General features: G+C 42.8%; 1 protein-coding gene across 6 annotated transcripts; it reads right to left on the bottom strand.

The window, feature by feature from the left end:
* Positions 1-4,693: 4,693 nt before the first annotated feature.
* Positions 4,694-59,494, bottom strand: LOC134642643 (ephrin type-B receptor 3-like). 6 transcript variants are annotated; one of them, XM_063494521.1, is made up of 16 exons: positions 58,800-59,494; positions 32,053-32,117; positions 26,835-27,507; positions 23,475-23,630; positions 22,274-22,609; positions 19,311-19,435; positions 18,644-18,806; positions 18,183-18,291; positions 16,587-16,639; positions 16,309-16,431; positions 13,667-13,914; positions 12,877-13,092; positions 11,729-11,878; positions 11,230-11,429; positions 8,146-8,301; positions 4,694-5,808 (listed from the first exon to the last, which is right to left on the bottom strand). In XM_063494521.1, exons 1-16 carry the CDS (start codon positions 58,861-58,863, stop codon positions 5,700-5,702), a joined length of 2,946 nt encoding a protein of 981 aa, XP_063350591.1. In that variant the 5' UTR covers positions 58,864-59,494; the 3' UTR covers positions 4,694-5,699. The 6 variants fall into 6 exon arrangements, with proteins under 6 accessions (XP_063350591.1, XP_063350589.1, XP_063350590.1 ...); XM_063494519.1 differs by having other exon boundaries at positions 16,225-16,431; XM_063494520.1 differs by having other exon boundaries at positions 16,309-16,443.
* Positions 59,495-72,089: the final 12,595 nt, after the last annotated feature.

Below are 72,089 nucleotides of genomic sequence, written 5' to 3' on the forward strand. Positions count from 1 at the left end.
AAAACCTGTGTTTACCTTTCAGTGTCTTTCCAGATGTGCGAGCTGCCAGTTCAATAGGCGCTGATGTACTCTCACACCATCAGCCCTCAGTTGAAACGTAGGCTTTGAACTGAGGGCTGATAACAAGCCGGATGGTCTCTCTTCTCTTTAATCTGGTGGAAATGGTGTCCATGTTTTTGAAAAAGAATTTCAAATTTCAACTCTGCTGACCACAGAACAGTTTTCCAATTTGTCTCAGTCCATTTTAAATGAGCTTTGGCCCTGAAAAGACAGCAGCATTTCTGTTTCATGTTCACATATGGCTGCTTTGCATGATAGAGCTTTCAGCAAGCGTTGTGGATAGCACAGTGAACTGTGTTCCCAGACAGTTATTTCTATGGCAGAATCATTTGATTCGCTTTGATGCAGCTGTGTCTGAGGGACTCGAGATTAAGGGCATTCAGTATTGATTTCCTGCACACAGAGGTTTCTCCAGATTCTGTGTATTTTTAGAAAAAATATTATGAACTGTAGATGAGGAGATATTCATTTTATTCATTGGGTAGGTGCAGTTTTTTGCAAGACTGGTGAACCTCTGCCCATCTTTATTTCTGAGAAACTCTGCCTCTCTAAGATGTTCCTTTTTTATACTCAGGCACGTTACGGACCAACTGGCTTTGTAAATGCCATCATGGAACTACAGGTGCAGCAGAAACAGATGAACTCCAGGTAACGTCTTCCATAGATCAGTTTCTATTTATTAGTGTCTTAAAGATTTTGTTATCTTCAGGTTTGGTTTGTTTTTTTTCTGTGGGAAGAGCAGTAATGCAGCTTAAGCCTGTCTGAAACATTCTTAAGCCTTATTGCTTCAGTTGGAGTTAAGAAGGCAGCACGCGGTACGATGAGTTGCCTTGTTGCCTCACAGCATGAAGGTCCTGAGTTCAGTTCCACCACTTGGCCGAGGACTTTCTGTGTGCAGTTTGCATACTCTCCCCATGTTTGCGTGGGTTCTCTCTGAGCACTTTGGCTTCCTCCTGCAGTCCAAAGACATAGAGTTAGTGGGGTTAAGTTAACTGGTTATTCTAAATTGCCCACAGAGTGGGATCTTAGCTCAGGGGTAGGCAGCTCCAGGCCTCGAGTGCCAGTGTCCTGCAGGTTTTAGATATCACCCTGGGTCAGCACACCTGAATCAAATGATTAGTTCATTCCCAGGCCTCTGGAGAACTTCATGACATGTTGAGGAGGAAATTTAGCCATCTGAATCAGCTGCGTTGGATCAAGGACACATCTAAAACCTGCAGGACACCGGCACTCGAGGCCTGGAGTTGCCTACCCCCTGTTTAGCTGAACCTGATTTGTCTTTTATTTTTGTAATTTTTATTTATTAGTATGTTTTGTTTTTTTTTCAGTCCTAATGAAGGCTTTGATGTTGCTTTACCCAAGAAGACATGCTATTGTTATTACTTTAAAGCCCTGGGTTTGTCACAGTAACATTAAATGTTTGTCTCGGGCAATAATTGACTGCAAAACGTGAGTGATTACGAACTGGGATGGCATAAAATAAGAACATGATACATGTCCAAGTCCACAGGCATAAATTATCAATTCAAAACACAACACAAAGGCTTAATTTCTTAAATAATTTAATGCAAAAGGGTCTTTTAAAAATATTTCTACAAGAATGCATCATCACCTTTTAGTAATTTCTTGTTTATGTCTGCATCATTAAATACATCTCAATCATTTTCAAAGAGGAATCAACAATTGAGTCTATCAGTTCTTCATTCACCCCCGCCTCCTGCCCCCATTTCACTAAACATGTACAGTACTCTCTGAAACATGTTGCTTATTTTTACGAGGGTTTTTAAAAGTGGCGAGAAGACATATGCGTAGTGAGAAGAGAAGACAGAAGAAAAGACAGTACTGTATATATTTATTTAAAACAACTGAAGAAAAAAAAGCTAAAGATATATAAGTGAGGGGCGGGGGTAGGGGCGGGGTTGGGAGAGGGCGGGTGAATGTGCTGTGGTGGATGATGTAAAATGTAAAGAAAGGCAGGAATGTTTGGATAGTTTAAATCCATGTGGCACACAAGGAGATAGCGGACAAAGCCCGATCTCTGCTGATCAAAACGGCAATACTTTTCTAACATATGGTCTCACACACAAACACACACACACATGCTCACACAGACTAAAAGTACCAGTTTATCTCAATTTCAGCATCATAAAGTCTGATAAATGAACAAAGAACACAGGAGAGAAAGCCATTTCCTCTCAGCGATGTTAAATATGAAACACTCTCCCAAATGTGTGAAAAATACACTTAAAGATTAATTGTTTGCGTTGACGTGGTGACGGTTTAATCTTTTAAATATGTGCAACGCTGCCATTTGAGCTCATCACTCATGGCCGGTTAACTTTGGTGAACCCAGCTCCAGGCTCCGGAACACCATGTGCACCTCATCAAGAGTTCATGCGAGCTCCAAAACTGTCATTTTTCATGATTAGGCATGTCTGCCTTCTGATTTCGTTGAGCCCCTTTATTCCCTGTTTTCTAGCTTTTTATGCCCGTCAGCTGTGTCTCGTTTGGCACCGCATCCAAGTTGACAACAGTGGGGTTAAGCTGAGTGACTGAACCCAGTGAAGGAAGTGTATGGTAAGAAACTTTGACAAATGAAAAAAGTGAGACTATGAGTCCGTTATTTCTGCTTCTGTCATTTCTCAATGTCTGTCGCTCTTTTCCAACAAAACAGTGTTTTGCATCATAAGAGGAAACAATATACTTGTGAAAAAAAATTAAAGCCTGCCAACAGATTCTACTCGTGTTAGCAAATGTTGTCGCCGGTACTGACACGCCTGGTTGTGAGCCATCGTGTCAAATATGCCTTGGCGACCTCGATGAAGTCTGACTTAACTGCAGAATTCCTATTTGAGTTTCTCCTACAACTGTTACATGTTAGTAAGCCCTTAATAGAGTGTACTAGCAGTAGTAACAACACATGTATGTGGAATGAGAACACGCAAAGGTGGGAACGCATTGTGTGCTTTGCATAACATCCTCTTCATTTGAAAGAACTTATGAGGGGGTTGGCACGCTCCACGGTCACTAACATCATGCTGTCCTTACATATCTACGGAATAATATTGTCATAATGTGCTGATCACCTCTGGAAGGTCACACCGGTGATGTACCTTGCGGATCCCTATTCAGCTAACTTGAAATACCTCTCTGTGAGGAGTGCAGATAGTGCAGTCTCAGAATTGTGGCTTTCAGTTACGATGAAAGGAGCTGCAGATTTTGACTGCGTGTCTGGGCTGTTGATCCTGCACTGTACTAATCGTGCACTAGCGACATGAGCTGAAACAGGATGATTACAGGCCACAGAGGGAATGAAGAGCTCTAATGATAGGTCATCTTGCCCTGGATGTCTGTGTCAGCCGCATGCTTATATCCTTGTGAGACCTGATGGGCCGCCTGCATTATTTTAACCAACAGTGACCAGCAGGTTTCTCCTCTGATGTCTCTCACGTGAGTATCATTTTGTAGGAAAGTGCAGGTCACATGATGGAGTTCCACCTCTTGGGGTGGAAATGACTAGTCTGACACAACAATGCCTCTGGACCTGCTCCCTAATAATAACAGTCCTTGGTAAGATGTGTTGGTCTGCATTTAAGTGACTTTCAGGAGTGGAAAATAATGTGCCTGGAAGACGATTAAGTACAGCTTCACAAACGCTCTTCATGTTGCGAATGAGAATGGATTCAGGGAAGCTTAATATCGAGTTTAAATGGCACACAAAAACTTAAACACACCTACAGTGAGTTGACCATTCAGAGGAGACCCAGACAAATGGTGTTCAACTCTTCCACCCTACTTCCTGACTTTCCCTCTTCTTCCTTTGTCCTTTTCTTTGCTCAAAATCAAACATTTCACAACAGCACGTCCGTTTTGTCAAAACACCATTTTTTTCTCTTGTTGTTTATCTTATTTTTCGTTACAAAACATGTACAGGCTGTTTAGAACAACAACAAAAATACAATATCCAATTATTATGCAATTTCTCTTGTTTTAATAATCATCAATTCAATAGGTGAATCCTCTTGGGAGTTTCTCTTCCTTCTGATTGTTCCAAGTCCCCAAACGGCCTAAAGTCCTTCTGGGTGTTGTTGGGGAGGGGTGTGTGGGTTGGCGGGTGAGGTACAAATAAATACATAGGGCAGGATGCCAAGAAATTAAAACAAGGATTCTGATTATTTCTAAAACCCACACAATAGAAAGTAGAAATTAAAGTGTCCATCATGGTTTGTCTTCAGTTTCTGCATGATGCATATATATATATATATATATAATTTCATATATATATATATGTTTACGTCCAAAGTCCATTTTTTTGGATTCAATAAAAAAAAGAATGTTTTTAACAGTTGTCCACAGAATATAGCATAAGTGTTTCAGATATATTTGCTCCTTATCACAGTTCAGTTCATGCGTAAATTCTCCATGGTGGCAAATAGCAGAAGCCGTATTGTACAGTATATTTGTGTGCAACTCGCCACACCCGCACATCCAGTCGCACTTGATCACACATACAAACCCACATGCACACACGCACACATACAAAAATGCACACAAAAAGGCCAAAAGGGTCTTTCTATTTTGTTGCCACAGTCCTCGTCTCTTCTCCCCCCCCCCCCCCCCCCCCCCCCCCCAGTCGTCACCATGTATCCAGCGGGGGCACTTCAGTCTGACCAGTTGTTTTGAAACCACAAATCTCCCAAAATATGATCAAATATGGTGCAGACAAAGGAAAGTAGAAAAGCAAAATACCAGGTGTAAAATGCAGTTGATGAGCAGGTGTTCCCACACTGGGAAACTATCCTGAGTCACTTCAGGTCAGAGTGAAGAGGTCGTCTCTGAGCTACCGAGGATCCAGCAACCAAAACAGGTGTCCAGAAATATGGCCGCCTCCCTTTGACCTTTATTGACCTCCGTCACTCCTTCGACCTTTAGACCGCAGCCCATCGTATTGCCCTCCTCCACCACCCCACCCTTTTCCAGCAAGTGCCCTTTTAGATAACACACCTTCAATATGAAGATGGAGAACAACACACGTGCACAATAAAACAACTTCTAGTAAGGAAAAAACAAAACAAGGAAACTGTCCTCTTGCTCTCCCGTGGTCTGAAACACTTTTTTTTTTTGCTTTGATTTTCATTATATGTAAAAACTTTTTCACTTTTTTTTTATACAAGGGTCTTCCTTCTTTCCTACATAGATCATCCAGCAGAGCTGGGAACAGGAATCAAGGGGAGGGGCTCTTGTGTGAGGATAAGAGTGTGACATTTAAGTGACAGGACTAAGGCCAACTCCACTACAACGCACAAGCATGCAAACATCAACTCACTCCAGAGCTGGTGAGGCACGCGTAAGGATATACGGGGGTTTACTATTTCTCCTCTTTCAAAAACACACAAGCTCCGATTGGATGGGGGGAGAAAAAAAAGAAAACTAACAAAAAATGCAGAAACAGGAAATGTAAGTGGTAATGAAATAAAGAAAAAAAAATATTCAGAGGCACTGCAAGCCAGTTTTGTAGTGTCTAATTGGCAGAGATGGGTCAGGCAGCTAGGGTTTTCCAGTGGCAATCTCTGGCACAGTTTCTCCCCCTTTTTCCGTCTGGCTGTCCTTCGACTGCATCGGTTTGCGTGTCTTCTCACTCACACCTGGACAGGAAGTGTTTGGTTCATTTGTAGTCTCATGTCCTGAATGCTACCAAGAATTTTCTTCTGATGGCCAGCCAATGTAACCCCTATCCGCAGCAGGTCCCTGTGAGCGAAGAACAAAAAGGAAACAAAAAAAAAGGAAAAATGAGAACAGGTGGCTCAGTCGTGAAAACAAAATAAAAGAAAAGAAAAGAAATAAAAGAAGGAAAACATCACATGAAGCTGAAGTGCAAATTTCACTGTTCACCACAAGTGAACACATACTCGACCAGGTGGGAACGCAACATAGGCCTCACCTTGGCGATGGACCATAAAATGGATTCTGAGAGTGAGGTAACAAAATGGGAGCACTCATCTGAGTGTTAGTCTTAATGCATGATACCTTTGTTACCCAGCAGGTGGGCAAGAGGATGTGAGTCGAGCAGCAGTAATGACAGTTAATGATTAAAGTGCAAACTTCGCTACTATCTGGCAGGTGGCAGACTTCACAGAGTCTATACCCGTCTGTCACTTGGTGAGAAAAAAAAAACATGGGAACATGGAAGCAAAAGGTTTTCTTCATCAACAACAGCCTTTCTCTGTATAACTACATGCTACTTTCAGCAGGTAGCTCCACCTTTCAACCACCCAATCATGTGGCAGCAACTTCATGCATTTAGACGTGTGCATATGGTTGAGTCAACCTGCTGCAGTTCAAACAGAGCGTCTCCATTGCAAAGCTCGGTTGTCAAGTGACTTTGAACGTGGCAAAGTCAGATGGGCTGGAAACTGCTGATCTGCTGAGATTTTCCCCGTACAGCCATCTTTAGGGTTTACAGAGGATGGTTTAAAAAAGAGAATTTATCCAGTGAGTGGCTGTTCTCCGAGTTAAAAATGCCTCCTGCATGCCGAGTGCATCGAGCTGATGGGAAGGCATCAGTTACTCAAATACCTACTCGTTACAACGAAAGTATGCAGACGAGCATCTCCAAACGCACAACAAGTTGAACCTTGAAACAGAAGACCACACTGGGTGTCACCCCTAAGAACAGGAAACAGGGGCTACAGTACGCAGAGGTTAAGTAAAACTGGACGATAGCAGGTACCTCGGTAATGAGTTCCAGTTTCTGCTGCGACATTTCGAAGGGTCAGAACTTAAAACAACATCAAAACATGGATCCATCCGGCCTTATGTCGATGGTTCAGACTGGTTGTGGTGTAATGGTGCGAAGGATATTTTCTTGTCAGGCTTTGGGCCTCGAGCATAATTTAAACACAACAGTCTGCCTGAGTATAGCTGACTGGTCACAGTGGGATGGACTACTTCATGCATAAGGTAATCATGTCACAAACCTCAAGTCATCTCAAACTAGCTTCTTGAACATGATGTGTTCACTGCTCTCAAATATCCTCTCATATCTGCATCAGCTGTGTGATGCTATCATTTCAATGTCAGTAATTTCATACTAGTATAAATATGTCTATACATACACTTGCTTGACTTCTCCAGATAATAGCTGAGGAGAGAGCAGACCATCAGCTGACCAGCTGACCATCAGTGCTCTGCCTCTGTACGCATCCTGTCCCTTCTGATCTAATATAACCTACAGACAACATGCTTTCTCACTTTATGAGTGTCTCTGCTTCAAAAACAAAGGTATACAGTGAAGTCTATCGCTTAACCAGATATATACATAATCGCAGATACACACATCCGCAGCGCACATCTGTCCTCTCGTCACATTCGAGTCGCCACAACTTCACACAAACAAATTCCCCCCCCCCCAATATTTTGCCAACCCCATCAGCACAGTGACGGAGGATGAAATGATAATAAATGGGCACCATTAGAGGAATTACTGGCCATTAAGGGCAACAGAGAGCCACAGTACACCACACCTGTCAGCCTAGCCAAATTGAAACAAATTACTCCCACCTCCACTGCCTATTATGCACCTAATGAGAAAGATTTATTTATCATTATAATCCTAATTCATTTATTTGATCATCACCGGCCTGCAATTTCCATGGTTTCCATTGCATCATTTCCTGTTTGTAAACATGATAAAAGCTGAACCAAATTGCAGTAAAGGAAACAGCCGCAAGAGTCAGCTTAAAAATTGTAGGCTGTGGTGCTGTGCAATCGTGTAACGGTGATTTGTTTGCTTCTAAAACGGGCGACAAAGTATCAGTTTCTGAGCTAGCAACTTCTGATCAACCAATATAATCACTTTGTCATCTCTGACATCTTCAATTATTAAACTAGTGTTCAGCATATATCAAAGTATGTGAGCATACCTACTGCAAAACAAATATAAATGTATTCTTTTTCTTATTCTGTGATATCTGAGTTGGTTCAGAGACCTGTTGTCCGCATCTCATCATCATATTTAAGTATTTTTAATTTGACTCTGAATCTCAGTCCCGCTCAGGCGTTGTAGACCTGAGTAGCTCCACTCACTCTGCTGTCATCTGGGCCACCAGGTCAAAGGAAGCAAATCCTGCGTTGACAAAGTTGTCACGGTAGCGGCTCATCTTGATGGCATCCAGCCAGTCCCCCACAGTGGTGAAAGTGGTATAGTCTGGCACACATCGGTCAAGCAAGGGCTGAGAAACCCTACATTAGGGGACAGGGGGGAAGGGAAGGAGGAGAGAGAGAAAGAGAAACAGAGAGAGAGAGAGAGAGGGTTAAGGTCGTCACTCTGTGTGCCTCTACCGGCCAACCTCACCCCCAAACGCCCCCCGCTGAGCGCCACCTCTCCATTTCTCTCCTCCTCTGTTCTCCCCCCTCCTCCTCTCCTCTCCTCTCCTCTGTACTGTTGTGTGCAGGGGCGAGGGGAGGGGCGGGGCAGGGGCCCGGGGAATGTACAGGGTGGGTGAGGAGCAAGTTATGACTGTGGAGAGACTGGCTGGAGGCTTGGGCGGTGGATGTTGGCGCAACAGCTGGTGAGGGGAGGTCACGTGTATTCACAGAGCTTCAAATCTAGCTTAAACCAGTGTTAAAGAAGTGTTAAAGAAACCAAGTGGAGATCGTTTTAGTCAGGAATGCATCTGCCTGGCAGCATCGGTGATGGTGATAATGTTAATAACAATGCAGAGGGTGCCTTCTTTATGAAAACCTCAAGAAATGAAAACCTGGAAATATCTGAAAAGCTCCCTCTTTGTGTTTTGCTTCTCGTTCCTTTTGTTGCAGAGAGATGTCGGGTGTATTGTTTGGGGACTGATGAGAGGAAGAAAAAAAAAGATTAACAACAACTTGAAATTCAATCTGTGTGGTTGTACTGAGTCGCACTATTAAACCATCTACAAATGTGCTTTAAATCTGATCTGGAAAGATTGGATTCTTTGCGGTTTTGCAGGTCAGTTCAAATCAAATTTTGTCCGGCTATGAGAACACAAGCTTAAACGACGGGCTAGGAGCCATATGCGTTTCAGTGCATAATTACCAATGCATAAAACGATACACTGTGTGCAACACGAGTCTGCAAAGGTGGAAATATTTTTTAAAAATTGCTTTCAGGAAAAACAGGGAGGGAAAAACACTGAAATGTAAACACAGATGTCACTCACATGTGTGCGCGGTTTCGCGTTAGCGCCGACTTGCAATGCTGGGGACTCTGGAAGAAATGACTCACAAACTCATAGTTCATGTGTGTTTGACAGCGCATGAATGTGATTAGTTGCGCAACGCTTCCCTCAAACGTCTTCAAAACGTGTCGGAGGGCGCTCTGCGTGTTGCTGCGCACCTGTTGACAGCCCCAAAAGGGCTTTTTAAGGAAAAAAAAATAACCTAACCTCCTGCGCTGATCAACGCAGCAGATAGAGAGGCCACCTTGGGAGTTTTAATAAAAGGGCGCAACAACTCAGAGCGAAGCACAGCAGATGAACGACAGAGGAGGTGGAGAGAATGTCCTGGGATGTGAAAGGAAAAAAACAAGAAAGAGCACCACTGTCTCCACTCCTCTCTGCTCCGTTGATCCCTGTCATCCTTTTTGATGGCATTAGATTCATTAACAATTAAAAGGAATGGAGAGAGAACGAGAGGGGAAAGAGAAAGCACACGGAGGAGGAGGAGGGGAGTTAATAACAGTGATACAGAGGCTCCATTGAGTGGTGTAGATGGAGTGATTTTTAATAAGGCCTGTGCTTGGGCATCCAAGCCCTCGGGCTGTCGTTAACGCACGACTCTGGCTTCTCTTAATGGAGTATTGTTGGTCCTCCCATAAAGTTGGCTTCAAAAGGGGTCCAGACTTATGCTGGCCACATGTTAGCCACAAGCACAACGCAGCAGGAAGGCTGGATAATGCTGTGAGCTAGCTAGTGAGACCACTACGAGCCGAACTTCATGTAATAAAAAAATGGCTGCTGCATTAGTCAGTGGTTTGGCCTTTTATGCAGTCATTGTTTTAAAAAGTTTGATTTTTCTTTCTTTGCTTGTTCTGACTGATTCAGCTGCAGCAAAGGATAGAAATCACCGAAGCTCACACGGGCAAATATTCAGTCATGTCAGGCATGTGCAACTCCCGCAGCCAAAGTCTTTAATGTCAGACAGCGTTAGCTAACCTCCAGCCACCCTTCAGTGCCGACCAGGACGACTGTAACATCTTTTACTCCTCCCTTGTTAGGTCTATCGGCAGGAGGCCACCTCTCTGCTGGCCCATTTAAAATCTCGTTAGTGGCTAATTAAAAGACACTCTCATCTCTTTTTTGCATCGCCTTAATCGGGCTAATTAACCACAAGCTTAATCTTCTAAGAGCGTCGCTCCTGTGGCCAACCGAGACCCTGGTTTCCCCCTTGAGCACAACCCAGGATTGTCTCTGTCCCTCCCTCAAGACAGAAAGACCCCGATGCAGAGACAGATAGGTAGGTCAGCCCCATCAACTCGTTCCTCCAAATTCTTTCCAAGAAACCAATTGGACGAAAAGATAGTTCAGCTAAATGTAGATGTGACACGTCGAGCTCCCAGCTGGCAATGAAGCTGCTTTAAGGCTCAAATTGAGCAATGGTAATTTGGATTTGCACAACAGCTTACACTGAGCTTGTGCAAACTAAAGAGTTGAATGATATCAGAACAATAAAAAAGAAGCCTGTTGCAGATGATTCAGGAACATTCATATCCACTATTTAAACTTAGCAATACTTGCACAGTTCTCTACCCTTGGTGCTAATGAAATTGCCTGACCAGCACTCTCTTTACTGACTGAGTGCCTTAAATCAATAAACTTAACTGACTGAAGGTTCTTGTTATTATATTACACCGCAAAAGCCAAACAAGCCTAATCCGCCATGTGACTCAGGAAAGGTAGTCATTACTAATATCCATTTATGCTATGACCATAATTATGCATTATTAATACACAGAGCATTACACTTAACAAGAGCCCTCAGGGGCATTTAGAAAAACACCATCACAGTTAAAGTCCCCTTCTATAATAACACGTTCCTCAGCATAAACAAGCATTTACTGTAAAGCTCCACTTGACATGGCCTTCATACAAATTTTGACTTTAACGTGACCAATGTGCTTTTTATATTAAGGCTTACCCTGAGGACTGTGTGCTGTTGGTGACTACTTTGAGACTGGCAGCATTGCGAATAAGCTTATCCAACGTGGCCACGATCTGGGTGAATTTAGGTCGTAGGTTCCTTTCTTTCACCCAGCAGTCCAACATGAGCTGGTGCAGAGCCGTCGGGCAGTCCATGGGTGGGGGCAGTCGATAGTCCTGCTCCACGGCATTTATCACCTGGGGAAGGACAACAGAGAAATCCCAATCACTTCTAATCACAGAGTGTAGCGCAGAGGGAGGGCGGACGATGCGAGGACAGAGGCGGGTCGATGGAAAACAGCATGGCAGAAGAGAGTGAATGGTGGGAATTATAAAAACCGGGGATAAAGAAGGAAAAAATGGCTTTGGTTATTCACAGAAACAAGGGCAAGCAAAAGATGGGTGGATGTGTGGTGAGAAAAAGAATGGCTCTTCCACATAAATGGAAGAAGAAGGTGGTTTCTTATATATAAGCATAAATTCTCTTGTGAGCTTACATCTTGATTGCTCATGTCCCAGTACGGCCGCTCGCCATACGACATAACTTCCCACATGACGATGCCGTAGCTCCAGACGTCGCTGGCAGAGGTGAACTTCCTGTAGGCGATAGCCTCCGGAGCGGTCCAGCGAATGGGGATCTTCCCTCCCTGTGGATATGCGAATGAGTAGGTGAGCATGAAATACTGGAGAGATGGAGCGCAAACACAGAGTCACACACATACAAGAGGGAAAGAGAGGGTGAGAAAAAAACTGTCCAAGGGAAACGTTGATGCACAACAGATGGGTGCATGCCATAGAACCCAAACACCGCATTCACACAAGTTTAGTCAGACGTTTACAGACAAATGATACGTTCAGAGGGGTGAAACTTTAAGGCTATGAAATGTGCAGCACAGTGCATTTTTCAGTGTCATTGTTAATCCTTTTCATTCAGCTATGCAGCCGATAGACAGTTGCTGACTCACACTAGGAGTGTCTCTTGGAGTAAAGAGCACAAAAATGAACACAACTGCTTCCTGCCATAAGGAGAATTGACCTTCTGCACGCCTCCTGACATTGTCCTGTGCTTTTTCTCCTTCTTTGCTCTACTATACATGGATGTAAAAAATGGTCAGCGTCTTTCATATCGGGCCGAATCAGAGCTGAGTAGAAAAAAACAAAGCTGTCTTTATACCATCGTTCATATTCATAAGTCAATTATCCTCAGTATACCCTTTCAGACATAAATCTTAAACTGCTTCGCGAGTTGAAGAATATTAGAGACTCCAGCAATTTGTCAGCAACCGATTTTGTAACGTTTCTGGGAATCTAAAACAAACTCATGTGTAACACCTGCGTGCCCTTGGAGGTACTGTTGTAATCTTTATATTTCACATATTTGTTAATGTCATTAACTGGATCATTCCACACCGTTTAATATAGACTTCTTTACCCTTAACTGTCCTTATTTTGTCCACTTGTCTGTGCCACAGTGACAAGAAAAACCTCTGATCTTGTGGGAACAGACTGGGCATTTATTGGACACGATGATTAAAAGAAAACAACAATAATGGGTTGATGTTGGAACAACATGTGTAGCCTGTTTAAACACATGTATACAGACACACACAAAAAGCAGTCACGTGTAATATATCCACTAACTCACCAGTGAGCTGGTGTAGGTTGGATCTGTAGGGTCATCCTCAAGGAAACGAGACAGGCCGAAGTCAGATACCTTACACACCAGATTACTGTTAACCAAGATGTTACGGGCAGCCAAGTCTCTGTGCACGTAGTTCATGTCTGACAGGTACTTCATGCCTGCTGCGATCCCACGGAGCATGCCTACCAGCTGGATCACTGTGAACTGCCCATCATTGAGCTAGCAAAGGAGGAGAGAGTGACACGTATGAACTGCATTGCAGATCAAGGATCCATTTTCAAAGCAGAAAACAGTCTGTGTGCCTCTTCTTTCATGGTTTAGCTCTCTATATTCAGTGTCTTCTACACTTTTTTTCCATATGTCCTCTTACCTATATCTTTAATCTCTCATCATCTCACGTCGTAATGTCTTTCTCTTTTCTACCTGCCCATTCTATATTCTTCCATTCTCCATTATCTCTGTATCACCCCCCCACCCCCACCCCCTTTTCTCTGGCAGACAGTGTATGATGTGACTTTGAGGCAGAGATTCATTGGAGACTGAGCTCTGTAAATGTCACCAACTGCCAGAATACAGGATTTGTAAGATATCCATAGTGAGCTCTGCAGCTGCACTTAAGAAGACCTTTTAAGGTTGCAAAGACAGTGAGATAACTACAAACAAAAATCCAGCGGCTTTGGATGGGCTTATTTTCTCGGTAGTGTTGCATTACTCATAAAATCACATTTTATACAGAGTAACTAATTTTAGGGCTATTTTGGTGTGTGCTTGTTTTTTTAATTAGTTTTCTCACCCTCAGAAAAGAGTCCAGCGCTCCATTCTCCATAAACTCGGTCACAATCATCACCGGACGACTTTTGGTGACCACACCTTCCAGGCGGATAATGTTGGGGTGGTCGAACTGGCCCATGATGGAAGCTTCAGATAGGAAGTCTCGCCTCTGCCGGTCGGTGTAGCCCACCTTGAGAGTCTTGATGGCTACGATGATCTCCCGGCGCCCGGGCAGCTTTAGGCGACCACGACACACCTCCCCAAACTCTCCTGCGAGAGCCCAGGTGAGACAGCCAGAAAAACAGCAAAAGAGGAGAGATGGAAAGACAGACAGAGAGAGAGAGAGAGGGAGGGAAGAGAGGCATGACGGAAGAGTGGAGGAGAGTGGGGGGAAAGAGGGAAGAGGGGACAGTTAACTGGTTAGAACCAAGGAGCCAGGGAAGGGTAGCTGGGGGCAGGGTGGGACAAGGGGGGAGTGGGACTGCAAGAGAAGCCAAGACTCTAGGCCAGTCTTAAGGGATTGTGATATAAGGGGAGGCATACAGTGACTTTATACTGTTAACTTACATACTAAAAGAAAAACAAATGGTGAGTGGAAGGCATAATGGCACAATGTAAAATGACACAGGACTGGAAAAAAAAGCATAACATTTTTACGGTAAAGTTGGGTGACATTATCGGCCAGACTTAGGGTGATTACGGGGAAAAGGGGGTCAAGGCCTTGGGGTGGGGGGGGTGGCAGGTGGGGGGGTGCTAAGCTTCAGAAGGGCCGGAGAAGTGAGCACAGGAGGAAGAGATGGGTGGAGACAGAAGCTTGGGGGTTGTGGACGCTTTATGTTTACACTCTACACCAAGCGTGTGCAAGAAGCCAAGAAAAATCAGGTGATGAAAGTGATGCGTGTCAACACAGGTGCAAAGGTAACAAAGTGGGGGAAGGTCAGGGAAGGCGGGGGCAAAGGGTTGAGGGGCATGGAGGGATGGATTGAGGAAGGGGGAGAGGAGAGGAAGGGGACAGGGAAGACAGGGGTTGAGGGTTTGTCACTTTAAAGGCGAATGCTGGGGAGCGAGGGTTTCAAGAAGTTGCCTCAGCAGTAGAAGAGCTGTCGTAGTAGTAGTAGTAGTAGTAGTAGTAGTAGTAATGGTAGTAGCAGAAGCAGTGGTAAGCGATTCCCATCTCTGCCATCACAACGTCTTCCTTTTTTGGCTCAGAAAAATATGCTAAAATATCTGAACCTCACATGGCACAGTCCTGTAGCTTTTAGGCAGAGATATAACTGTCAAATATATCAAAGACATAAAATATTTCACTGTCTACAACATCATGTGAGGGAGGGTTTCTAAAACAAGGGGGATACAACCACATAGTGGAAAGGGTGTGAGTACCAGGGAAAAAAAGGTCAAACATAACGATCCAGTAAAAATCCTCTTTTTAATTAAGAGGTTCTCCGGATATAAGAAAGTGGGCAGGGTTACAGGCAGCCAATCCTGGACTTGGAGCAATTTAATATATTTTACACCCCAACCAGACAGATTTAAACCTCTAGAAGAGTACAACAGATAAATATTAGCCATGGCTCTTAGAGACAGGAATTCCCCAAGCTTACACACACACACACACACACACACACACACACACACACACACACACACACACACACACACACACACACAAAACCAGACACAGAGCCAAAGAGCTGGACTTTAAGTCCTCTAAAGTACATATCCATTACAATCAAGCTCTCACAGGTTCACACAGTGCTCATTAAGGCAATCGCTGGCCAGTAAATCTCTCGATATTTCACAACATACACAAGTTTAACCACCATTGGTTAACATAGCGAGCTACAGCAACTACAGCACATTTTCACATTACCTTCAGTTTTCCTTCTTTTAAAATGTCAATTTCCTTTGCATCAGTTTTGATGTGCAGAGTAGTGCAATGAGGTATGAAAGAAGTAAAAAACAAGCCCACTTTAAGAGGTAGATAAGGTATCCTACAGCATTCCTGCATGGTGTGCCAGTAGCCAGATATAATTACCACTAGAATTACAACATCCTGCATTATTTCAATGATGGCAGCTGCTGAAACGCAAAACCTTAACGCTTAGTGTTTATCTGTGCACACAAAAGTTCAATAAGTGTGCAAAAAAACAGGTTTGTAGCTTATAGTGGAAAAGGTAAAAGAAGACTCTCACCTACATGCAATCAGATGGGATTAAAATCTCCCCTAGAGAAGTAAATCCTGTCTGTATGGGGTTGTGCTTTTACAAAAATTTAATCAGTTATCAATAACTCTTGTGCCATATTTATTGCATTGCTCCCATTGCAGGATTGGGGTAATTTTTGCCTTTTAGGACATGGGTGAAAAAATAATCTACCATACAATGGGTATTAAAACTAGTCTAAACGCACACGGCGTGGTAAACGTGGGGGGTGCTACAACTGTGAGTCACGCTAACACAGTGCTGGACATCTGGAAGGCTAAAAAAACAAAAAAACACAAAAACGTTCCTAAGAGGTGACGGTGTGCGGTAGGGAGGCGAGCAAGAAGAGGGCTAGCGATGAATTGAGTGAAAGTACCGCTTGGTGTGAAGTCCTCTAATGGTATGGCCTGGAGGTGACTAGCAGTCTTCCCCCTGTAGCTCAGGAGCTTTGGTGGGTTACCTGCGCCAATGACCTCCTCGATCTTCACGCAGGACACATCGATCTCCTTGGCAAACTCGCGCACTGCCTCATTGGGGTCCTCGTAGGTGAAGGGGTCAATGTAGACCTTCATTCCCGGCGTTACTATTGGGGATTCAGTGGCAAGAACAGGAAAGTGAATCTCCGTTGCCAAGCAATAAATATTCAATGTGATATCTGTCTGATCACTTCTGACGACAGCGAGAAGCACAGACATGCTGCCGTTGGAACAGGTAAGTGAGCTTAGCGGAGAGACTTACTGTACTGCTGCAGTTTCTCTGTGTACTCTGACTCTGAACCGTTTCTCTGCTTTCTGTTGAGAAAGATGAAAACACAAACTGAGTCACGTGGTCCCCACACAGTGGGGCACAAACACTGCTGAGGAACAAAGGCACGGGGAGAAAACAGATCCCTAATAACGCCTAGTTGTAGCGTGAGATGCAGTCGCACTGTGATGTGGCATGGTAAATATGTGTAGTCTTTTTGTGCGCTGGAAGCAAGGGATACGCTGATAAAGATTGTATCAATGCCTAGTGGTAAAAATGATTCATACTCGGGGACTGTAGCACAAGTGTAAACAAAAGGATATCATACTATTGTCTGAAGCGGCAAGTGAAAGCCATTCACTCTCGGTAACCCCCCCACAACCCCTCCAAAAATGAGCAGCCAAGACAAAAGCGGACTCAAACAGCAAGCTCAGCTGTCTCGCTTTCCTCGCCCCGCAGACACCACACTGCGCATTTCAATTCAATCTCAATCGTATTTTTCTCCTCATGGATCTTGCTCTCTGGTTGTCAGTCTCCCTTTTCTGTTTTTATGAATTTATTTACTCTTGTCCTCTTTTAGCCACTCAGTTCCTCCAGCCTCACCTCCATGCATCTGTCCCTTTCGCACCCAGCAGGGATGGGGTGTGGGCTCGGATACGGGGCTGGGTTGTTGAAATCACATGTTAATGTGCTTCCTTTGTTGTCTAACCAGTAACCAGGGCAAAAAATACCCGATGGTAATTTGCATTTTATTTTAAATTCTAATTTTCTTATGGTATATGCCGAAGCTGTGTATTTTGTATCATTTCTATTTTTCTCCCTTCTTCTGTAGCAGTCAGGGCAGTGGCTAAGCCAAGACCCTGAGAGAGAGAGAGACACAATGTAGCGGTGTGAAAATTAGGGAGAGCGAAGAGGCAGGAGGGAGAAAGAAAAGGAGGGGGATCCAGGGAGATTATTATTCAGTCTAGCATGACCGATGCCCACGCTTGTCAGCAGCTGCCTGAACTGGCTTGTGGAGAGAACCCAAGTGGGCACCAGTCAGCAGTGGGTGCCAGCCTCTCGCACATATAGACACCCTCACACGGCATTTTCTGCTTGACAAACGAATGGTATAAAGGATAAACGAGTGCAGTTAGACCCAACTGATGTAGTGTCAGACTTTCTGAAAGGTATGAGAAGCCACTTGCAGCTTCCCAGTCAATTGGGCTCAGCAGACAGGGGCGCATCTGGGTTCTTTGTGGTCGGGCAACCGCACAGTTGATTCTGAGTGCTGGGCCGTGAGGGCAGGCCTATCAGGCCCAACAGCTGCTCCACCATGCTGTTTCCACTGAGCAAAGTAGCATTTTGGCCAAAGCTGTTTACTATTCACAGATTCAGAAGGCTAATCTGGCATTCAGTGGGCTCACAGGTGGCAAAGCAATCCGCTGAGACTGTTCCGGGGCAGTTTGGAGGACAAGCAAACAAAGCTGACATTTGAAGCTATCTCAGTGTTTTGTTTTGTTTTGGGTTTTTTTTTCAAATTGACGGAAAAACAACAGTTTGGCACCAATGTTTCTGTAAGCCTTGCTGTTTTAGTAGCGGGATTCTCACCTCAGGCAGACAATAGCGATGACCACAACTGCAATGATGAAGACTAAGGTGGCGGTGGCTGATCCAACGATGAGCGGCAGCTGCTCCTGCAGCGACTTTGGGGGGTCAGCTTTACAAGGTTAAAGAGAGAAGGTGGTCAGTTAGTTAGTTAGTTGCCGCAAGCATCGACCAAACTAGCTACAATCCAGCTCAGTACACCAGTACAAGGTTTATTAATCTGTATACAGAAGAATCTGCACATCCTTTATAAAGTAGAGGAAGGGTACATGTACAGGAGGTACATTTTCATCAAATCATAAGTCCGTTACAAGAATTTCAGTTTTTTCGTTTCTTGCATATTGGCTTCTTACACTATAAACTCTTGAAAAAATCCAACACATCTATAAGCTTTGCATTGCACTATTTGTACAGACATATCCCAGTACATCCCCGGGTAGTAACGCAGGCGGGGTGTAACGTACTTTGGAGGTTGGTGCTGAAGTCGGCTGGGCTGCTGTAGCGACCGTAACCAGCGACTGTTCGAGCGCGGACCTGCACCACGTAAGGTGTACCAGCCTTAAGACCTTCGATGCGGGCGTTGCTCCGTTGGGCGGTCATGGTATGGGCAATGGCCTCACCCTGATCCTGCACATACAAATACAGGGATTAAACAACGCACCCCTGCTCCTCATTATCCCTTCTCTAAAAGTTTTGATGTAGGTTAACAAAAACTGACAGATATATAAAAAAATAAGACAAGAGCAAGAGAGAGAGCGAGAGAGAGAAAAGGAGAGCCATATCATAGCTGGTATGTTAATCTGACAGCAGAAGACAGCATATAGTGAGTGACTGCGCTCTTTCCCCAAGGAAAACTCTAAACTTTCTGGGGTTTTAGAAACTTTTTAAGGCATGGATTGACAGAGGATGGGAGGGAAAAGAAGAAAAGGGAAGAGTACAACAGGGAAGGGATTGGAAGGATAGAAAGAGATGGAAAGAGTGGAATAAGAAGAAAAGGAAGCCTCACGGCCAACATGTGTTTATCAGCAGAGCCATTGTTTTCCACATTTACAGAAACACAGATGATACAGAAACCATGCGAGTCACTGAAATTGGATTGAATTACAGGCGTTCTCTAACATCGGCGCTTACCTTCTCATGGTACTTAATCTCATAATCCAGAATGATTCCGTTGGGTTTCTCTGGAGGCAGCCAGGACAGGCTCATGGTGCTCGCTGTGGCCGCCATCAGGTGAACTGTGGGCACTGCAGAGGGAGCTTCACAGGGGGAAAATAAATAAAGGGAAATCCGCTTTATTTATTGTTTTTCGTGTTATGTCTTTTGAAGTTCTGTGCCCTTTGTCTGTCCACAGAAGCCCAAATACAAAGTCTTAGCTGTGAGCTTTGTGAAAAGCTTTGGCCACTAGTTAGTATGCAGAGCCATTCCCGACTAATGCTCAAATTCTCCCTCCCAGAGTCCTAGGGGAAGGAGAGGTTATGTCTAATTCTCCTGTAGCAAGAGAATCAAACTTTAGAAACTGATGGATAAGGTCCATGCAGTTCCCTCTGTCATATATTAACGGCAGGCGAGCTAAGGAACAGCCACACATACAGAGTTTTGCACGTATGTGTCTGTGCACTTGCTTCACTGCTGCTGAGCTGTTACTCCACAATCTGGTTGAAATGTTTGAGAGGAGCTGTGCTTTCCTTTTTTTTCTCGGCTGTAGAAAAAGATCCTTATCTTTAAGTGCTGTGCATGAATATAATATACAAATAAAAAAATGTGCACACATCATACAATCTAATTATTTTATGAAACATGTAATCACTGGAGTTTTCCATGCTTAGTTTATATGTGCCGCATTAACAGTAAGCCCATGCCGCTCTTTCCTTTACTCCCTCCTCCACTCGGTCTACCCTTTTAACTTTACTTCATACCTTCCACTGTCTATCTCCACTATTACCTTTACTTAAATATAAATAATACACTTCCTGCTTTTTCAGTGGACTTTTCAACTCTTTTGCTCGTCTTTCACTGCTACAGCCCTCCATCCACTTCCCCTTCCTCCAGAGTTTTATGACTTCTTCACAAGATGTCCTGTCTAACCAAGACAGATGTGTTGATAATCACTTTTGGTCAATAAGGAAAGTGAAGTGAAGGAAGTCAAGTGTTGCACAATAATATTATTCGATACTGTACCGCACTCACTTTAGGAAAATCCCTGGATCAGTGTTTCTCATTCCCCCACACCACACACCAATTTTCGCTGGCTTTGTTAAAAACTTTTACATCCCATTTTTACATTCCCCATTCCATTTCCTTTCTAACCTCGCTGCTTGTCTTGGAGACCAGACAACCTTCTGTTGCTCTGTCTTTCTTTCTGGTGTCTGCACCTCCCCTTTCCTGAGTTTTTCCCTTCCTTGTAAGTCCCATCTATTCCATTTCTCCTTGTCTCTCTTATTCCCCCAGAAGACAATGCTTCCTAGGCAGATCCCCTGCTTACTCTAGCCAAGGGATTAGGGGCCCTCCTCCAGGAGGAGATGTTGGGAGTAACCATGGAGGTGGCCCCAGGGGCTTATCACCAACCCAGCATTTATTTTGATTCTAAAAAGGTGACTGCACATGCAGGGATGGTCTTGGGACTACACAAATGGATAATCTGATCACAGATGATGCTCTCTTGCCCTGTTCTTTCTCTTCACTGCTCCCTCCGCACCCACCTGACCCCAAGCACCCAAGGGTGGACACTTGTCCCTGTCAGCCCAGCGCCAAACCTCCCCATGAAACAATGAGGCCCTCATGTGGGGCTGGTGGGGCCTTTGGGTTCCAGACCCACAAAAAGAAGGCATTCCTAAAGAATCTTTTAGGAGTAGGCACACAAGGTCAAAGGTGAGGAGGACAAGGCCATGGAGAGAAGGAAAAAGGATGGGGGAGGAGGAGCCAAGGAATAATCCTTGGTGTTTACTAGGCTAGCCAAAAGAGCAAACTTAACACAGCAGCAAAGAGTTGAATTTACAAGTAAAAAAAAAAAAAAAAAACTGGGGTGAGTAAAAGTACATCAGTGAGAATAGTGAGATTTCCTAGGTAACTGAAAAAATGATCATAAGAGTCCCCCAGCTGTAGTGTCAAACATAAGGCTCGGTGGCCAAAGACTCCAATCTAAGGAGGGCATACATTCTGGACTTTAAATGTATTTGGAGTTTTTCCTTCTGATAAAGACCGTTCATACTGCACCAAAGCAGTTAAGTAATAGACAAACCATTTTTAAAAAAAAGAAGAGTTCCTGTTTTTCACAGTAGGTCCAAAAACAGAGGATTTTTTTCTGTGAATTAATGGAAACTTTCTAAACCTTTCAGATTTTTTTCTGTAATTTAAAACATGTATTTCTTATAATTTAAGCCCAAAGAATAATGCTAAAAGCTTTCTTTCATTTACTACAGAAGCATTTCTTTATCATATGGAAAAACTGAGACATACTGTTGAAACTGCACTTCTTTTTCTTATATTAAGGTATCTTAGGACACTTATCCTTTTTCACTGACAGGTGGAGTTTTACTGGTCCAATGCACGATATACAATTATTCTGACGTCCCTGGTCTACAGTCTCCCTCCATTTATTGATTTATTTTCATCACCTAGCTTATCAATAGCGGGTTCTATTACTCTGTATATCTATATATACCAGATGGGTTTAAAAAAAATCATCTCAGCTTTGATTGCTACATTGGCCTAGTTACTGTTTTTGCTGAGAGCTGAAGGATCGGTGGGTTGGAACCAGTGGGCAGCCAGAATACTAAAGGTTCCACACTTTGAATATACACTGCCTCGCTATTGCTATTTGCAGTGGTGTTAGCACAGAGCATGCTGTGGGCGTGTGAAAAAAAGGTCCCTTTCTAAGCTCATTCAGAAGAATGTCTTCCTTCTCGATCCTTGTTCAAAGGAAAAATATGTAACACACTCCTACATACATACAAGAAATTGATCTCTGCTTTTTAGGCGCAGAGCGTATTCTCTGACATCCTTTTGTGTCTTTTCCCAGCCTTTGAAAGTTGGCATCGCCCGAAACCTCAATGCTGATCTTTGCCAGGTAGCCACAGTGCTGCAGCTGCACCTACCGGCCTGATTTGTGGTGATGTTCACGGCGGAGAACTGGGGCGCATAGGGGCTCTTGTTGGAAACGCCGTTGACCGCCTGGATCTCGAAGCTGTACTGTGTGTGGGCTTGAAGGTTCCGAACCGCCACACGCCGCTGGGTTAATCCCAGGTGGCGCGGTGAGATGTCTACGTTGTCGTCGCAGCGAGAACACATTCCCCGGTCGGGGAGGCACTTCTTACAGATGACGTTGTAGAGGACGTCATCGCGGCCGCCCAGGTCACGAGGCTCGCTCCACTCCAGCACGAGCGAGGTTTCGTTGACGCTGGAGATGACGCTGCGTGGGGCAGATGGAACGGCTGCAAAAGGAAGGATGGGATGAGGAAAATAGGTCGCAATGAGAATGCATTCAATCTCCGTGCACAATGGGTGTAAAGAAATTTGTCCTGGTGACAGCACAGAGACATCAGGACAATAGACAAAAGATTCATACTGGAAAGCACAGTTTATATATCATTACACACACATGCATTCATTATTCCATAACTGCGCTGCGGTATTAGTACATTTCTTATGCATTAACTAGACCATTTTCTTTTCTTTCACTGTAACAAGAGACTGTTCCAGCAGAGGACAGGAGTTCAAATTTGAATTGCATGCTTATTTCCACTGTGTGTCTGTGTGTACAGAGTGCTTGGGGGCAACGAGCAAGACAAACTATTGGCAGAGTCTTGGCAATTCTTATCCAATTACCGGAGCCTTATCTCTCACTGCACTGTGGGAGAATCAGCCCCACACCCCAGCAACAGAAAAAAGGATCTTCACCCCTCGGTGTGTGTTTGCTTTTAATAGAGCCAACAGTAAAAAAAAAAAAGATAAAACACACAAAAAAAACAAGTGGGTTTCACTTTCCGGCCGTAGTGGGGCAGAGACGTTGTGAGTGCAGGTTGGTGGGAAGGGGAGGGGTTGGATGATAAAGTTGTGGATAACGCTGGGAAAGCAAGCAGACTTGTTTGCTATCTGTGTGGTGTGGCAGGAGCATTGTGCTAGGAGCTTTTATCAGCAGTTGGTGGAAATATCCAAAGACGTTTAATACACAGTAACTTTAACTTTATGATTACAACATATTTGACCCAGTTCTGATGGGAAAAATAGACTAGATGTAAGGTTATCAGCATTAAAACATACTGAGTTATACAGATGGCTGAAGGAAGCATTACTTACTAGTGCAGGGGGAGTCGGGAGAATCTGTGTCTGAGCGGTAATAACCGTTTCGACAGGAGCAAACACTGGCTGCTCCCGAGCTGGCACGGCTGTTGGCTGGGCAGGGCAAGCACAAACTGTCCCCCTGTTTGGACTTGAAGGTGCCAGGGCTGCAAGCTGATGGCAAAAGAGGGAATGATGAAGAAAGCATGACCAACAGCTTAAAAAACAACAACAAACAAACTGATTTTACCACTATCATATTAGAAAGTGTCTTACTCTGGAATGAAAACACAAAATTTACTTTTGCCAATCCATGCCAATAGCCTGTAATTCTACTCATTTTTAGTGGCAAAAGTACTATAGTATTTGTAGTAGTATCGGATCGATACTAGCACAATAGGATTGATACTTTGTTTCTAAATTCGGTATGTAGCCCACTGAATTGTGTTACATAAATTATGTTTTTGAAAGTGAAGAAAAAACTATACCTCAAACATGTCGGTTTGTGTTGACTGCCATGTTCATTTTATTTATAGCCTACAGCACACTTAAACAACAGAAGCAACAGAAGTGCTTTAGAGGTAACATTGGCATCCCAGGTCTCCTAAAAACGCAGTGTCAAAAAACATGAAAATCTGACTGGTGTGTTTATGTTATATTGATTAATTATTGTTGAATGTACAAATAACATTTACTTAGTGGACGATGTATTCAGAATTTGCAAAGTGAGGGAATCAGGACATGCAAATGTGCAAACATAAATCTTTGTATACAGACAGGGAACATGTCAAAGTTTCTTTTTTTTTAAAAAATGTTTTTTCTCTGTATTTCTACTGAGACTACTTCTATACAGGAAACTACTTTCAGCATAACTTTACCTAAACTGGTTCTTGAAGGCAAGTCAGTCACATGAAAACACTGCTAGCATTTGAAAATGCCATATCTCCATTTATAGCTGCTGTTTGGACGTTTATAACTCGTGTGATAAGTTACAGACGTGCAGGGAAACTGTAACGGCAACATTGTGATTCAGGACGCTTTGGCAGGCTCCATATCTTTCATAAACTGTCTCGTTAAAAGATGAATGAGTTTGCCGCCATGCCTAATAAAAAAAAGAGAGGCAGGAGCAGGTAAGAGAGGCAAAGTTTATAAGGGCCAGTTGATTAGCTGACCCACTAGCGCGTTAGCTCGTCAACGTCAAGGACAAACTGCAATGTTTGTCCCCCCCGAATGATGATTATCGTCACAGATTCCATGTTGGATTTATGCTCCCCTTTGAAAACGACTGAGGTCAGAGGTCAAATTTACAGCAGACCACTTACTGCTCCTGCTGTTTTCCTGCTTCTGAAAGTTCAATATTAGCTCAAAACCACCAGCTGGCTGCACCGTGTACATTAGCACTGAGTATATTTGTTCTCCCACCAATTTGTCAGAGTTATCCACACTGCTGGCTAACAGGAAGTATGGTTTGATAAACAGATAAAGAACTGACCTTGAATTTAGGTGTCAGAACAGTTTCTTTAAACAAGTTTGTTCATATTTTTTCACCTAACACAGAGCAAATTGCAAGCTAATTCTGAGCTCACAGGGCAAGAAAAAAAATATTTTTAACTGTTAGCAAAGATGTTGAAGAAGCATTCCCGTTAAAGGAAGCCTCTTTTTTTTTACACCAAAAGGTTGAAAGTGCTGATCAATCACTTCCAGCAAGTAAAGGGGTCATCCTGTTCCTTTTATCCATTTTCCCTTAGAGGAACCATTAAAGAATGAGGAAGAAAGAGAGACAAGGGGGTAGAGCGAAAAGGGAGGGAGAGGTGGAAGAGGTGGAGGCATAGAAAATGCTAATCCTGTAGGACCCCCACCTCCCCTCTTCCTCGCTCCCCTGTGTCTTATCCTCTCATGCAGAACATAGAGCTTAAGGAACTGATTAAAATGTATGCTGAAATTGGAAAGTCTGAGGCATGAAAAAGTAAAGAATATTGGGGGTAAAAAATGTGCAGCTAATGAGTGGGAAGGCAAAAAAGGCTCATCGATTAATATTAATACTGACATCCTTACTGTAACTCTAGTGGCTTATTAATGAGCACAACGGCCTTCAGATTAGGAAGGAATTGGAGAAGTAAAGACTGGCGCAGAGAGAAATGAAGAGGTGTGAGAGATACTGTATGCTGGAAGGAGGACAGAAAAAGCACGGAAAAAGGGTGATGAGAAATGAGCATGGAATAATATAGAAGGAGAGGAAGGAAAAGGAGAGAGGACCTAACGAGAACAAGAAAGCGAGATTTATCCCTTGTGGTTTCTAGTGATTAGGGAGCATTTTATCAGCGGCCAGTCACCAGAGCTTCAACCTTGAGGTGCCAGAAACAAACAAATGAGTTTTTAACCACGTTCACTTTAGATATACTACACTCTCCCCTTTGTCTCGCGCAAACACTCTCCTTCTAAAGGTGAGCGCATATTCAGTATCCACCCACTCTTTCCTGGATCAGTGGAGTGGATACAAAATATAAGGCCTGTGCAGCATCATCGCTTTCTTCTATTATAGGAAGAAGGACTCAGACAAGCAGGGATCACCCCCGAAGCCGAAGCCCAGTGAACACGCACGGGGCACCTTACAGTCACGTGATCAATAACCTCACCAGATCGCTCTTTCACTCTTCACACACTTTCTGCACGCCCAGGCCTAATTTTACGCCCACGTACACACAAGCACAAATTTTTCCATTTATCCTTCATTATTCTCATGCTGTCACCTGCACTCCATTTCAGTCGGGACCTTGCTGTTTAAATTTACCTTTCTCTTTCACCTCTGTGAACCTGTCATGTTTTCCATCAGACCTGAAGTCATTAGCCACTCGCTTTCATAAAGAGACAACACACTGCGCATTCATTTTGCAACCAACCTCAAGGCAAAGCTGAGGTCACGGGAGTGCGTAGCCCTGCTAGTCTGTATTATTATAGCTTGTAATCACTGGATTAACATGTCAAAAGAAAACAAGATAAAATAAATTATTCATTACGATGTGTTGAGTGAACAATCCAGCATAAACGAGTGTATCCTGTAGCCAAAATAATGTCCAGTTAATCTCTCAGGCAATCAGTGTGTTTTTTTTCCACAGCAGTCAAGTCTTTGTGAAGACTAGGACCACTAGTCTAATACCATAATACCGTGTTCGCAAAATGTAAACGTAAACGTCTTCTCATATGATCTTCGTAAGAAAGCTCCATCCTGAAATCTGAGGACTGTAACATAAGATGAAGCAGCACACTATTCTGTTGTGGGTTTGAACCTTGAGCAACCTGTTGAAGAATGTCTAATCCACTTAATCTGCCACAACACGTCATAAACTGACCTAAATTATATATTGTGAAAACACTCACCTTGACACTGGGTGTCCTTCATGGCCGGTTCAAAACCAGCCATGCAGGTACAGGCTCCTACAGGAACCATCCACTCCCCGTCTCCATTGCAATAAAGCTTCAGCGGCACAGACACTTCCAAGGCATTGGGGACACAAGTTCCTGGGGCTATCACCAGCGATGTCGCTTCAGCCCCTGTTGCCGTTTCGGGAAATACGGCGAAGTTGGCGATTGTGGTGGAGCACTTCTTATAAAACACTCTGACTGAGATGAGCGACATGCAAGCACCGAGATCCTGGAAGGCCAAGTAGAAGCCAGCTTTGGACAGCGGGCCAAAACTTCTGACTTTCGTGTTTACCCGGCCAGACTCGAGCATGGAAAAACTCTCATCTGGGGCGATGGTGTCAACCTTCACATAAGGGTTCTCCATCCAGAAAGGGCTGGTAGCCGTGGCTGAATCCGAGTCAGACTCATAGTAGAAGAGGTTAAATGTTTCTTTGCAGGAACCAGGGATGTTGGGAATGCTGTTGCAGTCACGGACTGTGAATTTCATCTCCACATATACGCGCAGTACATCTTTTCGTGGGATGAAGTCGCTACGTAGCCAGTTATTTTGGTTGAGCTCACGTACATTGCAGACTTGATACGTCCGGATGGGGTTCATGGCATCGTCGTAGCCACTGACCTCTTCCCACTGAAAAGAAATCAGATGAAGAACATGAAAAATTAGCAGCTGTAAATGTCTGATAGATATTGAGTAGCTACTGGGCATCTTCCATCGAACCTAGATGAGCTACATTAAATCAAGTGGCATAAAAAGCAAGTGATTAAAGTACCAGGACACAAGTCATGAGGGAGCGAGAATTGGATTTTTTCAGTTTAGCTGTATTTCTTTTACTTCCATTCCCTTGCTTTTGCCATGATGCACCTTTCATTCCTGATTAGTGTGGCGAAAAGCCAGGCACAAGGACTGCAAATTCATCACAATTACAGGAACCTGTCACCTCCTCGCCACAGAGCCACCAAAGCATGTTTACCTCATATCTGTTTGGAAGAACCAGCCACACTGCTTCACAACCAATTACGCTTCAATTACCGAGCAATGACTGCAACGTCCTCTAATAAAAGCGGGGAAAAGGCGCCAGTTAACCTTCATGCTTTTCTGTTTTTACACTCTACATCTTTCAATGCTACTACAGTACCCAGGGGGTGAATTACTCGGGATAAAATGGGATTAAATTTTCTAAACTTTGATTACCAGCTTCATTAAATGAGTGCAAGAAAACTAGACTGTAAAAGCTTTGCTGTGAGACGCGGTAATGTTATGTCTTTTTTTCTTCTTCTTCTTTTTTTCAATCTCGAATGAGGACACCGCGATTAAATCATTTCACTTCAAACAGCAATTCCTGTGTGTATAATATATCTAAGTGTGTGCGTGTGTGTTTGCGTGTGTGCGCACGCTGAGGGATCTGCTCCCCTTTCTTTTATCAGACAAACATTTGAGTCAAAGTATTTTTAGACACGTTTAAATACAACAGTAGTTAACAGTGCTATGCAAAAGACGTGCCAGTGCTTTAGAGCAGTTAATGTAGAGGGAACAGGGGAGGAAAATAAAACTAGAGAAGGGAATAATGGGTGGCTGTAGCTTAGGAGGTAGAGCGGGTCACCTACTAATCAGAAGGTTGGTGGTTTGATTGCCGGCTGCACCAGTCTGCATGCCAAAGTATCCTTGGGCAAGATCCTGAATCCTAAGTTGCTCTGATGCATTCACCGGAGTGTGAATGTGTGAGAATGTGAGACACTGAAAAAAGTGATGTATGGATGGGGCAAATTCTATAAAGTGCTTTGAGTGACTATATATAAACGAGTCCATTTACCAATAAGTCACAGGGCAGTCAAAAGCTAACACACCACTTTGCAATTAGGTATTGATCATTATTAATCTCTTGCTCTCTTACACTGTGTACCAGTCGTGACAGATTGTTGTCACTTCTTGAGTCTGCTTCTACCAGATGTTTTTTCCTGCTAAAAGCTAGTTTTTCCTTCCTACTGTCGCCAAGTGCTTGCTCAGAATTTGTTTGATTTTTGGGGTTTTCTCTGTATTACTGTAGGGTCGTTACCTTGCAATATCCTCAAACGCCTTGAGATGACTGCTAAAACTATACACCAAATGCATAGTGCATATTTAGCGTAACTGGTGAACTCGCTACCTGAACCTGTGACATTGCTATATGAGATATCTATAGTAAAATTAAATCTCTACAGTTATGTTCTTGGGGCTGGATTTTACCTCAAAGCATTTGCCTTCCTCAACACTCGGGTAAATAGATACCGCTTTTCCTCTTCAGAGCCAGTCGTTTCCTTCTGAGCTCGAAGCATCTTAATTAAGGCTGTGATATGGATGTGGTGGAGACAAGGCTATTCATCCAAGACCGTGGAGGCCATAAGGGACACAGGGGGAAGAATGGGTGTAGTTTGGCTGTGGCATTAAAATGATGGCCCCACAAGAGCGGGAGAGAAGGAGGAAGCGACCAGAGGGAATCGATAATCACCAGCCAGGTCAATGGAATGGCTAAAAGCATGAAGTGTCAATGGGTATTTAGTTTAGTGTAATAAATCACCCTGCGCAAAAGAGCAATGCAGCCAAGTGTTTTGTGGGTGTGCGTTTGTATAAATTTGCTCATGCGAGCTTGTCTGGCCAAGTTTGTGCTCACTCTGTGTGTTTGTTTGAGAGTATATATATATGTATAGGTGTGGGTCTGTTTGTGTATGCGTGCATTTAGAAAGGGGTCAACCAACCCCCCGTCAGACATGCACCAGTGGGCAAACAATCTGAGAGCCTGCTTACCAAGCCTGAATGAATTAAGCATGTTGTGAAAAAAAGGGTCAAGTTTCTTGGCATTGATTTTCAACAAGATGAATTGTTATGCAAGATTGGCGAGCCTCTCTGTTTTCTCTTTGTCCTTTCCAGTCAAAGCTTTAACTTTCACCTCCAGACGGCAATGCATGGGCCTTACACATTGCACATTTTGGTGCAACAATAATTCTCAAAATCATCATTTAAAGCTGTTTTTTTTTGCCAGTTTTATCATGTTTTTTCATCCTTCGACCTTGGATGAATTAAAAGAGAACATTTACTCTAAGAAACCTTCATGGCAACATGGATAAACTATTATTATTAGCTTTAGGCATTGGCTGAAATGCTGAAAGTTCCAACAAGCTCAATGCAACCAGTTAGTGTGTTTTTATTTTGTTGTTTGTTTAGCCGGTTCAATAATCCCACTAAGGCTAATTTAATACTGTTCCAGGTTGTTTATGACACGTTTTGTGCAGGGAAGGTGGTCTTGTGAAGGAGACAGCCATATACCGACAATACTTATTATCTCTGTAGGCTCGCTAACTTCATATATTGTTGTCAACGTATGCTTAGGGAAAGCCCTGTGGGTATCATTCCGGGTCTGAGGAGAGCTACACAGCGGAATTCCCCCTTCTTCTTCGCCCATCTGGTTCGGAACATAAACGGCATGATTTATAGACAAATATTCACATGTCACACATGGAGACATAATGAATGCTGGAAATCCAAACGCATCACCAAACTGGTGCTGAGCTGCACGCATGCATGCCTCATACAGAGATGCTATAGGCTATAAAGATAGATGCAGACAGACTGAGAAATGCACATACCATAGCAAACAGAGACGTGAAAGAATATAAAAGAATGTGTGTAAGACACAACAACCTAGTGTTGGAGCATGTAAAGACACTTCCTTACGATTATCAGCGCTTACAAACACAGCTTCTGTGTAGCTTTATGTTTGTAGCTTCATTTGCATGTGTTTTGCAATGTTGTTTAAAAAGATGGAGACGATATGATTCGTGCTTGGCATGACTGAGAGAATGTGTAGTGTTAGATTTGCTTTTTGAGAAACTGATTTTCTTGTCTCATACACTCTTTCCTTCTCGACGCACGGACATTGCTCTGGATTTTCCTGAAACCCTCTCTCTCTCTCTCTCTCTCATCCCTTTCCCCGCAGGCTGCTTTGTTTGTCCTCTTATCCACGGCATCGGTTTCTCTTAAACACTCGTCACACACAACAAAAACAGGTTGGGTCGTTCCCACCGCAAGACTGCGAGAGCAAACAAACACGTATACAATAAAAGTCTGCGTGAAGAAAGGAACAAGGCAACACGGACGATTGATTTTGCGAGAGCGAGGGACTGAGAGCGAAAGTGAGGGAGGGAGGGAAAAAATAAAAGGAGGGAAAATGCGCACACAAACACACAAAGGGTGGAAAAATAACTCAGGGACAACAAGTGCTGTCTGTGGCACATTCTGCTGCAAACACACACCCACCCAAAAAAAAGGGCCAAGGGGACAAATTCATCTCCACCCTTTTGGCAGGTAATGTGGGAAATCTGGATTGCAAAAGGGCAGCCACTGTATGTACATCTACTGAGAAGGAGCATCTGTTGCAGGTTTGGTTGGAAGAGAAACAGAGAGGCATGTTTTTTAGGTTCCTAAACCATGTCTGCCTGGAACTCGTGGGAGCATCACCACTGCATTGTAGCGTAACAGGATGAAGAGGTGTGTGTGTGTGTTTGGAGGGAAGGGGGAACAGAAAGGGGGCATGCCGGGCTGTGAGAGGGTTTGTCCTCCTGATTGTTTACAGCTGAGGTGGCTAGTGTGTGTCTGGCACAGTTAATGCTTAATGGCTAGGCGAAAAGGAGCATAAGGAGGGTGGGTGACTTCGAACAGCTGGGGAAGAATCCTCCGACAAGTGTGTTGTGGTAAGAGCAAAAATATACTAAAAAAAAGGGGGCCCATCGTTCAAAACACAAGGGCCAAGTCAGAGGACCACACAAAGGCAAGGGAGGAGTGCTGGCAGTCTTTGAAGTATAGCCGAGGAGGGGTCGAGGCTCTTTTTGCCCCATTGTGGAGACCACATGGGAAAGCCAGATGAGGCTGTCACGGACACTTTGTGTGAGGTAGATTTGGGTGCTGAGACATTTATCAGCGTTTAAAAGGGAACTTCATGACAACACCAATGCATTTTTTTTTTTTGCATTTTTCAAGAGGAGGCAGGAGGGAGTCAATCAGGTCAGTCAGGTGAATTAGATGTCAGTGGATCATTTGTTGCTGCCTAAAATATTTTAATTGCATCAAATGGTAAAACATAGCCTGGAGTATTGCTCATTATTAACACAACACAATGCACACTATGCCCAGTAAACTCACCCCAGTCTCAGGATGTGCAGTCCAAGCCAGTTCTGTCGTGGCCCACTTTGTGTCCATCAACGTCTCTGAAAAACGGAAGCAGAAAGAAAACAACACAATCAAACAAGGAAGAAAAAAAGAGATCAGTAGAACTTTCAGTTGTTTTACAACAATCTCATAAAACTTGCAAAATGATCCAAGGAGCAGATACGAGGCTCTGACCAAAGCTGCTTTCAGAAAACTGTGTGAATAAAGGACAGAAAGTACAAGCTGAATTGATTTAGACAAAGGAGTACTTTGTGTGCAAGTGAGTATGTGTGGGTGTGTGTGAGTGAATGTATTATAGATGAAACATGAGACAGACAAAGGTCCAGATAGGTGATCAGTGAGGTATTGTGTGATATTTTACTGTTGCTCCTCATTAAGCTAATTAGTCCCAATTAGGTGTTTCCCTTAAACAAAGGTTTCACTGCGAAACAGTTCCGCTTCCCACAGAACACGTGACACACAGACACACACTTGATAAGATATAGACACAGTTGTAAAACTCAACAACATATACAACCCAACAGAATACTTGAATGGAGAGCAGGGGCAATAAATTTCGGTGTCACAAAAGAGGAGCTCTCGAGTGGAACAGAGGTCGGTAAACTTCAATAGGATTCGTTTTGCGTCAATACTTGAAGGCACTTCAGTTTAGAGCATTCTTAGACGTATCTATATGCCACACACGGAGGATTTCACACACAAAAACATCAACAAATGGCTCGCGCAAGTTGTGGTGGACAGAGATCTCCCCTGCAAAACCGTTTTTGCTCTCCACTTTCCACTTTCTTGTTTCTGCTGGCAGAGATGGGAGCTTTGCGAGAGCGGGGAAGGAAGACTATAAATGTCGAGTCTTTTACTACCTGGCGCTCAAGGCATGATGTGCAGCCACCGTTATTATCTCAACCGCTGTGCTGTTCTACAAGATAGTGAAAGATGATGAAACGGTGCAGCCAGTGAGTGCTTGGTCGTCAAAGAAAGTTTGAGATTTTCCAAGTCTTTGCAGGCTTCTTTTTTTTTGGCTTGCTAACTAATTGTAAATAGGTCCTAGGTATAAGTGCAATACTATAACTCAAGGATTTTTACCACACATCTTCAAGTAACTGCTACATTCAGGCAAACAAAAAGAACTTCAAGCCCCTGGTGAATTATATCTAACTTTGTCCAAGTGTCATGCTCTTACAATGGGGAAGTCCCACTCATTTTCACCCCCGCAGACTTTGACTGAAAAAGGTCTAAAAGTGTCACCATGAGCCAAATCAAAGCCTTTATCATAAGTGATTCCTTTTGCTTAGCGGGTTTGCAATATTCTCAATGTGTTTCCAGTGTTAAAGCAGGGAACTTATGAACGTGGTGTTTACTGAGAGCTCCCTTTATAACCAGATGTAGCCACATGTGAGCAACTGAGGGCCTGCTTGTGTTTTCTCAGAGAATGTGCCAGCACTCACTAGCTGCAGGACTTCCTGTGACTCATACTGTGACAGTGTGTGATTTGGGACCTGTTACCGACAGCCGTGCAGGTAGGTAAGCCGGTGAGGTGAAAATGATATATGTTTGCCGCTTGGTATTTATTATTACAAGTCGGCCTTGTGTTTGATGCGCTGGCTTGTCATTAGAGCTGGCCTCGCTGAAAATGACAGCACGGCGAAACGCAAAGACGAACGGGGAGGGAAGGAGGGGGATGCGGGGATGAAGCAGAAGGGACGTGAAGTGAAAGAGAGAGAGATATGCAAAGCGCAAACAGACACACCTGTCCAGCCTGACTCAGTGGTTGGGACAGCAGATGATTCGAGACCGCACACTCATCGCTGAACCCCTCCTTTCTCGCTGCATCTGCATTGTTTGATCTGGCCGGGGGTTGTGTTTTGTGTGCGTGCATAACTGTGTGCTTGCGAGTCTGTGTCAGAGGACAATTGTATGTGTGTGTATTTGGTGCAAAGTCCTGCATTGTGCCCAAAGTGGAGCACCAATCCTGAGTCAATGGGCCAGAGCAAAAGTGGTGAATGACCCTGACCTAACCCGGCCGCTCCCTCTCTGTCAGTGTATGTGTGTCAGGATGTGTGTGTGTGTATGGGTGCCTGCCATGCTCTGTCCACTATACTGCTGTGATTTTAAATAACACACCTGGCATTACAAGCACATTGCAAGAATAAAGCCTGCACTGAAAGTCCAAGCATCTTAAAATCATCTAATACACGGACAAAAAAATCTAATAAAGTGTGTTGTTCATGTGCAAAGCAGACTCGTACAGATAATAAAGGATGAGGCAGAAGGAACCAGATTATAGAGCGAAAGGTATTCTGTAAAGGAAACAAGCCCTGAAAGCTTAGAAGACTATAATGGCAGCACGACTTAAGGGCCCGAGTGAGACAAAAGAAAAATAAATGGAAAGAAAACCAGAAGGACAAGTCGGTTAAGAAAAAAACAAATCTCAGTTAGACTCTGAGATGATTTCTAAACACATTGAGTGCACTGGTTTGCCCTCTATGCATTTCATTTTACTCTTTCAAATCTTGTAAATTGAGATAGGGGAAAATTGAAGGGAGCAAACAAAGGAAATCAGGCAAACGAACATGCAAATTGGCTGCTGTAAATCACACACGTGGTGAGAGCGAGGCATCGATGGGTCACAAACAGAGAGGCACAAGGCTTCACTTTTCTCACACTTTCTCCTTTTTTCAATCTCTTTCTCAACCAACTCTCCCAGTTTTTTATGTTTCTTCTATTTGTCCCAATTTTCTCTCCTACTTCAACTAAAAAAATTGAGTTTTTTCAGGTTTTTTTAAAATCTACTTCTCTTTTCTCTGCCTTCGACGCCAATATCTGCAGCCATGCTCCTGTGTTCTTGCTGCACAGTGATGAATGTGACGTGCGCTGTTCAGGGGGGTGTTTTTCAACCCCCTGTTGCTCACAAAGACTTTTCAATTAGCGAGTCACTGTTTGAGTAACCTAAGGATTGCTTTAGTAAAGTGTTATTTATGGTAGAGGTCAAATGCACCTGGGATTATCATAAAAACCATGGGGGGAAAAAAAACGGCTGTGACATTTGTTTTTTCTGTGTGCTCTGACTGTGTGAGAAAAATTGTAGGAATACAAACAGGCTTGGAGAGATCGCACTCTGGCAAATAAATACACACACACACACACACACACACACATACATGCATACAGACACGCATGCAAAGCCAAACCCCTACACTCTAATCCTGTAATGACAGGGCAGGCCTAATAACAGGGGAGGGCACTGAAGCATTCGTCCTTATGGCCGCATCCAACTTACGAGCACGCACATGCGCACGCACACACACACAGAGTTACAAGCCTCTTAAAATATTTTTTTTGTTCAAACAAGCAGACTTCTTAAAAGAAAGAAAAAAGAGAAGGAGAAAAGCAGGAAAGGAGAAGAAAGGCTATTATTGAGAGGGAGGAATGCGCAGTCGTTTTCAGGGTGAAGGCTGCAGGTCACAGGGAGCACACAGGTGAGTGATTTAGCTCAGGTCTTGCTTTGAGCTTCTGAATGTGGATGTCTTTGGTATGTGTGAGTCTCCAAAATTCAGACAGCAGTCACCAAACTAATATTTTTAATGAAATGTTCTTTTCCCACCTTGACAATCAAGCCGACTAAGTTCTCTGCTATTAGTGCAAAACAAAACGGCTTCACCTTAGACATTACCACTAACTTGTGTGTTAATTAAACGTGATGAAAGCAACATTTTGTGTCCGGGAAAACCCATAATAACGTAAAAATAAACTCAACTCCAAACCCTAATGACTCCCTTCCCATAATCCTTTGCTCGGGGCTTCTTCAGTAGTTAATTATCTTCTCCCCACCTCTCCTCTGAGTTGCTTTTGTTGTTGTTTTTTTTGTATCTTTTTTTTTTTGCAGTTGAACAGACCAAGCACATGGCAACCTGGCATGGGGTAGCCACTCCATTAAAATACTATGCCGTCTGGTTGCCAAACACTTGAGCCTCTGTTTAGCCACTGAAACAGTGGAAAGTGTCAACACTGAGAGCGAGGACCCCACACTCAACTTATTAGCGCTATTAGCCTGATTGCTTTGTGCGCTATCTTTGTTGGCTCCACTTTTGTCATCCAGTGCGAGGCTGAGGCAGAGAAAGAGGAAGCGGGGCAGGAAAAAAAGGAAAGCGGGAGGAGAGATGCTATTCAAATTCAAATCGTCCGAGCAGTCTTTTTTGCCTTTGTGCGAGGCCAGAGGGCGATGATTAGGAGAAGTCCCCTCCATTTTATGGCCAGACCTCCCCTTCAGCATCCACACACCCCCACTCCCCCTGTGCGCACGCACACACACACACAACACACACCTACACACACACACAGTCAAGGTAATTGGTTGCTGCAACATGGACAAGCCAAGGAGTTGATTCCTCTGTGGAATTCCTGAAGGGACTCGCCTCCCATGACAACAACCCCCCCACCTCCCATTAGCACAAATACACACACAGACACACACACATACTTCATCCTACTACTGCAGTCAGTCATCACACAATGGCTGTCACAAAAGAGGTGTGTCCTGCCTGTATGCTAACAGGGAATGCTGCTGAAGCTTCATGAGTAAGTTGTCTTTACCTCTCTGTCGCTTTCTCTTATTTATTTATTAAATATTGTTTTTTCCATCACTGGAAACGTCAAATGAAATCAAATCTTTGCTCTATGAATACGTGGCTGCGACCTTGCCCTCGGTTACCTTCCCCTCATCAAGGGATATCTCAAGGCTGAATACCTTTTTTGTGTGTTGGGGGGGGGGTTTGAACGTCTGCCTGCTTAGCCCACCTTGTCTCCGGAGGCAATTTCTGTCAAGCATCTCTTACCTGTCGACACTGTGACTTTTGTGATAAATAAACAAAAAACAAACAGCTTTTTTTTCTTTTTGCTGTGAGATGCTTTTAGAGAGCAGAGCTGAGCAAAGTGGTTGAAATGGAAAAAGAAAGAGCTTTGATCGCAGCAAGGAGGATGCAAGCTAGCGAAGCTGAGCCAATACATAGGCCTATGTGTGAGAGAATGTGTGTGTGTGTGTGTGTGTGTGTGTGTGTGTGTGTGTGTGTGTGTGTGTGTGTGTGTGTGTGTGTGTGTGTGTGTGTGTGTGTGTGTGTGTGTGTGTGACTGCTTCAAACTGAGGAGGGGTATAGCCTCGTTTGGAAGTCTCGTCTAGTTCCTGTCCTGTCAGTGGAACCGGCTTCTTTGTCTTAACCCACCCACTCGCTGTCTTTCTCTCTCTCACTCACTCATTCCTTCTGTCCTTCTCTCATCTGTCTCCTTCCCTCCCTTCACCCCTCCCTCCCCCCTTTTACTTCTAATTACTAACCGCAGAGGATCTGACGAACAGGTAGCCCTCAGGGCAGCTGTCTACAAAACCAGGTGTGCCTTTACGGGTGAGAACACATGTTTGTCAGTACGTGTGTGTGTTTGAGTGAATAAGTGCATGTGTGTACGTCGGGCCTTAGTTTGACTCACAGAATTTCTGTTTAGCTTACTGCATAGTTATGTGGCATTCTGACTGAGTTAATTACTACACAACCCAGTTAACTGTTAATATAACTGGTTTTCTGGGAATGCTTGAAATCCCCCTCTCCTCACCTTAACCAACCCGAGCCTAAGACCCAGCACTCGCAGGAGCCGACACTGTGCCGTGGTTTTATTGGACAGCTCTGTGTTTTCCCTGCTTTTGAATAAGTCGCAGCACCTTCATCAGCAGTACTGACAACATAATACGTACCCACTCAAACACGCACATTCACAGTTGGGGGTGAGTCATTAGCGCTTGTTTTATTGGCTGACACAAGCACTTCGGATTGCCTTCAAAATCCAATGCTGCTAAGATTTAATGGAGGTCCTTCATAGTGAGTGTATCAGCATTTCATTAGGAGAGCGACCTCGGCTTAGTTACGGCACCTCGACCTGATCAATTATTCTTTTTATTGTTCTGAAAATATGAATGTAGTCACAATAAGATCACATATCACATTACTTGGCTTTGTAGCTTATGCTTACAACTTCCATTTCCCATACTGCTTTTGTTTCATAACATCCGCTTATTGCTTTCTTCCTCTCGCTCTGCCTCACCACTGAATATAAACACTGCCTAGTCATATTCATATACCAGTGTATGAAGCAGTATATGAACAGATACAAGCTTCCACAACACTGCAGAGGCAATAGTGCAGTTTTCAGGGTGTTTTTTTATAGTGTTTTTACAGTGATGCATCCTGTGTGACACAAAGCTTACTCGAATTCATCCCCTACTGAAATATTCCCGCGGAGGAGTCATTCCAGCCACTGTGGATTTACCACACGGAGATGTCTGGCCTTGTCTTTTGAAATCTGAATACAGCTCTCTGTGATTTTCCTTACTCATTATTGAAAAACAAGCATTACATCATGTACCATGCTCAGATCAGCTGAAACAGAACAGCACTTTTTACATTTACCGTTAAACTATCACTTACTTTGGCAAAAATGTCAAGAGGCAAATAGATAATTAAGGCTTCAGTATTGTTTCGTTGTAATCATCATTTTTAAGGTTTGGTGTAATATTTATCATTTACAACCTGCTCTGGAAAGGCGTGTGCTTCGTTTGCAAATGATTACTTTAAGGGCATCAGGTCTGGCTTTGTTTAAAAACCAGCAGGAAATGGGCACAAAACCAGATTTCTGTAGAAATGATTGGTGTTTACATCACCCAACATGGAAACTATTGCCTCAAACTTTACCATAGATGAAGTAATTTTTTTTTTTTTTTTGGCTTACAGCCCTTCCTGGAAATTAAGCGCCCCACTCTCCTTCTAGATTTTACAACATTTTATATTTAACTCTAAGACTTTTTTAAAAAAACCTCAAATACAATTAAAAATCAAATGCTGACAATTAATAGTGTTTAAGCAGAGCCCTCTAGCCCTGAATTAGATGGCTGAATGAATGCAAGCACTGGGTGAACTGCGCAGCGTGTGCCTCTGCGTGAGACGCTTAGATGCCATCATCAGATTTCCTGGCAAATGACTCAGCTGGCTGCAACTTAAAAATACAAGTAAGCGAGTAGCAGGTTTGCTTTTACCTCAAAGGCGTGCATATGGAAATGCGGCTTTCCTTATCAAACTCTGTGGGCATTTGGATGTGCGCTTTTCGTTGTGTTTATGCGAGTAAGGCCGCTGGAGCGGAGTAATTTGTCTTTTTGCATCTGCGTGGTTGTGTATGATGGAGTGTGCGTGCGTCGCTACAGCTGTTGATTTCATTTAGTGTTTACCCCACACTCCCTCTGAGGGGGCAGCAATACCTGGTATACGATTCATATTCAAAACACTATATAGCACAACTGCAACCCGAATGAGATTGATTTACTAGACTGTAAAACAAATACACCGCATACTCGTGTGCATGAACACGAGTAGCAACGCATGTCAAACTTCTATAAAAAGACTTCTTTTGATACGCGCCAAAATAAGAAGCAGGCAACAGATCTTCTAGCATGTGCACCTCAATTATCTTTCACTTATTTTTAAACTTTTACTGTGTAAAACACAGATTTTTTTTCACCAAGGCTTCCTTTTTGCAAAAGGGTTCAAAGCCTTGCTCAAGGGCACCTCGGCAGCTGTTGTGCAGTTCTGCAAACAGTGCAGCATAAAATCATTATTTTACAAATAATTTAACACAATATTTTGAATTGCATAAAATAAACAGCGGATTATATATATATATATATATATATATACAACTTCTTTTTTTCGGTTTAGGTATAAAAATCAGACATCCATCTTTTTGCACTACCTGCCTATGTGTGTCTATCTGTGAGCAGAAGCTCTGGGGGATTTTGGGCATTAGTGGTCTAGGCTAACTGTGACAGGCGAGAGTCAGGGTTCTCTGCTACTTCCCATCCAGGCCACACTTAGCATAGCATATCTGGGGCTTTCTCAGTCATCAGGTCAGTCTTATATTTGATCTTAATCAATCCCTCAGCACCACAACATTTGTTCAAAAACTGTAATTCACCCCGGATCAAAGCAACAAGTAGAAGTTTTTGCAGCAATACTGAAATGTTGGAACATATATGCCAGATACAAAAGGGAGCAAAGGAGGGATGATCAGTGGAAAATTAAAAAGAGAAAAAGAAGATGTGTATTGAATTTTTAGCACCTCCCAGCCCTCCACACAAAGTACAAAGAAAAGAACTACTGAACACTGTTTTATGTGAGATATGCAAAGGAGAATTAGGTGGAGTGAGGAAGCAGAATCGGAGGGAAAACGGTTTGCAGCTTTGGGTGTGGCCGTTTTTGATTACAAAAAGATAACTCAATGCACATTCATTCATACTGGCATTGCTTAAAAGTCTTAATAGAATTCAGCAAAATTCAGACAGAGAGAATGAGGAAGGGAGGGAGGGAGGAGTCAGGGAAAACTGGGGGAGGGAAGGAGGGAGCGAGGGATGGGAATGCAGAGAAAGGAAGAGATATTCAAAGTACAGACAAAGCGAGGGGGTGCAAAGAGGAAAAAGATGGGAATGAAAGGCAAAGAGGCACCGGTAAGGTAACAAAGGGGGTGGGGGGCGGACGGAGAGGAGAGGATGGAGAGCTGCTGCACGCTCTCTTGTATTCCCCACAGCCCGGGCACGTCTTTCTTTGCCACTGTGTCGCTGGCATGCTAACACGCTGTCGCCTTCAGAGACAGTATGTGACTGTGTGCATGTACACAACTGCAGTGTCTTCTGTATGTTTGTGTGCCTGCCTTGAGTGTCTGTGTTTAACATGCAGCCTGATGGGCTCATTGCCCTACTGCTGCCCAGGGAGCCATTGTCTAGTACTTCACTGCTGTACTTCTCTGTTCTGCTCTCTCCTCCCTGGCCTTCCTCTGCTCCGCTGCCCTTTGCTAACCAAGGCATCCGTTCATAACAGCTTGATAGCTGCCCTGGTATCAGTCTGTACAGACGATAGCAGCCCGGTTTCCGAAGCCAAATACCAAACAGTGATAGCAGCACTGGGGAATCTATGTGTGGATTTAAGGGGAAGCATTTCAGTGTTTGAAATACACCTGTATGAATGAATGCGCATTTGCTTGTATAGGTGGAAGCTGTTGATTATCTGACTGTCACGGGGGTACTGGAAGCATAAACATACACAAGAGCGTACACACATGCACACACCTTTTGTTCAATAGGAGATGGGCTATTGTGCTGCCTGTGCAGTCGGATTGTGTGTGAGCAGTTCCCTCACAGCTCTTAATAGCAGTTTTCAGGCAATTTTGTGTGTCAGCAGTGGCTGACTCAACAAACTCAAACACAGGGGAACACAAACCATACACTTACATAATGCTAATACATACACATTATCGGCAACACATACAAACAGAAAATGAGACATGTTATTAAGACTTATACACATGCACACAAATGCACACATACACACACACAAATCCTGTTTGTTCACTGGGGGTGTAGCCTAGAAAGAGCTGGAACCGGGCTTTGAATAAAAGCCGTGGCTTTTTGAATGGCTGAGCACCACAAGAAAAGGGCTTAGCAGCCAGCTTTGCCATTCTGTATCAACAGCCACTGAGTCTCTCTCACAAATACATGGCCTCTCTCTCTCTCACTAACTCTCTGACAGACACACACGCACACACACACTGTGTCCCTCTATCGCTGTTTCTGTTAATACAGTCATTGCTAATGCAGTCATCTGCCAACATATCAGGTCACCTTACACTGCACTTTCCTGCGCAGCATGTAGTGATTGTGTTGAATCTAATTAAAGATGGCTACTTCCTGTTACACCCGGAACAGCTGCCTGTGTGTCTGCAGTAAGGGGCAAAGCCCCAAAGCGGTTCGCATTTTCCACATGCCAGTGGCTTCCAATTACTTTAAAACAGTTCAAAAAACACTGCGGCGGTCGAAACCAACCGGCTTTTGAGGTTTGCTTGTTTCTTTTCTGCTTCTCCTCGGAAACTTTCGCAGACAGGATAAACAAAATAACAAAACCAAAATAGAGCCGGGGACTACCCTATTAGCAGGGATTTCCAGCTAGTCTAACCAAAGGCTGTCTTTCGGCTCATCGAGCACCCGCTGATGATTTATGAAGACGTTGCTAGATAATTATCAAGTCAGTTATCACCGCCAGTCATGTTAATTTGCCAGGTATGCCCTCATTTACCTGTGAATAAAAATGAAAATGGAAAAGATGAATAATGGCGAATGGGGAATTTTAAGAGATGAGTAATTATACCCTATCATCCCTCACCACAACTTTTTTTTTGAAGGATGACGGAACCGGGTGACATGAAGACACTGGCTTGTGGGAGCCTCTGTCATCAGTATGCATACGCTTTGTTAAAGTTTACCAGGTAGCCCAGTCATTAGCCATTCAGGTTGAAGATACCAGAAACAAAAGAGAGGTTAGGGCAGTTAATGCCAGGAATGCAACCTGCCGGGTAAGGTCTCTGGAGACCAGTGACTGGCACAATCTCACACACACACACACACACACACACACCCTTTCTGTAACAACCACACAAATTCATAAACACAAAGATCCCACAAAAGTATGCGCTTTCTCTTCTCTCTTTTTCTTTGTACCCTCAAACACTAGCTCGGGAGTGGTTCCTTACGACAAAAAAACCCAAAAAATCAGGAAGCTCTAATGTATCACGCAGCACTGGAAATAAAAACAGAAACAATGACCCACATGCACTCACGCAAAGGATATACAACACTGGGCAAGGTAAACTGGGTAGGTCAGCTGCATTGTTTTGTCCCTTTTGTCCCCCTCACAAATCCTTTCTCTTCTTCCAGCTTTGTCTTTTTTCCCCATCACCATTCCCTCGTCTTTACACGTATCGCTGCCACTCTCTTTCATTCCCATTCTTCCCTCCTGCTCCACCTGGTCTTGCAGAAATACACACAAGTGGCCAAAAACACTTAACACCTCTAAATCTCTTATGTTACAGTCGGTAGATATTACAATCAAATAAAATGCTGGTAGCACAGAAGGCAGCGACTTCTTTGTAATTTGAGCAATTTTTCAAGATAAGGCGGGCAGTCATTTTACGCAGTTCTGCAAGACAGGCTTGGTTTGATTGATATCACAAACTAGCCAGTGTCACAGCAATTCATGCTTCACCTTTGCAAAGCCGGGACGACGGCATTGCTCGCCTGCGTGAGACAACTTCATTCTGGACAATCTTTATCATATCACAACTGTTACTGATCTCTGATGGCAAACAACAGCAGACTTTTTGCTGAAAAGGCTTTACGCATTTATTTCAGAATCCAGACTTTATGTCACTTTGTGATAGTGGATATATATGTGTTTGTTTGTTTCTTGGCACCTATAACTTAGCGTAAAAGGTAAAGGAGAGGGCGATTGTTATTATTTAAGGACATTCTTACAAATAGCTATCTGTGAGATTAATCGCATTCATATGTTTTGGGGTGGAAAGCTCTCTCTCTGTCTCTTTCTCCGGCTCACTCCCTCCCTCCTTGCTGCCACTGAGATTCTTTCTGGCCCCTTATTCTTAATCGCCACTAAGTTAATTAATCTCACACTTGGCCACTGTAATAACTTGACTTGTTAGACCTCTTCCGCGCAAATGGACTTTGCCTCTTTAGCAGCTAAAAGCACCAGTAATGAGCCATCTGAAAAAACACGGCCGTGTCAGTGTTAATATCCGCTCAACCTTTCATAATGTTACAATTACATATTAGCCAAGCGTCCTCCTGTAAATATAGCAAGAGAAAAAAAAGTTATATAATTATAACTAACTAACTATATATCAAAGTCTGAAGCCATGGAAATTAGCAGAAAGCTCAGAGTAGGAGAGCTGGTTTGAATAGTAATGACTTTTAATCATTTTATTTCATGTATGAGTCAAAGTATAATCAATAATCAAAGTATACAAAAATCTGTGACTTTAACCTTAAAACTAGTACAGACAAAGAACCTTAACATTTATATTGCAAATAGTGCAAAATGTTGTTCTACTTCCACCACGATGTATTTGATTCAGATTCATATGTTTACTACGAGCAGCATTGTTTTATGACAAATCATAAAAACGTATGTCCGATTATCTATAATACTAATAATCAAAAAGGATAGCTTAAGTTGAGTTAATAAGATAGGAAAAGTTAAAGCCAGACTAAAACTTTTAGTATTTGCACTCCTTGTCCTCAGCCCCGCTCAGCATTATCTGGTCAATCTCATGGTCTGGGATTGTCGAGGTCCCAAACCTTATTACATATTAATGTATTTAACCTATTGAGGAACCACTCAATAGACAGTCACGGCACAGAATCCTGGCGCTGGGCAATTAAAAGAAATTGAGGGATGGACAGACAGACTGCCATCCAAGGCTGTTGGGGTCCATATGGCGGGGGGCTTTCAGAGGCGCTCTTCAATTACATAAAGACCTCTGTGCATTGGCATGACACACAGAGGAGCCCAGACAGCAACACCAGCGAAAGAAGGAATAAATCATATTGCACTTAGTAACACACACACACACACACACACACACACACACACACACACTTATATGCATATACACTAGCGGAGAAACAGACAGAATGGCAAATAGAGAAGTCCCAAATTGCAGACACACAGAGCAGGTCAACAAAGGCACAACAAGATTTTGGATTCTCCCTAAATCACTGCAACATGACAACAGAACCACTTGCATCAACACTCAACCACCGTGACACACTACAAGCAAGCCCGACTGATCCCAAGCTTGCTTATGGCTCGTCTCCTCTTTCTTCTGAAAGCAGCTCCAATGCAAAAGAGAAAGACTGACTGTACATCAGGAAAAGGAAGGTAAGGTAAGGACACCGGCTAAAATAGGTATGTTCAAGGCAAGCTGAGCTTAAATGGTCTGGCTGAAGATGTGTAGATGACAAATGAGATACGTCAGGGGATGGAGAGCTTAGGGTTAAATACCTTTTCTAGCTTTTTTTCACCCCAATTTAAGATATTCTTCATTTTGTCATCTGCCTACCTTGCCCCCACCCCCTCTTCTCTTGGGATGTGTAGGAGGGACATGCACTACCCTAGCTAATGTATTATTCACCCTTCATTGATGTGTAACTAAACCTGGCAGTTTGGAGGGAGCATGGTGTCACCAATTACCCCACACTACCACCACCTACACATACACACAGAAGCTCTAGTCACAAGGCCACCAGGAACCCATTTATTAATGTGCTGACACACAGCACACAGAGCTCGCACACACTGTTTTTCCTGTATCGAAAACATGGGTTTCAGTCTAACATGCATGTGCGTCACTGTGGTTTAAGAGTTACTCGTATTTTGGGAATGTGTCGCCGTTATGCGGCCAAAAATCAAAGTCGTTATAATTTACGTTGTTAACGTTGAGGTGAGGACGTCTTTTAAGGTTAGGGTAAAGTTAGGGTAGCGGTATGGGTTATTGTTAAGGTTAGATTAATTACCACATAATAAGGAGAGCAACAGATTAAATGAAATTATTACTTCTCCCCGTGCTTCTTTAAACACACAAATGTGCGAATGTAATTGCTTTCAGATGCACACAAACAACAGAAAGCTTGTTTCTCACCTGGGCTGTCCAAGTCAAGCAACAGTTAACTTTTTTCATAACTAACCCAAAAGTTTCCCCCACATTCCCACCTGCATTATTGTTATACTTATAACACAGCCTGTGGCAAAGTTAGCTAGTTAAAAAAAATAACAATCCCACTGTTTATGCCTAAGCTCACCCATTAGCGCATGTGTTTGGCTGGGTTCAGTTCTGTTGTGGCCTTTGGCGATAAAATCTGAAGGGAATAAACAAGAACGAGGTAAAAGTTTGTTTTTCTCCACAACTGGAGACATGGGAAATGAGATGCACCAAAAATATCAGCTCGTTTCCATCCAGCTTGTGTGTTTTCCCTCTACCTTCAGCACAAATACACTTGGTGGTCCAAGTGAGCTAGGTGGGGTTGGTAGTGCTCCGACCGCAGGGTGTGGATCAGTCCTGACCTGATTAGTCATCATGCCTGACCCTGAACCAGCCAAAGAGGGAAGAATACAAATGAATCTCCAGGACTGCTCGCCAGTAAATTTGACTTGGGACCAGTGTTTATGTGATGCAAACCACACCACACAAGGCCACAGTGGATGAGCCTGCTGACCCTGAACAGTGACTGTGCCATTAAAACCAAAGGGAAAAATGCTCGGGTGTTCGCCGAGTTAAAAGTAAGTAGTTAAAGTAATTGCACGATGGTGTTTAGAGAGGTGATGTCATGCCGTTGGCTTACTTTGATCAATAAGGCAATATAAAGTCAGCAGCATGCTGTTTGCAACAACCCAAGACAATAATAATTAATAATGACAATTAATCATGCCAGAGTTAAGCCCCTCTTTCCCTGAGCGTACCGGGAAAGTGTTAATATTTCACCCGCATGAAGCTTCTTGTTTTCCTTTCATCAGGTTCTCTTCTTGTCAAGGCTCAACACATCCAGAGTACTCTATTCTTGGGTTAATGAACAGGTGAGGAATTACTTAGACAGATGGAGAAGGAAATTGATTTTTTTTAAGTGTCGCCTCATTATCCCATGTGGGGCACTTTATTCAGCACCACAGAAACACAACACCAGAAAACATGGGTTGTGTAACGTCAAGGTCGTATGGTTTGGTGTGTGCATAAACAAAATGGGGGTCAGCGGTTTGAAATTGTCTGGAAGCCTGGCCATTAGTGAGAGACTAATTAGGGGAGACCAAGTGGTTTCCAGTACCGGTCGAAGCCAAGATTCATAAATAAGTAAGTGCAGGGGCAGCTTGGGCGCTTAATTAACAAAGCGTGAAAAAAGGGCGTGAATCCCAAGAGGCACAAACCCAATCTGGTTGCAAGGACGGGCTATCGGCAGCAATCCTGTCTATCTTGGTGGCATTGATTGATAGCAAGCCAAATTGAGTCCCCAATCATCACCACCCTTTTAGTTCCTGCACCCTGGGGGATTTACAGAGGCCAAATTTGGCACACAGGGTCATGCTTTTGAGTCCCTTTTTCTGACATCGGTGCCATAAACAGCGCAACCCCCCACCCGACAACCTTTCTCCTGTGTTCACTTGACCATACCCATCTGGCCAGAGGTTATCTGACCCCCGTGTGTGTGTTCTTGCTCACACTTTCATGTCTTTGCCAATTGTTTTCACACTCTTAAGCTGTTTGCCTTGGTATTTAAACCCCAGACACCTCCTGCAACTCACACTTAGAAACCCTCTGCCACCTAAAGCAACATATTAAGTTACAGCAAAGTGAGATGCTATTGTCTTTCTTTTTTTCCTTTTTTTTGCAGTCGTTCTTTCTGTCCTAATCTTTTTATATTGTTAAAGCTGACAGGCGAAGAACGTGTTTTGTGGAAGAAGAAAAAAAAGCAGTGTGTCACGAAAAGCGACAAGCTGTGATGTAAGCGTTAGGCTTTGAACCTTTTTTTTTTTTGTTTCTATTTTCTGTATATGGAACACCATTTGGTTTTTGTGACATACAGGAAGCTGTTTCAGTCGGTGAAATGAGCAGAGGTGGTATACATTCACCACACCTTTCCACTGTATCTTTCTTTCCCTACAGACAATGGGGGAAGTCATCTTGACAATCAAGACCTTATCACACAGTAGGCAACAACAATGGGTCTCCGAGTAGTAAATAGCAACTGTCTCCCAGCTGCTTACTGTCGCTGTTGGGATTTTGATATCACAAGGCCGTGAGATAATAGGCGGAGGAAAATAATACTGTAATTAGGGCCTACTGCAAGTGTGATAAGCTGCAGTCACAGAAGAGGTAACTGAAAAGGGGCAGAGGGAAGAACCAGAGAAAAAAAAGAATGAAATAAAGAAAAAAGGACTAAATAACAGTGTAACTCAGAGATCATGCCTTTAAGCTGAAAGGCCTTAAAACTTATGGTTTTATTCTCTAAATGGCTTACCAAAGAAGACAAGCTGTATAATAGGATAACAATGAACATGGAACAATCTAGAATATAAGTAAGGCTAAATAAAGTGTACAGGCCATCTCAATCAATGCCAGTTTCAACCAGATGTTTAGAAACCTTCTGATGGATTAACAACTCGTCTACGGCATTGTCGCCTTTTGCCCAGTGACAGATGGGATAGGCACAAGCTCAACTGTGACCCTGAACTGGATAAGGGGAAGAAAATGGATGGATGGAGCTTCTTCCCTTATATATTAGTGACCTAATTTTTTTTTCATGTGTTTTCGACCCCCATTCTGATAATTTCAGTGAATGCATTTTGAAATTGTCGTACAATGCTTCGGTTGATTACTACTGGTCGTTTGCAACATTCGTTAAAAAAATCACGAGCAGGCCTGTTAAAGGCTGGTTCCTTCAAGTGGGACCATGTGCATGTGTTCAAGGTACAGAGTTAGTGAAAGGCACTAATGGGAAGCAGTGGATCTTCCCCGGTGTAATCTTCTACCTGAGAGGAAATACCATCGTGTAGTGAAAGCTTTGCTGATAGGTTAGTGGCAGAATTCCAAATGATGGGATGATCTTTCAAAACCTACTCTTCCTCTGATGCTCAGTTCGTCACACTCCTTCCTCCCGGTCTTCTGCTACCTACCTGTCCACTACCATCCTTGGCCATCCTCCCCCTCCCCAAACTCAGTTGAGGCGACCTTGGCTCCCAACACCTCTGGCCTGCATAGTTGCTTCATTCAACACCTTTTGAAATGAACTGGCAGCCCAATAAACAGAACTAAGTGGGTTTTGAAAATGAAAACCCTCTGAACCCTCTCTTCTGGCCTGCCTCTCCTTTCTCTGCATGGCCTTGTACACACACACACAAACAGCTTAAACTTTGAGGGGCTTGGAAAAAAAATTATAACCTTTCTGACTTTGACTCAGTGGGGGAGTGGAGCGTGGCGAGAGTTGGACTCACCAAACACATTGCTCCCCTAGCCAAGTTAGAGGCTCAAACTCCAGAGGAGTGTGGGCTAGTTTATGCATCATTGCTACCTTCTATCTGCTATTCCATTTCAGCATCAACAGAATCCACTGTGCTAAACTGTGATTCCCGCTAACGGTAAGATGAACGCTGAATATCGTGTATAATTTTTAGCTTAATTTTTTTTAATCCCTTCTCTTTCATTTAGTTCACATACATAAAGTACATACACAGCTGAACGCTCTCAAACTACATTTCTAGGAAACCAAAGAGAAAAAGAAATGAGGAGTCTTTGAACTGTCTGGATGTTTCAAGCAGCCCCTTTTTTTTCTCCCCTCAATCTCTGAGGTCCCCCACTGCTCTGTTAGGACAGGAAGAAAGAGGCTGATCGATTGGGTCTGACAGAAATGAAATGAATGGAACCACTTGATTGATTCATTAGCACAGGAGAGAATGAATGTAGATGTGGGCTCTGACCCTAAGAAGCGGGCGTAAGGATCAAGATTTTGTGGGGTTTATGTGCATATGTGTGTCCAGCCGCGTGATTAAGAAACTGTCACCGCTCGTGTGTTCAATGTGTGTGTGTGTGTGAGAGAGAGAGAAAGGTCACAAGGGATTTCCATAAGGTGTAAGAGGGGAAGGGGAAGCTGTTTATGGCCTGACTTGGCACAGAGGGAGGGGGTCAGCCTATATTGTGTGGTGCTTTCATCTGGCTCATTGCAATTAGTGTTTCACAGCACTTGTCAAATCCCTGTTAAAGTCACAGTCAGCAAGCACCATGACAAACAGGCACGGTGGTACAAAGACACAGAAAAGTTTAAAATGATTCCAAATTAGCAAACTTAGAAATAAACTTTCTTCTAACAGTGAAACACCAGCTTTGTGAGATGAGTGAAGCTGATATCAAAGCCACAGGGTGGCCTCTGTTTCCTTCTTATGCCACATCCACAGCAACAAGCATCGTTTATAGCTCTATGTCATCTACACTTATACCAAGTGCAGAGGTGTTAGGACAATCTCAGTAACAACATGGCAGCAGCGACACCTCCACATTTGCAAGATTGCTCTGAAATGTTTATTTTTATAACAGTCACTGAGGCTTTTTTGTTCGTTTGATTATTTTATTTATTTATTTATTTATTTTACATTTGCTTCAGGGTCCTCTATATGTTGTACTCATTGTATGGCATATTTCAAGTTTCATCTCCATTTGATTTTGCAGTGATATCAGTTTGCAGGACTTACTCACAGATAATACGTGGATGCAATGAAAGCAGTTCCTGTGTGCAATACAAGAAAAACCAATTAAGCTCGTCTTACTGTGAGAAAAAAAGAAACCGGAATAAACAAGTTTCTTTAACAGTGAAACACCAGCTTTGTGAGATGATTGAAGCTGATATCAAAACCACAGGGTGGCCTCTGTTTCAGCAACAAACATCACTTTATAGCCATATGTGATCTACACTTCTACCAAATGGGCAGGTGTTAGGACAATTTGAGTAACAACATGCCAAAAGTGACACCTCTACATTTGTAAGATTGCCCTCATGAAATGTTTACTTTTATAACAGTCGTTGTGGCTTTTTTTTTTTTACCTTTCCTTCAGCGTCCTCTAAATATTGCACTCACTTGGAACATAAAAGTCACGGTGTCACTGAAACTCTGTTTCACTGTGAGCCGAGGTTAAGTAAATGCTCCCCACAGCCGGCAGTGTCTGAAGGGAAGCTGCAGTGTGGAACTGTTGAGATTATGTAAAAATATGGACATCGGGTCACATGTTATTGCTGCTTCTGTCACCCAAATGTGTTGGTTTCACCCACCCTGTGCGAGCCGTGCTGGAGAGCGTGTTTAAGATGTTCAGAGTGAATTGGATGAGCTGTTGATAAGAGAGCAGGGGTCTAGTTAAACCCGCCGCCATTCTCCAGAAGACGAGAGAAAAAAAAGGGGAGAAATATTTAATAGAGGTGGGGAGTCTTCCTGGGTCTTCTGAAGTGTAGATGAAGTGTGGGCGGTTAGTGTTTTTGGCACCCAGGATGAGAAGTGGGGCACAATAAGTTGTAATAGAGTTCTACTGCAACACTGTACTCAGTGTGAGCAGGAACACTACTGGGCAGACCTCTTACCAAGTAAAATATACACTCCTGTTCTCACACATGCATTATGGTTAATTACAGTGGACATTTGAGCCCATCACATCAGTTCTGACTACAGCTGTTCCTTTGAAGCAGTGCCTATCATCACACATAGGCTTGCTCAGGATAGCTATTTGAAAATTAGCAAAAGCTGTTTCCCTGCTCTTGAAAAGGAATAAGGGCCTGGAGCTAGGCTGTCTGCCACAAAATGTCTTACCATTAACCACCCAGCTATGGTTAAACTCAACAAAGAAATCTCCCTCCCCGCTTCCTGCATCTCTGTTTCCTTCTTACATTTAACAAGGCCGGCAAAGGCTGAAACCAGGTAATGTGGCCTTTATTCCCCCTGAAGGCACGCTGTTTTACAGCTGTGTCCACTCTCCCGACAGATGTAACTAGCCATTTTCAAAGACAAATATCAAAGATCTCTTTTCTGCTCCATTGGCAAAAATTTGTTACAAGAGCCTGTAGCTCGTAAAGAAATGGTAGGAGGATGCCCTGAGGTGGATCAAACTGCTGCGAGGAGAAGTCCGCTCCTTTAAACTCCACCTTTCAAACCTCCCGCTGACCCGGTCTGTTTCAACTCTCTGAGAAGCAAGAGGCACGTTAGCTTTTCATGTTTACTATTTGTCATCTCTCATAAGCAGACTGAGTCTTAAATGCAAACACCACTCATCTACAGATTAGCCATATGGGACAAAATGGAGTCATGCACACATCAGTCACCCACTGTGCCCTAAACCTGCTCTGCTTGTGAGTTTTTACATGTGAGCCTTAGAAAAGTTGCCAAAGTGTCTTTATAAATATGCACATCCTCTTTTATGATATACTTTGTTTTCCCCACTGGAATAGGACAAGCTCTGGGCTTTGATTGTTCAGCTATTGAACAAGACTAGCCTTAGGCAGAGAGCCCCACATCAAAATCATACAAAAAGACCCCCTCATGACCTCTCGATAGGGGTCACAAGACGTGGGCTGAGTGTGGGTGGAAAGCACAGCAGATACTAACTCACCTATAATATGAACATTCTGACACATGGTCATTTGAGTAGCAGACAGAGCCTATAAAATGTCAGCTCAGACAGCCATTATTATTATTAAGTTAACGTTTTTTTAACAGTTTTCAAGTCATTACCATAAGTCAGTTAAACACAGCGGGGGAAATATCCCACTCAGGCTCAATTTAGTGATGTGCTTCCTCATCTGATTTATAGGGTTTTCTCTGTACTGCTGAGAAAACTGTTGTTGTGATTTGGCGCTTTAGTTTTATATATTTAAAATTGAATCAATGAATCAACCATCAGCTTACACATTAAAAGGTTAATATGCAGGGAGTTTGCAGGACAAAAATCATCAGGTTATATAAAAATTTGAAATAATATAAATATAGTAGAGATCTTATTTTAATGTTTGACAGTTGTTTTTAAAAACTAGATTCTCATTCAAAAAAATATCAGCATTGCTGGACGTTGAGCTTGAGTGCCTCCATCTCTCAATGCAGTCAAAACATTACTTAAAAAACAAAAAAGTTAGTTGAGACTGCACACATGGACAAACTGTACCTCCAGCAGTGCACACACAGACCCTCCCTAACCCCTGTAATCTCCCAAATACACTCCTCTCGCGTAGATCAACAACCCATCTTGCCCCTCGCCCATAAGTGAAAAATCTCTCCTTGCTCTCCTTTTCGTTCCCTGTGTCTGTGTGTGTCTCTTTTCCTTTCTCTCGTGTTCTGCTTGGCTAACTATAGACAGCAGCAATGTGTCTGTGTGGTGGGCTGGCCCAGACACATTCACCCTCCCCTGCTTGCTCTCCACACTGAGTGTCAAAGACCTGCCATCCCACAAGGCCCCTCTGTTGGAGACCAGGAAAGACTGCGCGCACAGTGCCATATGCAAGGAAATCCATACACAAAAACTGTATGCATACATTTTGTTTGGCATAAAAAAAAGATCTGGAACAACCTCTTGTAAAACTACCATCAATTCTGAATACTTACAAGTGCTTGTTTACGTTAACGTAACAACAAAGTCCTCACGGCAGTAATGTGAGTAGGATAAACCCAGTTAAACATCATACACGCGTATATTCGTGTGATTATATTCGTCATGGTTTCTGTGCGGTAAAATATTTTACGTGCTTTACTTCACTTAATAGTGCATGTGTCTATATAACATTCTTGTAATCACAAGAATGTTATATAAACTCGACTAATGGCACTGTCATTCATTAACAGTGTCATGTACATGTCCAATATAAATATTTGGTGAATCTGAGGTGGATATAAACATAGTCGCTGATATGATAAACACTGCTTAGTGGGATTATTGTAACTATATTTTGAGGCAAAGTAGTCACAACCTAGAGAAACTATTATATTTCTGTAATTGTTTTACTTATATGTCTGAAATGGTAAAGTTTTGTTGAAGCTGAAGCTAAGCTGCTGCCTGCCTCCATATTCTAAAGCCCTAAGCAAACATAGGAAAATTTACTTGGTCACACTCTGTTGTGTCACATTGAGGTTCATATTCATTAATTTTTCTTCACTGTAGTTCCTCAGAAAAAAATATCCTGTTTTGACTATATCCCTATTTGCATCCTTGCTGCCTTATTTTGACTAGTAATCCTCGTTCATTCACTTCCTGGTGTATGAAGGCTCATGCAGGCCTGACATGGCTGCCGCTTGTCTGCATGTGAAATTCCAGCTCGGTGAATCTTTCCATGCCGCCGTCAGAGCCATGAACCGTCCTTCGGTGTGCATGAGTGCTCCCGCAGGCCCGCTGCATCTGTAAAGTCTGTCAGCTCTGTTGCCCTCTGGGTTGCTGATCCAAATCCAACCCCACACCCTGAAAACCACCAGACTGCTCCCCTGTACCATCATATCCCAACTCCCTACATGTCGTCATCCACGCGCCATTTCTTCTCGAGCGCCTTACGCCAGTCTGAACCTATGTCAGAATGCATCTGTTCAACGCGGCTCCAGCCTAGCATACGACCTGCAGACGGTCTGGGATCCCTGTTGGCTGATTGACTGGCATAACTGCCTCTTATGACTTTATCATTTCTTTTGTTTGTTGTTCAAAACATTGAAAAATGTAAATAGGATGAGATCATCATGCAGTGCAGCATGCAATTCTGAAGAGAACATTACCAATGAGAGACAGAGCCCCAAAACAATAGATAGATAGATAGATAGATAGATAGATAGATAGATAGATAGATAGATAGATAGATAGATAGATAGATTACAATAACAATAATAATAAATTATATATTTAATGTATACTTATATATAATAAATTCTAATTATTATTAGCAGTAGTAATAGTAGTAACAATAGCACTGCTACTATTTGAACTGCATTTTGGAGTATATTTCACAACATACAGTCTTCCTTCATCGGGCCAATTGATTCAGGAAATATCGATAATTATCCTTATGCGTTGTTTATTACCTTTAGCCAGTGTTCCGAATCAAACCTGAATCTGTGGTTTCGAAAGGCTGAGCAAGGGCGAATGGCTAGATCAATAAGACCGCATTAATTGAGACTTTACGCATTCCCTGTGTTGAGGGTGTCCATCTGTGCGTCTATGTTTTATTCATCTTATATATCTTTCATAATCGCATTAAGATAGATAGATAGATAGATAGATAGATAGATAGATAGATAGATAGATAGATAGATAGATAGATAGATTCCACGTCCCCTTGTAGAATGATTGATTAGCAGAACTGACGCTTTTATTTTGCAAATTCACTTTCACGCCTCTTTAGCGCCACATCCACTTAGCCCTTCAGTGGTCTCTGTGATAGGCACCATAGGGTCACTAATATGTCCTTTTGTTACTTCAATAGTGACCTTAAACAGATTTGTTCAGTAAATTTGCTTTTGAATGTTATATAGACGAGCTCCGGAGGAAAAGTTTGACTTAGCTGCTTCACTGGGAGTCCCGCTCAGGCCACACAGACTGATCCTGCGCCCTTAAATAAAGCCCGGTGTATGTAGGCCTTGGGACAGCTAGTCCCGGCCAGAATGGCCCAATTACTCTCTTTATTACGAAGGTTAATTGCGTTTCAGCAAGATGTGGTCACCTGAAATCTGTACACGGGTAAAGTGAGAAATATCAATCAAGCAGTCACATGACCAAAGGAGGAGAAAGAAATCAAGTTCGATAAGACTCAAGCGTTTACAGTATGGACAGAGTTCACGCATATTTTTTATGCATGTGTTGTTAATATATTAATCACCACCTGGAAATGATAATTAAATATATATATGTTTATGACGACTAGGGGGACTCCCCTGCTGGAAAAAAAGAGCGAGAATAAATCACGGGAGAGAGTTTGATGAGAAATGTGCCAACTGCAAACAGGCACAGGAAAGCTCCCGTGGAGGTGTGATCTCACCCACATAAAAACATAAACATGTGCGCTACAAAGCCCTTGCTTGTGCGTAATCAGTCATCGAAACACACAGCCATAAATAGCAAAAAAAAAAAAAGAAAAAAAAAGAAGAAGAAACAGACTGGGGAACTCTCTGTCGCTGTTTATGTGGCTTCAGCTAACAATAAAAAAACGGTTTAAATTTAGTAAAAAATTAGTTCCAGTGGGTCCAGTGTTTGAGTTTAGAGAAAAATATAATAAGAAAGAATAAGAAAAAATCTAGCCTGCTCTTAAGACACTTGTACAGTATTAGCGGGGTGTTTTGCCGGTTTTGCCTGTCCCGAATATCATCAGGAAGCCCGTTCATACTTTTTTTGTGCCTTCATTCTCCCAAAACGTCTGCGCACTAAAGAGCACAATTATCGACACAGTTTGTCTCCACAGCACACTGCTAAGCACCCCAAAGTTCAAGGCCACGGTAGCATCCGCCGAGTACGATCCAAACGCCAGGGCATCAGTCAACCCCGACATAAACACAGGTTAATGGTTCCATCTCTTATTTAACTGAGATACAATTAAGACACTTAGCCCAGCTGAATAGTCCAACCCATAACAAAGATTACATAAAATTCAATAGCATAAATAACTCTTATGTTAAGGTTTCGTGTACAGCCACATTAAGAAAATTACCAGAAGTATCAAATCCAGCAAGAAAACAACCGTCATGCTTTTACGTGCCTGATGTGCGCCACATCAAACACCCAATCAGTTAAATGAGGTATGCTGAATGAGGAGTCAAATTAATGTTTTGCGCTGATGTTGCCACGGAGAACTCAGAAACCCTGGGTTTAACTGTCCCATAATTACACGATTACAAATAAACTGAATTTACACTGTTGAAGACCTTGGGAGTGACTTTTATCCTACATGGCTTTTTAAAATATCAAATGTAAAACCAAAGGGGCAAAAAGAAAACATGAAATAATTAACAGTCTTTTCCGCGGGCAGTGTGACCCCGGGACCGGAGAGGCGCACAGTGAGCCTGGGCAAACGTACCCCCGCCGGGCCGCTTGTTTCTCCCTAACTCGCCATAAACCCATATATCCCAGAAAGAAGTCCTAGCAGCAGCCATAAATCATCCGGCTGTATTACAAGCTTAGGTAAACCCCCAGCCAGGTCAGTAGAGCAGAGTTTATGGCATCACTTAGGTAGGGAATAGATTGTTCTAACAAAATACATCAACTTCAAGCAGTGCGAAGGAAAACTTTCTGCTTTTGTTAAGGCCAAGCCCTCTCTCGCTCTGTCTCCCTTTCCCGGTTCACTCCCGGTGTCTACCTCTTTAGCCCACAACTTTTGCACGACAGGAATCCACTCATCCATTCAAAGCCATGTGTTTTAAGTCAGTGGTTCCTCACTGGGGTCCGGTGAGGTACAGGGGCCACTAAGAGGCATTCAAGGTTCCTTAGGAAAAAAAAAGATATATGGGACTTTTAAAAAAATTTGGAAATAGATATTAGAATTTGATTATTCTAATAAAAGATTTTCAGTGAAAATATTTCTTTTTTTTTAAATAACAGCCTACTTTGGTCTTCTTTTGTGTAGAATTAATTAAATAAATGAATAAACCAAACAAAATACATCTTAACCGGTAACCATACTGTTACTAAAGTCACTCTTATTAACTGAGTTTTGACTCTAGGTCCTGACCGAGCAAATATTACTACGTGGAAATCAGAATAATTGGTTCTGAAGAGTTCAAGAAAGTGTGGGATATAAGAATTTCTTAAATTGTGGACAACATGGATTGAGAGCCATCTCAGAGGTGGCAGGCTGTAAAACAATCTTCATTTAGAATAATTTGTGTTTGTATTAGTTTAGCAGACAAAACGACTTTCCACTGCAGTTAAATAAATAAATAAATAAAACTAAACTCTTTTTTCCGTGCAGCCTGCTGTCAGTTTTTTTTTTTTTAATCAAAGGCCCTGTGTATCTACAGCAGGCTAGTTTATTCGTAGTGGAAAGCTGGTGCGCCACTTCTATTTCAAACAATCGGTGACAAATCGGCAGAAAGTAAAATGTACCCTGGGGAAAAAAATATCCATCAGCAACAACCTTTTTTCAGTTTCTGAGAGTGAAAAAACAAAAACTTCAGACGTTATGTGGACAGGTGGAGAAATAAGCTGAGATCGAGACGCGTTTGCTGAGCCAGTGGCCCACTGTCCTACTTTCCTACTGGCATCACAAGCCAACCGGGAGCCTCGCCTGGGCTCCGACATTCATACTCTCAAGCTTTAGGCCTCTTTCAACCTTATTTCGACTAGTCCATTTTTTTTAAATTCCCAAACATCGCAGAGTGAAACAAAGTACGGGGAAGACGTAATAGAAGAGCGGGACAGTCGTTTACATCGCTGGGAAAAACGACAGATGGAATTTCTCATTGATTTTACGCACTGCAAACATCCACACAGAGCTAAGACAGATGAGCTGTCAGAGGAAACTGATAAAAATATATAACTGAGGATTACCAAATTCATATCACGTTAATAAAAAAACAATAAATAAAATTAAAACATCTGACAAAACTAAAATAATAATTACTGTAAAGATGAGAGAAGAGACAACTCATCAGTTATAAAAATGACTTTACCAAATCACACGTCGCGTTTCAGATATTTCAGATTAATAAAAAAAAATATTCAAAATGTGGGTTATGATTCAATCCCCTCCCCTTCTTTTGAAGCGCACATAAATATACGCATAGTCCAGATGTCAGAAGGCCACACACCGAAGCAATCCCTTAAAATGCACGCAGTTGACCTGGGGAAAGTGCTGTGTGTGTGTGCGTGGGGGGAAAGCCGCGACTCCCTAGTGAGATACAGTGTGGAGCTAATGTCCTTAAGTGACAAAGAAAGCACTGGCAGCCCTCACAATCCTGTGCTCCAAAAAAGAATACACAACGATCATTGAAATGGGTGAGCTTTCGTGGACGCATAACAATTGAATCCTGCACCGGGGCCACAGCGCCTGGCTGCCTGTAAAGTCAGTAATTTCATTAGAGATGCTTAAAAAAGAAAGAACGAAATCAGCCACGGCTGGTCACTTCCAAAATGAAATTAATTCGGGGGGTAGAAATGGAATCGTGATTGTTTTGGGTACGGCTACATGAGCTTCAGGGTGCAGTGCCCAGCCTTTAAGAGGCACGGGTGCGGACTCGCTTGGTGTGGAGAAATATTAGGCTTTAGGAAAGCTGCAACATGAAACCTCCAGAACAGTTAAAATTTCTTACCTTCCACGGCAGACACCACGGGCAGCAAGAGGCTGCATAAAAGCAGAAAGTAATCCATTGTCATAAAGCGGTCAGGTCGGACATGTAAATAGACCCACGGCAGAGAGAGTGAGGAGGGAATACAATCCTGGGTGATCCGACGCTCCACGCACCCAGTCCCGTCCCGGTCCCCGCTGTGTCAAACCTCCAGGACCAGAGTTACCTCCATTCACCAAAACACATAGAGGTGAGAGTTCAGATCAAATGTCGCCTTTGATATAAAATATTTCAGCCCTTCTCCCCTTTTCAGTGATTTCCAAAGTGCCTTATTAAACCAGGGAAAAGACAACAGGCGCAAGTCTCACAGTCCCTTCCCCTCGCATTGAGCGAATGCACTGAAAACAGGTAGTCCAGCCCGTGGTCACCATCCGGAGAATATTTCCAGCAACGTTTGGATGATACTCTGTAACAAAAAAGAAAGAAAAAATGGAAATGCCAACCTTCTCCGAGAGATCCAAGCACTTTCTCTATAGTCAGAGCAGAGGCAGAGATAGCGGCAGTGCTGTCAGGATCATGCTGTATAGTCCCATACGTGCACGCTCACGTGCGTCAAGTGGTATTCCTATAAGGAGAGAGCCGCGGTTTATAGATATTTATTCCCTGAGCGAATTTATCGGCTTTGGCTGCCGCGTAAACCGTCTTGTTTCGCTCGGCTTGTGCACTGGAATGAAGCACAAGGCGGTGGATGAATAAGGAGAGGAGAGAGAGGGAGAGAGCGAGCGAGCGAGAGAGAGAGAGACCTAGGGGGGACCAAGAGGAGGGGTTACGGCTGAAGCAGCTGCACTGAAAAACTCTACCTTGACAATCATTTACTTTCCACATTTATTCTAAAATAAAAAATCTGTGTCTGCTCCAAATAAGAATGCATTGCTACATTTTTCTGTACTTATCTCCGGAGCAGCCTTTGTTTGTGCCACATCCACAATAAAGCAAAGACAGGAGACGGTTTCTCTGCTTCTCTGCCAGATGTTTAACTGTGTAGTGACTACCTATAAGAAGCTTTAACAGTCTTATACAATGGCAGCTTTGTTAACTTGATGGTTTTTTTAAAATTCTAGTTTACTTTTTTCTGCAGGTCACTGACTTGGCTTAGGGCTCAAAGCGCATGTAAAAGCATGGACACACAGCGCCCCCTTGCGGGTTGCTTCCGTTTCGATGAATAGGGTCTGATTAAAACTTCTTTCTCCTCAATTATTTGACTCCAGAGCATTTAAACATTCCGGGGAATTTCCGTCGGACTTTAACTGTTTTTTTTCTCAGATATATTAAAAAGGACCTCGCCTGTTTTCAAATTCGGTGCCTTGGACATTACATCTTGGTTTTTATTTGAAAGAGTACACACATAAATAAAAAGCGATTTAGTGATTATATTCAAGTCGGAAAGGTAAATGAAGGTGATAAAAAAATTTTCCTCCAATTTTCGATTTAGGAAACGTCGGCATCGGACTCTTATTTGAGATTTAAAATAATAACAAAAATGGAAAAGCTTTTAAAGAAACGAAGCCCTTAACTTGAGCTGAACATTGAACAGCCCCCGTATGTAAATCGCTTCTCTGTGTTTATAATTCAATGAGACATTTAACTCAATTGGTCGGGCAAAATGTTGCCAGCAGCGGTTTTTGTTTCCTTCGGGACCATGGAGCTACTATTTACTTTTCCTCTTCCCTGGATAAGTTAAGCAGAGGGCATCTGTCACGAACGGGCTTTTCCAGCCTTTCTCCTCAAGCTCCCTGAATCTACAGCCGTTCTGTCATGCTGCTACCATGTTGTTTTATTCTCAAAACACCAGTAAACAGAGGGGTTTGAAATAAGTTTACGTTCCAGTCGGAAGTGAGGTCGCTTTTTGTCTCACATGGAAATGATTTTCCTTTATGCACCATTTGTCAGTTGTAGGGGTTATTACAGCACTTTGAATTAACGGAAATAGCCATTTGGTCATTTGCACAAAAACTGTGATTTATTGATTAATTATAGGACACTGGTACTTACTTTAGATGTGAGTAAAACTGTGTCTTGTTTGTTATTTTATGCTTAGTAATAATTATATGATGCCAGAGATGATAGAGAATGTTCTCCACTGAACAGTTATGTAGTGGGCGATTAAATAGCGTAACTACAGTGTCGTTACCACGCTGTTTTCTCTCGTGTCTTTGGAGATAAGGGAGTGATCTTGCTTACACTGGTTTGTTCTACTCGGAACTAATAGAGCTTTTGCTGCTACACAATGAAGCCAAAGTGAAGCTAAATGAGGGGTTTGTCATCATTAGTGTAGAGTTGTAAAGCGATTGTGTGCCATATCCTGAGAACTGCAGTCAGACAGATGAGACAATGTTTTCTTGCGTGTGTTAGGTCGCCACTGTCGATGGGATTGCTGCTATTTATTTGTATATTTATTTATTTAAAGACTTCATTTTCCACATACTTTGGAATTTGTGGAATTTAAGTTTGCTGTTGTCATCAACAAGCAGTTGAATACATTAAAAGCTAATACATTTTATTTTAATTATTTGGTAATTAAGCATTTATCATTATGCAATATTCTGTGAAATTAGAAGTTAGACATTTTCTCAAAATTAGATTTTATCTAGTAAACCTAAACAACAACAGTTTACACCTCTGTTAGCATAGCACTCTTTTACTTTTGTTGTTTAATGTAATTTTGTTTTTAATGTACAATTCAATGAATTGTTCTAACATTTGTAAAACTGAATTAAAGTTTAACTTTTTTAATTTTGATTTTCAGTTTTTTTTTTCAGGAATTATGAGAAAAACATTGTTTATATGAGATTACAAAAAGTTCACAAAGGGGTTGGATTTATGTATGAATACTCTCTTACTCTCTTACATTTACTCCATGTAAGACAGTAATAAAACTCTATATGAGACTTTTGCAATATTTCCTTCAGATAGTTATTAGTAATTTTTTGTTTCTCCTCTTTTGGTGACACAGCAACTCAGCATATGGGGAACCACATATCCACACAAAGCAAAATAAATGCTCTTCATGCTCTCTATATGAAAGTTAATTTTAAACCAGCATGTACTGTCAGACTTACTTTTGCAAGAAAATATTCAATATTTCTGTGCAGTAAAATTTCTTTGGCATTAAAGGTTCCCTATATTATGGGTTAAGGCTCACTGACACAAAATTTGTCCATTTCCAATAAGAATTCCTGTATACCTCACAATGACATAGTCCATTTGAAAGGAAAATCATTTTACAAGTTTAGCAACGTGGGTAGAAGGATCTGCGGTGGCTTCAAAGAAGACTTTTCATTGCCAAAAGCCACTGAAGCCCAGACTCTCCTGCCTGCTCGCTATTAATGGGCAACTTGAAGCACACAAGTTCATGACTACCACCTTTGTTACTTTTATGTGCTTCTAACTTCTCTTTGCAGGAAATGAGGAGCAACTTTGTAACGGAAAGAAAAACATAATTATAACTTCAAAATTATGAATGTTTAGCTGCATTTATTTTTAAAGAATTTTATAAATACTGCTTTTCACTGTTGATTTTCTCTCTTTCTGAAGATCACAGAGCACAAATCGTGGTCTACGATAAGCAAAAGAGTGCCAGGGCAAGTTTTAGAGAACCCTCGTGTTTGGCAATGTAAAAAGATAAAGATAAATGTGTCAAACCATAAATATAGTCTTGATATAAACCAACAGACTTTGGAAGAGGGGGTGTTTTTTCCACATTAATATATGTATATATATATATATATATACACTTCACCCGTTGCCTACTGGTGGTGGTCAGTAGGGCCCGGTGGCGCCAGTGTCCGGCAGCCTCGCCTCTGTCAGTGCACCCCAGGGCAGCTGTGGCTACAATGTAGCTTGCCATCACCAGTGTGTGAATGGGTGGATAACTGAATGTAGTTTAAAGCGCTTTGGGGTTCATAGGGACTAAGTAAAGCACTATACAAATACAGGCCATTTACCATATATATATATATATATATATATATATATACATACATACATACATACTGAGGACAGGATAATAGCAGGATACTTCGCAGTTTTTCAATGTTGCATCTTTGAAATGAAATTGTTGTCCATTATCTTCCCAAATATAATATATATTAATATATAATATATACTCTCCACAAACAAAGAGGGAAACAGTCCACTAAGTCCTGAGAGTGTCACAACAGCACCTGGCACACATTAGAAACTCAATAAGTAAAGTGGCAGACATTTTACTGCCATATGGAAATTTCTCAAGCTTACACCTACTGAGCCCTCGCCAGACCCTCACTAACCTCATCCATTCTTCCTCCCACTCATCTTGTGCCAGTGTAACAGTGTCTCTACTTTCTGTTTTAAAGCAGCTCTGCACAGACGCACATAAGCATTGAAAAAAAGACCTTTTATTATACACAATGAACTTCCTTCACAAATCACACGCATGGGTGCAAGCACAAACACGCACGGCCACTCCTCTAGCATGTATAAAACTAATGCAGACACACACTACACACACACACACACACACTGTAGCTCTTATGTCTGGGTCTGGTCTAATAGCAGCACTAATGCGATGTGAGTGTGAGAGGATCGCTTTACTCCGGCAATATTAGGGGAATGGTGAGCTGTTGGTTATGTTAGAGTGTCTTTTGATGTATGTGTGTGTGTGTGTGTGTGTGTGTGAACAGCCAAAGTGTACTGGTAGTACTGGTGGAGGAGGAGGACTTGGTAGTGTTGGTGGCTCTGGAGAATCTCACAAAAGCTCAAAGCTGGAATCCAGGAAGAGAGGAGTTGTGTGTGTGTGTGTGTGTGTGTGTGTGTGTGTGTGTGTGTGTATGCGTGTGTATGCGTGTGTGTGTGTGTGTGTGTGTGTGTGTGTGTAGGAGACTGGAGGGCTGTTCACAAGAGTTTTGAGGGTGGGGGTCTAATCCTCCAGGCCTTCACCACTGACCCAGCACTTAACACAGGATCACAAACGTAGTTCCAACTGAACTCCCCGAAGACCACCATCATCCACACTCCTCTGCACACACCAGGACAAACACACATTCGATACCAGTTCCAGATCCTTGTGTCTGTAAATCGGCACCTTTTTGCTACCTTCTATCCTCTTTCCTTACCATGACTGAGAGCCCAATCTCAGCCACAATCAGCTACTGTCTGTCTCTGGTGATCTATCGCCTTTCGGCACTTTCTTTACCTAACTGAGAAAAGATATGCTTCACTGTCTCAGCTGACTGCAGATTTATGACTCAAACTGCCGTCATCCTGATTTTGCTGTTTGTACGCTGACAGAGACACCGACAGGAAGGCATTTAGATAGACGGGGAGTCTCTTTAGATGGGCACAGTCAAATACACGTATGGGGATCATGACGCCATGCAGGCGCACGCATACATGGCTGACAAACTGCCTGAGCATGCTAATTATACGCTGTGCAGAGAAAAAGCAAAAGAAATAACCCTTCAGCACTATGGCAGCAATGCCCAGAGAACACAAACTTGTTGTGTTTACAATCAAACTGTGTGTGAGTTTGTATATATGAAGCCTGTGACATGACTACCTTAATTGTCTGCTGTAGCTTAAAAAACTTTATTATTGCTTAACATTACTTCATGTGGGTCAGGGATTTGTTTTTGGCTTTTTAAAAACCAAAAATAAAACTTGTGTTTATATAGCACATTTTATTACACGCAAACTTCATGTTCACCCAGAGAAAACCTATGTGTACATATGGAGAGTAAGCCAGCTGTACTTAGAAAGACCCCGATGACCAGCAGATTCAAATCCCCAAACTGTAGAATAAATGTAGAAAACTGGGTAACCAAGACAACATTCACAACAATAAACATAATAGGGGTGAATTCGAGAAGTGTGCCTTTGATTAGCTGAACACATTACTCTAAAAATATTCTTTTTTTTTTAATTCATACCCCCGCACGTGTGTTTTCTCTGTGTTACAGTATTTTCTCTAGCCAGAGTATCCAGAGCAGGTGGAGGAGGTCAAGGCAGGTACACTGGCCAGGAGAAACAGCTTCAAAGCTTTTCCATTAAGCCAATGGAAAAATTCCAACACATGTCTTCTGGATGTTGCTACTATCACTGACAATGTAAATGCTTATTCTTCTCAAAGTGCGTTCTATTCCCTCTCTGCTTCCGAGGCATGTCTGTCTGTGTATTACAGATTAATATGCTGTCTTCTTACATCCTTGGCTGAGCTTGAACTGTCTTGAGTGGAACCTGTGCCAACACAATCATTTTAGATGAATAAATATTCTGGACCTTTCCAACATAGCTGTGGATTAGGCTCACGTTGGGCTGAAAATGAACACTCAATTCACTTTAATACCTAAATGTTCTGAGGAAATACAGCCGTGACAAATTCCCAAGGACAAAGTCCAGACAGTGAGCGAGTAAAGGAAGCTCGTGAGGGATCAGTTTGACATCGACTGATATCAAAGGTCCAGGATGAATAATCACCAGAGCCGGTCCAATAACAGAATGATTGATTGGCCCGTAGCCCCGCACTGTCTGAGATAACAATGTTCAAAGTGTCCAAACACAATGTCAACAGAGCGTCTCCCCCAGCGGGCTTCATTTTTCCTCAATACCCACAGTCCTCGCTTTGACCCTTGACACTTTAGCATGTCCAGCTGCAAAACGCAATCATCCATCGTGCCCATGACCTGAAAGGTTGGCAACAGTGGCACATGCTGTCTGATGCTCTCTTACTGTATGTCATCGGAGGCCACAATCAAAATTCCTCTGAAATACAGCCTGAAAATGAAGTCATTAAACGGGCCTGGAGGAAATTTCCGCTATTTGAAAGCGCATCAAAGCCCGTGATAGCATAGGAACTGCTGCAGCCCTCTCTTTTAGCGAATACTTTAGCTTGTTGACTGAAGCAGAGGTCAGTAGCTTTTGGTGTCAACTTTTTACGAGCATCAAATCACAATAAATCGTCCCTGTCTAGTTACCGTCAGTCATGTGAAAAAAGGTTTTTTTTTTCCCCTCTGTGTCCAGCTTTGTGTCTGCTCTCCCAGAGGTAGTTAGTCATGACAAAACTTCTAACCACAAAAGCACATGGTTTCAGTTTAGCTCTTGCTACCATTCAATGTGGCTCCCATCCGGTTGCACTCGCTCTCTCTGCATGATCACACCACTTGTATATGACATACCATAACCCAAAGGATGCATAATGGGAAGCAGAGAGCCTTAACCGCCACTGCTAAATGTGGGCGCCCGATAGGAAATGTCAGCCGTATCCCTGAGTAAATTGCGAAGACTTTGCTCGTATGTGTAAGAGAGCTCTGGTGAATCATCTGAAAGCAGGGTAAAGATGTCTAAATGAGAGCGAATTGCTTTGTAAGGGTGGTAGTGCGAGCCTAAAGGGAGTCAGATGGTCAACTGGCTTTGTCTGCTGGCTCTTAGGCATGTAGTAAAAGAGCACCTGGCGAGATGGTGGAATACTGTAGCGTCTGTGTGAATGTTTGTAAGTCAAGCCCTCATTACGTCAGTTTGGGAGGGTGTGTGGTGGTCTGTGCATTCATGCTCAGACCTTAATACCTTTGCATATAAACTGACATGGCATTAAATGTCTAATGTTTATAGTGTATGTGTGTATTTGCTTCTTCCTCCTCACTAGATGATACACCTTGGCCACTACCGATCACACACAGAAAGCACAGCGGTAACTCTTTCATGACCGCCATAAACACTGGGAACAAGGAAAAATTGCAGGTTAATAGCCTTAATTATTATCGTCACATGGAAGCAAACAGCTGTATATGGAAATGGCTTCATTTAGTGGGAGGAAATACTCTGTCCCAGTGCATTTGGGAGCTGTGAAATTTATTCAGTGCCTTCACAGCACTGAAAATTTGTATTTAGCATATTGAACTGTAGTCTTTTCATTAAAAAGAAGTAGTTATGCAAAGCCAGAGTAAAATTTAAAAGGAAAAAAAAGCTGAGGGGGAGGCAGAATTGTTTAGAAATGTAAAAAAATTCCCAAAAGGGTTCTAAAGTCAGTCATAGCTTGGCTGGTCCCAAAAAAAGGCATCATTTTCAGCACGTAGTGGATGTGAATATCAGGTTGTCTCTGTTAAACATTACACATATTATCCATAACAGCTCTCTGTATTTTAAAGATAAAAACCCCCACTGATTCAGAGCTCAGAGATGCACAGGTAACTCGAGTTTTTTTTTTCTCTCTCTCTGCAAAGACAATGAAGTTACATGTTCTTCGAACTAAGCTACAGCTTTTGCGTAAATACTGCCTCAAAGAGGATGTTATGACACGTAAAAACCCAACCTTAGATGTCCCGGCAGTTGTTTTGCAGTTGTCCCGGCCTCCATCGGCTCCATCGTTGGCCTCAGGGTAAAGGCTTGTCTGTGCACTTACACTTGATTACATCATTAATATTTGGGAAAACTAGCACTACTCAGCTGGAGTTCATAACATCTCACCTATGAGTCACAACACGTTTTGCTGTTATAGAAACAGATGGATCGGTTTCACTCTATAGTATTTTGTCTGGCATCACTATTATAACCCCTAATTTTACAGTGACTGGTGATGACTCTGACTGAATGTTCTTATATTTTAAAAGGTATACACCTCTTAAAACTCCCAAGAATCTAAAGTCAGCTCTAAAGCTCTAAGCTCTTAGTTGCTTTGCTTCTGCAAGATAAATGGGACATAAATCCAGAGCTAAAAGCTGAATGCAAACTGCTGCTCGTTGTGAATATGATGCTTGGAATAATGCTGTAGCGTGTTACTCTCACGTTCTGTATTCATGCTGTGGCAACCAATGGGGCAGACCGAGGAGTAAAGCAAGATGCCTGGCAGAGAAAGTAATTTGGTAAGGCGGATATGTAATTCAAGAACATGCACCCATGTACAAGCAAGCCTGCGCAGTATGCACATGGCACATGGCAATAGGGATGAATGCATGCAGTTGTGCCTGCACACACACACATACACACACGCACACACACGCACACATGACTGTACCCAGCAAGCATTTGACAGACAGCAACACACAGGAGGTGGCCAAGTTCAACCAATTTCCAATCCCCAGTGACATTTACATGACACACAGGTTGACATTAACCCAAACAAGCACACTTTCTTTCTCCACAATATGATAGTATGACTCTCCAAGAAAACATTGAACCAGGTATGGAAAATGTTTGAAGCTGACTGCATAAAGGTATTTAGTTTCACATTGCACAGAGTAATTAATTTCGAAGGAATATAATTGATGTAATATATCATAACTTCCGCTTCTTTTATGTGTGGAAATACACATGCGTGCAGACAGAGCCTCTCTTTCTCCACATTTCCTATCCCACCAGTCTTTATAGCCCAGATACATGCATGAAAAACCAGTCACTGGCAGCACTTACCCGCACAACAAACACCATTCAGCGGCCTTATGCCTGCCATTGATACAAACAGACAACACAAAATGCTCTGCCAAGAAGCAATCAGTCAGAAAGAGAGCCTCGGTGATTTGTTATGAGCAGGTGCTGTGAAGAAAATTGACAGGCAATGTTTTATCAAGACAGAGTGAATTTACTGCCAGTAAATTGATAGTAGGCATAATGAAACAATAAAAGTGTGTGTAGCACCAGCCAGGGCAAGACGGTCTGTAGCCGCATGTTTGTGTGCGCACATATTTGCACGTGCACATGCTGCGCGTGGCGGATGAGATTCATTGCCTTGCAATTCACCGGATCCCAGCATTACATGCTCGCTCTTTGATGTCCCATTGTTTCTTTTTTAACTGATAAGGAAGTACTTGAGCTATTTGCAAACAGTGCTTCAACAGCGATAGAGGACAATAGAGCCATTCAAGAGCCAGAGAGAATAAAAGCAGGGTAACAGGAGGGGAAAAAGAAACAGTCCGAAGAACAGCCACGTGTGTAGGGGATGTGGATGTGCACGTGTTTTGCAAGGCCAGTGAATGGGTGTTGTTCAAACAAACAAACTTCTCCAGAGTGGCCAATTTTCAGCATTGTTGCATTATTTTATGTCTCTCTGCTGCAGGTCGTCGTATGGTGTTTAATGACTTTGCACATTGCTCTCTATATGCCCTTTCTCCTTCTGTGACTCACACACACACACACACACACACACACACACACACACACACACACACACACACACACAGAGGTCTGTCACCCACGGTGAGGTGAGTGATGCCTCTATGGACGCTGCTGCTGAGCTGCTCAAGGGGGGCATCTGGTCTTTTTCCCCTCTCATTCGCTGAAATGTAAACACCCCAGTTGCCTGGATTTGCCAAATGAGCACCTGGTATTTCAAAGTGGCCTCCTGGCTGTGACTTTTTTTTTTGTTTCAAGTTGGAGTGGGAGGCAAGGCTGTTCTGCATTATGTTCTGCGAGCAGGCTCTCACACACATCCAATGTTGTTCACCACAAACGTGTAGTGTTGGAGACACAGGCTGAGCTGGCCAAGCAGGCCCACACATGCACATGTGGATGTACACACACTGACATCACACACACGCACAAAAGAAAGCACGCTCTGGCACACAAACACACATGCTATGAACTCACATGCACACACCACTCTGTCATTCTCTCACCTGGTTTTGTGTTTAGTCTATGTGCAGTGTAATGGTATACGGTAGGATTACTGCATCCCTCAGAGGTGCTGCGGTACAGCGGTGTGGTGTGTGTCAACTCCTCGTCCCTCGTCCTGCGAGGACTTGTCATCTGAACAGTTCGGCACGCGGAGCTAAGCCAGATCCCAGAGCTTCACTGTTAATCTGAGGAAAAATTGGGGTCATCACACTGAATATCCATTGTAAAAATAAAGAGTAGTAAAAAACCCAAAGGTTTTGCAGTGTTTCATCTTCTCATTTGAAAGAAAAAAAAGTTTTCTTTTACACAGATAAAGTAAAGACGACTTTTTTTTCATCCAATTTAAGTTTTCTCGCTAAGAAGCCCAAAGAAAAGAATGCAGCCCGGGCTTCAAAGCAGATAACTGCTCACTGGAGGATAAGGACGCCTATCCAAACATTCACACCCAAAGCAAAATAGGAAGGACCAAAGTGAGCTCAAGATGTGTAAAAAAGAGAAGCCTTTATTTTCCTTGTTAATTTAAAGAATAAAAATCAAACTAATATTGTTTACAAGAAACTGTACCAAACGTATTTTCATCTTCATCATCATTAGAGTGTAAGAGAGGAAACCAAAACTACAGCAACTAAAGTGGAAATTGAAACACCAGCTAATTATCACATAAGCTTGAGATGATAGAGAAGAAGAAGAAAGAGAAAAGTCAGAATAAGCATTTCTTCATCCATGATTATGATGCTTCAGTTTTTGGACATTTCCAATAAAAGCTTGATTTTTTTTTCCATAAATATTGCTAACAAGCTTACACCCCTCCCACTCCTCCTGCTTTCTTCCCTCGTCAAAAGGAGTGGAGAGAAAAAAAAAGAGAAGTTGCTTCTTTTTATTTTTAGGTTTTTTTGGGTGTACTTCGTTCCCAGCAACACAAAGGAGAATGTAGTCATCTGTGTAGTGGCACTTGCCAAGCTGGATTTTAATTTGAAATAAAGAGCATGTTTCAAAACACGTTGTTGTGGTCTTTTTGCCAAAACCAACTGAAGAAGAAGAGTCCCGTGATAATAGCTTAAAACACTGTTAAAAAAAAAGAATAATGAAAAGCCGTGATATCATTTTGCATACCCGCAGTGTTTCATAAACTACAGTCGCTCTCATGACAAACCTTCAGCCTGTCACAAAAAAATAGATATACAGACAAAATCTCCATTTGGCCCTGGGGGCCTTTTACTCATCCCGCTGCCCTCCTCCTAAAATGAAAAATGTTGCCTTGTTGATTTGTAGTCTGTTGCTTTTGGGGCTGATTCACATTCATGTGATAACAGACTATATCGTGCTGCTGCATGCCTCATCTTTGACAGCAGTCAGTGTTCATAGCCAACACTGTCTGGCGCACAATGACACATCCAGGCCTACACCTACTCAGACCAGAATGAAGCATCAAGGATACAACCTCATCTGCCTCTTTTTCCACTTCCCAAACACATCCCAACGCACTAAATCACCAAAACAACAGTCTGGAGCATGAGTTGTGCATATTGATCATGTGTATACACAAATAGGGTGACAGTAGTACAGTATGGGATTACATGACCGGATAAATTAGAGGAAAAAAAGTGGTTTGTGGGAGGAGTGTAATAATAAAAGCATGCTTTAAAGTATGTTTGCGTGTGTCGGGATATATATGAGCATTCTTACATGTGCCAGTGAACAAATCAAGCACACATCTCCTCTCATGCTTTCAGGAAAAAAAAACTTTTCACATGGGACCGTGATACCCTCTTTTACCCACTCCAGCAAAAAAGTGATGCTCTGTCTTTGTAGCAAATCCCTGTTTTCTCAGCTGGCTGCGTCCACCGGGGAAACAGAACACATTCTACAGACAAGCATGAGAAACACCCTGACAAAACAGACTACAAACACTGTGCGCCGATACAGAAATGCTGATAACGTCAATCTTTTCTGTTCCCCCCCTCCCGTCTCAGTCTTCTACTATCTGTCATTATTTGTCATTTTGTCTTGGGCATTATCTGCTGTTCTATTTGAATGTTCAAATGTTTCCCATGGGTGGTGACGGGGAAAGAAAAATCCTGTCAACATTTCTTGTAGACTCTCTCCAAGGTTACAGGACCTTGAGTCTTCCTCCCTCCTTAACAGAGGCCCACCTTTGCCTTTCATTGTCACTTTTTGACTTCCTCTATTTCTCCTTTTGCCCTTCCTCTTCCTTTCATCAAAACTTTACCAAACGGGAGCTTTGTGGTCTCCTATGCGCTGGGGGCAAAGGTGCTCTAGATTAAAAAGAACGTTGCAAATTGAATTCACACTTGATGAAACAAACAGATTTGCATGTGTCTATTCGCCTGAGACGAGGTGGCCAGCTCCAGGCAAAGAACTGTCCCACCTCTGAACAGTGTAATGTGCTCAACTAATTAATGGGCTGTTATTGGAGAATTGTGTCACTGAGTCTGAGGTGAGACGATGTAGAGTGGTGTGACCCCAGTCCAATAAAGGTCGAGGTCCCTGATAATAGGATGTAACCGTGTCATTTCTTCTGCTAATGAAAGTTTCAAGGTGTTCCGCGATAAGTTTTGTATCAGCCTGTTATATACACGTCTCACAGAGCAAAAAAAAAAAAAAACCTGATTCCATTGGTCTCTCTTGTTAAAAGGCCCAGATTGTCACATC

This window comes from Pelmatolapia mariae, linkage group LG15 (assembly GCF_036321145.2).
Source record: "Pelmatolapia mariae isolate MD_Pm_ZW linkage group LG15, Pm_UMD_F_2, whole genome shotgun sequence".
Classification (NCBI taxonomy): Eukaryota; Metazoa; Chordata; class Actinopteri; order Cichliformes; family Cichlidae; genus Pelmatolapia; species Pelmatolapia mariae.

Excerpts from the sequence above, each read along its gene's own strand:
- LOC134642643 (XM_063494518.1), bottom strand. The coding sequence starts at position 58,863 with ATGACAATGGATTACTTTCTGCTTTTATGCAGCCTCTTGCTGCCCGTG. Across the intron at positions 23,631-26,834 it reads GAAGGACACCCAGTGTCAAG|CTTGCAGCCCTGGCACCTTC; the intron begins GTGAGTGTTTTC and ends TTTTGCCATCAG. Across the intron at positions 16,640-18,182 it reads ATCGCTATTGTCTGCCTGAG|AAAGCAGAGAAACGGTTCAG; the intron begins GTGAGAATCCCG and ends CTTTCTCAACAG.